At 35.9% G+C, this 72,089-nt stretch overlaps 3 protein-coding genes across 3 annotated transcripts; 1 reads left to right on the top strand and 2 right to left on the bottom strand.

Annotated features, from left to right (window-relative positions):
- Positions 1–41,546: 41,546 nt before the first annotated feature.
- LOC143618932 (uncharacterized) lies at positions 41,547–43,295 on the bottom strand. The gene has a single exon (XM_077090983.1). It carries the CDS (start codon positions 43,274–43,276, stop codon positions 41,702–41,704), a length of 1,575 nt encoding a protein of 524 aa, XP_076947098.1. The 5' UTR covers positions 43,277–43,295; the 3' UTR covers positions 41,547–41,701.
- A 1,345-nt stretch (positions 43,296–44,640) lies between these two features.
- On the bottom strand, positions 44,641–48,268 carry LOC143618857 (protein RETICULATA-RELATED 4, chloroplastic-like). The gene is made up of 8 exons (XM_077090930.1): positions 47,724–48,268; positions 46,878–46,946; positions 45,752–45,883; positions 45,600–45,653; positions 45,488–45,532; positions 45,227–45,366; positions 45,023–45,148; positions 44,641–44,937 (listed from the first exon to the last, which is right to left on the bottom strand). Exons 1-8 carry the CDS (start codon positions 48,249–48,251, stop codon positions 44,874–44,876), a joined length of 1,158 nt encoding a protein of 385 aa, XP_076947045.1. The 5' UTR covers positions 48,252–48,268; the 3' UTR covers positions 44,641–44,873.
- Positions 48,269–63,274: 15,006 nt separating this feature from the next.
- On the top strand, positions 63,275–71,967 carry LOC143618933 (AP-4 complex subunit mu-like). The gene is made up of 14 exons (XM_077090984.1): positions 63,275–63,306; positions 63,513–63,601; positions 65,426–65,520; positions 66,120–66,323; positions 66,420–66,536; positions 66,637–66,765; positions 66,869–66,995; positions 68,906–69,009; positions 69,105–69,209; positions 69,403–69,497; positions 71,090–71,177; positions 71,281–71,341; positions 71,435–71,508; positions 71,683–71,967. Exons 2-14 carry the CDS (start codon positions 63,544–63,546, stop codon positions 71,779–71,781), a joined length of 1,356 nt encoding a protein of 451 aa, XP_076947099.1. The 5' UTR covers positions 63,275–63,306; positions 63,513–63,543; the 3' UTR covers positions 71,782–71,967.
- Positions 71,968–72,089: the final 122 nt, after the last annotated feature.

A 72,089-nucleotide genomic window follows, 5' to 3' on the forward strand; every position in this document is an offset into this window, starting at 1 on the left:
GCGAAAGCATGATAAGAAAAATAAAATTATGCAAGGTAGGGCATAATTAATGGCACAAGAATGAGGAGATATATTCTCTAGTGGTGGATGCAACACAATTTAATCTGGTAATACAAGAGAGAAATGATATGCATCTGATAAATATTATGATAATGAAATTTATCCTTGAAGAATTTAAATTGCCAAAAAATCATATATAATAAGTTCTCGAGAACGATATGATTGTATTATATAAAGTTGGATCCGAGTACATATTATTCTTATATACATTGATGAATGGAATATATATGGAACTCCTGGTGAGTTACCTAACATGATTTATTGGTTAAAAGTAAGCATCTTAAGGATGTAATTCCTATGCATTAATAAACATATGGTGATATTGAATAAACTATGTACAAGAATGGTACAATATGAAATGAAATTAAAATAATTCTTGATGGCATCTTTAAATATGACATAGAAAAGAATGTGCTAACCAGATGAAGTTTATGTGCCAAACTCTTGAAGAATAAATTTGTATACATGATTGGTTAACATGGAAGGAAATCCATGATGAATTGCAAAAACTTTTGAGTCGTATATTGTATACATGATTGGTTAACATAGAAGGAAGTTCATGATATACATGCATGAAGAATTTAAGCTAAAAGCTCAAGAAATTTATTATATGAAATTAACAAGTTCTATACGTGAACTATAAAAGCCGAGTGAGAAATGATATAATCAATCGGTGATTATCTCTTGGAAAAGAGATATGAATATGATATATTTGATCCATGTATGGAATATTTTAATATTAAATCAATAGTATCATGTTGTATCTTATAAAGAGATGGTATGCATATAGAGCCTTTCTATAATGATATTTTTATCAATCAAACTTCATATATAAAATGTTGGAGCATGAATGAAGTTCATCTCATATAAAACAAATACACTAATTCTAAATCCAACCTCTTGGTCAAGAAGTACTATAATTTATTGCAACTGGTGCAATATTTCTTGCTAGTTATATACAACTAGATATATTATTTATTTATATTTATTAATAAGATATAACTTGTTTCAAGTAGAGAGGTTTCGAAATGAGCTAAACATAAATATTTTGATACATTCAAGGTATGAAAGATATGAGTTTTATTTACTAACCCGTAAAAAAAAGTTTGGTTAGTTATGTTGATGCAGGGAATGTAATATAGCAAAGTCATAGATGTTGTGGCACTTATTTACAAGATGAGGTACTACAAGTCACTTATTTACAAGATGAGCTACTACAAGTCACTTATTACAAGATGAGGTACTATTAGTCATACACGAAGATAGTACGTAATTCGTCCAAATAATGAAGTGTACGCTACAAGATCATGCGGCATACACGAAGATACTACGTAATTCCTCCAAATAATGAAGTTCCAAATAATGAAGTGTACGCTACAAGATCATGCGGCGGATTCTTAACTATAAAAGTCTCAAACAAACTTTCCGAAAAGATCGAAACCCATAACTTACGAATGTATAAATGAGGGGGAGTATTATACGCGCTGCACTCTTTTTCCCTTAGCTATGGTTTTGTCCCAATGGGTTTTCCTAACAAGGTTTTTAATGAGGCAACATAATCAAGTGTATTTCATCATCTGTATAGTCAAGGGGGAGTGTTATGAATACATTTTAATATGGTGACTCTTCACATGCATAACCTCCTTCCATTCATTTCCTTTGTATTAATGCAATATCCTTATAAATAGATGTATCTTGTATTTGGTTATGTACATCAATAAGAATTAATCTTCTTTCTCTTTATCATCTCTATATGTGTATAAACTTAGCTAATAGGTTGTTGTTTCACACCAGTATTTGCTTTATATAAAAATACCGTCAATTGACTCGATTAGATTACAGAATTCCTTGTTAAGAACGGACTAAGGATTAAAGTTTTTCGTCCTTGAGTGTCCGGCCATACATGTTGTATTGTTGTTCCCACTAGTGCTTTGCATAATATAAATGCAGTTCAGATAGCATGTCCAACTGAAAGATCATGAACGTTTACTGACTGAATGTAAGAAAGATCATCGCTATATACAGCGGGTTAGTGTGTAAGTATGTGTGTATTTGATATATAATTTGGGATATTTTATTTGTAGGCTAACCGTTCACAAAATAAAAGATAATAATTTGCAATCCACTAAATATCATATTACAATACAAGAAAATAAACGAAGGGAAATACAAAGCCCACTATTATATCCATAAAAGTAAAATACAATACAAAAGCAAAACACAACTAGAAATAGAAAGCAAAATGAAACGTGGGGTGGCTGAGGATTTATGTTAAACAGAGGTCCACTAAAACATATTTTAGGCCACCCAGGTGAACATGTATGTCTCCTAGGGTACAACCGCCATAGCAAGAAGTAATGCCGGAATTAGCCTAGCACCAGAGACTATACCTCGACTATACCTAAAACGAGAGTGTGAAGGCTCGAGAATGTCGGAAATTCGTTAAAGTTTGTGTGAGACTAATCCAACTCAAAGGTCTTATTTGAATGCAACACTTAATTGATGAATTAAGTTTGATATGAATGCAATCATTATGAGACTTAACTACGAACTAACTCTTTTGACGGATGGAATTCGGGTGGTCACACTTGAGCTAGACCTGAGACATGAGTTAAAAATAATAAAGGCGGCTTTCGGGTGGCTCGCACCTCGCCTGGTCCCGTCCTTGGCTTAAACACGGACGCATCACGTGCTCTGCACACTTGCCACTGCCACTAAATGTGTCCTGTCATACAAAAATGCATTCTTGTGAACTCTTCGACTTATAAAGCACTTGAAGTTGATCATTACACCGATATGAGACAAACCCATTTTTCATAGTTTCAAAGTCAAAACACACATCTTAATTCATTATGATCTTCTCACATATATGCACACGAACATATCAAAACATAATTATTATATGGAAAATTGGATTTTAATAATCCCAACTTAATGCAATTGACTGATAATAATCCCAACTTTGAAAGCAACTGTCACTGGTCCCAACTTTCACACTATTTATTTTCATTGGACCTCCGTTAAAAAAAACTTAACGACGTTATGTTTTTTTCCAAATTTCAAACTGATATTTTAGGGCTTTTGATCGGAATGAGAATACGAGTCGATTGATGTAAAACTTACTTCCAAACGGTGGTCCAAACGACTAAAGGAAGCTTCAATTTCGGTGTTTAAACTTTTAATTAACAAAAATCAAGCTGTTTGAAGCGTCGTTTCGAGTTAAGTTTTACATCAATCGACTCGTATTCTCATTCCGATCAAAAGCCCTAAAATATCAGTTTGAAATTTGGAAAAAAAAAACATAACGTCGTTAAGTTTTTTTTAACGGAGGTCCAATGAAAATAAATAGTGTGAAAGTTTGGACCAGTGACAGTTACTTTCAAAATATGGATTATTATCAGCCAACTGCATTAAGTTGAGATTATTAAAATCCAATTTTCCTTATTATATTAGTAACTAACGCAAACAATTATCTACGTCCAAAATAAGTGAAAACATATTTTCACTAAGTGGAGTGGACAACCCGTCATGTTTTGCCAAGTATAATGAAAACATACGGCTATGAATTGCCGCTATGAATTGCCACCAATCGTGATATGGTGTTTTGACAATTTGGTAAATTTGTACAACTACCCGCCCGATTCACCTTACGAAACAATTAGAAACGACGAACCCTCTTCTTTGTGAAGAGTTTCCATATGCTTGAATCATCGATAAAGTATCAATGATGAATGATCCATAATTACCTTTTTGACTGTAAGCCTATAAATAAGTTATGAAATTGGTTTGTAGACATGCCAAAACTTCTTGTATGTAATAAGATTATTAGTCATATACTTGTACATCATTTTGGAAACCTCGATTAATTTTTCAAGTTTGATTTGAATTCATCCAAAAAAGTTACATTTATATGATACATGGCGAAATTTTCAAGAAAATCGTATGATCCAACAAGAAGTAATTTTTGACATAAAGTGGAAAGGCACCACATTAGTCTCGTAACTCCTAGATAGAACGGTGATGTCTTTACAACATGGTTATAGGACTATATTACATCACAAAATAAGGCTAGTTACGTGATTATTAAATGCTTTTCTTTCCCTGTCGTCTTTTTATATCTATTTATATTTGTTTAATTAATAGCTAGGCAAGCCTCAAATTGCCCACTTGCACAAAAAGATTCGAGTCATAATAGGTATTCAACAGTAGTGTTTGGTAATGCGAAAATGACAGGGAAAATGGAATGTTCAAATTGCACCATTGTCACAGCCGTCATCTGACCACCATGCTACCATCGTTTGACGACTGCTACCATAACCACCGATCCCACCGCCTGACCACCGATCCCACCGCCACCATTGCTGTCACCAGAGCTACTAGCACTGTCGCCATTGCAATTTTTATATTTTAGTATAAAATAAGATTTTTTATTGAAACAGGAATATTTCTATTATTTCTATTTAATTCCTACATTTTTTTATATATCGAACAACATAAAGTAATAATTCATTTCACTCTCACTGGCTAACTAAATAAGATAAACGAATGGTAATAATCCATTTCATTACTTTGTCCATTCCATTTCTTCTCCAATTATATTCCCATTTTATTCCATTACATTCAACCAAACATGGCCTAGGGTAGTGTTTGGTATGCAGGAATATGAGGTGGAATGAATGGAATCACTCGGTACCTTGTTCATTTTATTCCCTCTAAAATACCCGAAATTCATTCCATCACACCTTGTTTTTTTCATTTTATCACTCTTTCATCCTACTCATCTCCACCGCCCTCCCACCATTACCACCGTCACCATCACCACCACCACTGACCACCACCACCACCCACCACCATCGACATGCACAACCACCACTGCTACCCACCATCACAGCAACCTACTGATGTGTGGTTGAAATCACGTGTTTTTAGTGTTTAATATCGTGTGTTTTACTTGTTTATATGTATCGAACATGATTATTTTGACTGGTTTTGTGTTTACAGGTGATCAGAGCTTAAAGGAGCTAATTTGGAGCATTTAGAATGGAGTGGAAATGAAAGTAATGATATATGATATGATAGAGAATTGAAATACGAAGACGTTGCCGCAAAAGAAGAGGAAACAGAGTTAGAATGAATATTTTATGAAGAAAACGGTGTTTTGGTACTATAGCCACCGTAAGGCAGAGAAGCCAGACCGTAGGCTACGGCCAGACTGTAGGCTACAGTAGCCAGGCCGTAGCTTACGGTCTGGCCTGATGGGAAAAAGCGAATTTTATTATTTTTCTTCCATATTTAAGCCCGGAAAACCCTAAAATTGATTGTCCTTCATACCTTAGCCACCAAGGATGATTTTGGGGCCATTCTCCACCATCATAACACCTTTCAATCATCACAAACATCCATGTTATCATCCTTGCAACAATCGACGAAGACAATCAAGATCAAGATGCAAGGCTAAACCGTTCGTGACCATCTCCGGGAGTAGGTTTGTGTTTGTAAGCAAGACTTTTTGGTATTTTGAATCTGTACATTGTAACTAGAGTTGATTACATTCGGTTAACTAATCTTTAGTGTTTGTTTATGCATTCAATAGTTTTTCGTAATTGAATGCTTTATGATTTTATCAGTTTATTATTTTGTGGTCATCAACTTTTAAGATTAAGTTCTTAGAGTCATTAACCCGTTTATCTTTAGCCATTAAATCACTTATATTTATCAAACCATAAAACTGGTAATCAATTAGGTTATTATTCATCCAAACCAATTATTCGGAAAGTTATGTCAATCAATAAGGTCAAATATCTAGTCCTTTACCCACCACTTCCCGCTACCACCACCGCTAACACCCACCACCGCCCCCGCCAGTAACGCCAACCACCGCCACTAACAACCATAGTCACTAATCACCTCCAACCACCATCACAGAACGCCTCGCACTCTTGCCACTACCGTCGTCCCCACCGCTCATCACTACTACCACCACCAACTACATTTACCACCGCTTACCGCCAAATTTATTTTATTCCTTCTTTTTTCTTTTTTTGCATTTCTAACATCATTAACTAATTATTCATTCCATCCCTAGTTTTCTACATGATAACCAAACAAGATAATGGAATGGTAATGATCCATTTCATTCTTTCTACCATTTGCCTTTGATACATTTGGTTTTCTGGCTCTAGAGGCTGTGAAACTTTTGAGTAGGGTTCAGCGCGTCATACACGGAACCTCTTCAGCTTCTAGGTCTCAAAGCTTCGTTTTTAGCAGGATTGGCTTTGCTGTTCAAAAGGGGGTTGCGGCGCAGCTTGTTGCCCGTTTGCCTGCCACTTTATTGTAATCGTTTTATAGTAAATTATATAAAACTTCGATTATATTAAAAAAAAACTAATCTTAAATCATACCAACGTATTCTGGCTATATGGGTTGTGAATAAGAGAACTCAACATCTAAGGTGCATATTGTTTTTAAACGGTAAAATGTCTGCAGTATACGGACAATAGATGTGGACCTTTGTAAAAGAAGAGGTGGAAAAAATGTTTACAGTATGTAATAAAAAGGTTGTTTGTTTTTTAACTTCTCAGACTGCTAAAATAAACTGAAATTTAAATAAATCGTTTTTTTTAAATAAAAAGAGTTTTTTAACATTGAAATTCAAATAATATTCATTAAACCACAATAACATTTTTTAAAATCATTCGTTCCATAATTTGCATTAACTGCTACGCAATTTCATCTCTTAACCGAGTTGGATATTATCGATCTGACGCAGTACCATGTGCTTCCACCTCGTCATTATCAGCATCAACATGCACATGACTATTACGTAACAACATATTGGGTTGATCTTATTGTGTAAAGAACTCATCGCTCAAACCCTCTTTCCTTACTAAATTGTGTAGTGCGAAACATGTTGTAAGTCCCTAAACTAGATCTTTACAGTATGATATCAACTCGAACACGATATTTGTGCGAAATCCAAATATCGCGGCGATTCAAGAACAATAAGACGAATAACAATAACGAGATTAGATGATACGGTTTCAATGCATATGATTATATTATAAATAAATCATCAGATACATAAAACTGTAACCTTCTAAGCACTTTGTAATTTGATGGTGGCCGTGTGTTCTTAAGTGCTTAACACCTGCTTACCCTAACTAATTACTAAATATTAACTATATATATGGTTACCATAAAAAGCCTAACAGCCAAGCCCAACTAAGCCTAAATTAGCCTAACCAAAATCCATAAGGATTTTGGTGTTACTAGACAAACCATCCATAGGGATTTCAGTATTACACCATCACAACCATAATGCAATTCTTCAACTCGTCTTCGCTTATTTCACTTAGTTTTGATCATTTCGTGGCCTTTTGATATGCGTCAGTCTAACCAATTTAAGACCCAACAATCTCCCCATTAGACTAATCCTTTCAAAACCTTTATAATCTTTACTTGAACATAATCAGCAACTTCAGCATCTGCATCCAATACTATACCATCTCCTGCTTATTAATAGCATTATCCAATTTGAATCTCAGATACTTCATATGCTTTCGTTGCAAAAAATCAGTCTTGAAAGAACAATCAACTTTGATAGAAAGATCAACCAAAATATTTTGAAAACAATTAAATAAAATATGACAACCATATTTGTGTAATTTTTTATTTTTCTGATTTTTATTATTTTCTTGAAAAGATTTGAAATGAGATCATACCAGCTAAACCAACTTTAACACACATAACCGATATCAGGTTTCTGAGAACAAAAACCAAAACAAAGTTTAAAACGATTTCTTAACGCATTAGTTTCAACAAGAGTAAACACGATGTAAAATTAAAACGAATATATAAAATATGATAAACATAAAAATAATAAAATAAAGACAAAAATAAATCAAAAACAAAATAATTTAACCACCCGTCCTTCTTGAAATTTTAACAAATTTTGGGATCAAATTTCAGTTTTGATAAGCGAGCAACCTTATATGAAAATATCCGAATATGGAATCATATTGATAAAGATGCTTTCACAATAATTCATTTTCAGCATTATTGTGACATAGAGAGACATGTTGATAGCAGGTACTACGATACTTAGCATGATTTTCATTGCAGCAGTGATACGAAAAGGTTCAATTAGGCATAAAGCTTAGATGGACATCACTTATGGACCAATGATGCCTCCTATCTCTTCTAAAAACATATTTGGCTTTCCCCAAATCAACAAAATTTGACTCCATCCCCCTAGTGCTTGATCAAAAGATTTTCTTTTATACAAACAAAAGTTTTAAGCTTTAAGGTTGAACGTTGGACTTACAAGCCATCCGGACTTACATGCCTTACCTTCAGAGTGTTTAGAACTTATTTTTCAAGTTCTTTCTTAAATGCATCTAGTTCAGCTGTTAATTCAGCAATACGCTTCTTAGCATCTAAAGTGGTGACAACATTTTACACTAAAATCTTCTTGAAGTTGACGTATGTCCTTATGTTGTGCATCTACTTTTTCTTTAAGTATTTTCTCATTTTTCTTCATAATATAGCTTTCATGTTTTATTCCCTCCATTTCTCTAATCAGATTACTATTGTGTGATTTATATAAATCTACCTTATTAACACAAGATTGAGAACATAATTCAGAACTTACCTCTAATGAGCTGGAGAACATAATTTACTTAACTGGTCCATTTTAAACAAAAGTCCAAGATAATGGTTGAAGTTATTAGTCCAAGAGTAAGTCCAAAGATCAGACCCAACAGAATAGGCCTAAATAATTTAATATGTGATCCCAAGTCACTAAGGCCCAAAACACTAGGCCCAAATCCACACAGTCACTAAAGCCAAAGTAGCCGACAACCCTTTGCTTTGACCGAGAACCCAGATTTAGAATCGAGAACCCAAGAACTTAACCGATATCCGGAAAACTTGACCGAGAACCAATGAAATCCACTGAGAACTCAAAATGTTGGCCGAAAACCCTTAAATGGTCCCGAGAACCCAAGTAACAGAGAACTAAAACCGAGAACCCAAGAAATTGGCCGAAATCCCTTAATCTGCACCCAAGAACAATCAATATAACCCGAAAACACCTTGTTGTGCCCGAGAATGACCAAAAATTTCCGAGAACACACAAAATTAGCCGAGAAAAGTTAGGAGATGCCGAGAACTCTTGATGAAAGCCCGAAAATGATGAAAACTTGTTCGAGAACACCCAAAAGTGGCCGAGAACACGCATATGATTGACTTGGTATACTTGGAAAGTAAATCAAATCCCTAGAATGAAGGGATTTGAATTTAAACCAACGATCTAGTCAAATGTATTCCAAAACAGTCTCAACCAACCCCGAAGAACAACTGTTATTCGATTTCCAGAAAACTTCAAGCAAATATCAACCAAAAATGCTCTTTGAATCGATGATATCACCTTAACCGAGCCTAGAATAGGTCTATAGGCTCTGATACCAATTGTAAGTCCCTAAACTGGATTTTTACAATATGATATCAACTCGAACACCATATTTGTGCGGAATTCAAATATCGTGGCGATTCAAGAACAATAATACGAATAACAATAACGAGATTAGATGATACGGTTTCAATGCAAACGATTAAATTATAAATAAATCATCAGATACATAAACCTCTAACCTTCTAAGCACTTTGTAATTTGATGTTCACTGTGTGTTCTTGAGTGCTCAACAACTGCTTACCCTAACTTATGACTAAACATTAACTATTTATAGGGTTACCATAAAAAGCCCAACTAAGCCTAAACTAGCCTAACCAAAATCCAAAAGAATTTTAGTGTTACTAGACAAACTGAAATCCATAGGGATTTTTGTATTACACCATCACAATCATAATGCAATTCTTCAACTCGTCTTCGCTTATTTCACTTTAGTCTTAATCATGTCGTGGCCTTTTGATATGCGTCAGTCTAACCAATTTATGACCCAACACATGCAATGGTAATGTTCCTTTTTGTAACCAACGGAAATGATGTCATCCTCTTCAATATAAAGAATTGTGCTTTCAAGACGCCAAAAGCACGCTCAATGACGTTCTAAAGTTTTGCATGTGCATGATTAAATTTTTCTTTGTTTTTCAATGCACGCCTCCGACTAAAAACTCCATGTAAATACCACACGTTACGATATGGAGCCATAAACCCTCGTATGTGTGCATACGCTGCATCTCAAAGATAATATTTATCTGTTAAGATATACAATTAATTAGAATATTAAACTAAGATAGACATATTTAAAAAAAACATAAGCATACTTGTTGGTGAAAATGGGAATGATGCATGTGTATATGATAATACCTCTGATAATATTCTAGAACCATGTTCTACCCTTCACAACCGACCACAATGAACGTAAAAAATCATGTTGAAGTCACAAATTGCTATTACATTTTGATAGCAATCCTATTTTTCCCTTACTCTATATAAATCTTATTTCCCAGTAGGGATAACAGCATATATCAAAGCTCCATCTAGTGCACTAACCGCTCATTTAAAAACTCGTTGTAGCCTCTTGTTGTGTCCTGAAGTGTGTGGATTTGAATTAAAAGAAGTTGGTGCTATCATATTGTTGGCTCAACACAAGCAAAATTAATAAAGTAATTAGCAAGTGGTAAACGCCTTAAAGGTCTTCCAAGAAAATACTATTATATTAGGATGAGTAATCTATTAGTAGCTAGGCGTAAATTTTAGTCGGTATCATCGAAACAACAAAACAACTGGCAGTTATATTTATTTATAGTGTATAACCATAAACTAATATATAGATAAATATTGGATTTTAGGGACGCCAAGCACCTAATTGAATGGGTGGGGCGTCTCAAGGGTTAACGTTGGGCCCCTGACCCTTCGATTTGTGTTTTACTCAATAATGTAAATTTACTTATTTTTTACTGAAAACTTTTATACGTAGTGTAATTTTACCCGCTTCCGCCCGAAAACTTGAGCCATACCTCCTCAGTTTATGAAAGTTTTTATACGTATTCTCACCCGGCCTCCTCGGCATTTTTGTCCAAGCTCCGCCACTTCCCAATTGGTCCTTTGTTTATAATATTTTATTTATCCAAGACATTTTGTGTTTGACGATTTAGTGTTGACATTATCCATACCGGCCCAATTTTGGCTTGATCTTGCGCTTTTATTTTCTTTTTATTGTCTTTGGTTTTGTTTTTTTGTTCCGTCATGATTTTTATTTTTTTATAATATGTTAATTTGTTGTATTGTGGCTCGAATTCGCGTCGGTTTATGACTGCAACGAATGGTGTTTTGTTTAACGCTATAAGTCTCGGTATCGGTAGAATTCACGTTAGTGTGCGGCCGCAACGCACGAGTTTTGTTTATTAATATGTTAATAATCTGTTGTATTTGAACGTTGGCGATGTTAGTTTTTTGCTAACTACACCATTAGCCTGTCGCAACACGTCTTGTGTCTTACCTAGTTTTTTTTTATTAAATAGCTCTACAATTTATTTGACTACTATCAAATTATATATTAAATAAAAAAAATAAAACTTGTTATTTGAATAAAACCTGGTATACGGGATGGTTCACTATTAATTACAAAAAAAATCATTTATTTCTTTTACTTTTTTAAACATTCTTTGTTTGGTTGAAAATAAATACGTTTCTTAAGAGACCATTTATGTTTGGATGACAATCTTCACGTAATAATGAGTAATAAATATACGTCATCCTCCGGTTATAAAAACCTCTGATGGAATTGATTTTATCTATAGAAGTTCATCAAATGACAAGGGACACATATCATTTCCCGATTAGTAATAACCACCTCTTCATTAATTGCCCATTTTATTTTACTTGTAGCTCATAAAATCCTTCGTAAAAATTCCCCCGATCAGAAACACCCAAGCCAAAACGGAGCTCACTCCGGCCGAAAGCGATCAGCTTCACTGCTTCACCCTCGGGTAACACAATAGCTTTTATTTGAAATTCTATATCTGTTAAATTAAGGAATTTTCATGTTCATGCTGAAGTGGAATCAATTGAATATGTGGCAGAGTCGCGTATCAAGAAGTAAAGAAGAGAAAAGCTGTGGAAAAAAAACTTACACGATCCATAGAATTGTGCAAGCACTGCGATTACCAAGTGTCTGAGTTGGGGGCGATAAAGAAAGGAATCTCTAAAAAAGAAGTTGAATTGACTTCCAGTCCCTCTTGCTGCTTACAACTTAATGGGATGTGTCGTCACTGCAAAAATCAGATGGCAAAGGTAGTGTTGCTACCGTGCGATATTTAATTCTGCTTAGACTGTGATAATGGAAGTGATGCTTGCCTGATTTTCCGCACCTATAGAACCATTAGAATCAAGGTCATTAAGATCCCAGAAGAATTTGTTAATTTTTTTTAACAAAATCAAAGTTTCAAGATATGCAATTGAATGCCCGAGATGTAATCTTGATTTTAATGAAGTTACTTTTGTATTATAATTTTCAAAATTGTTTAGAATTTCAATTTCACATCCCGATTTACGGCCTAAAAGTATGGCACCCAGTTGGTACATGTTTTGTATCTATATCAAAATTTTGGGTTTATTTTGGTGGAAGATTTGGTTATGATAAAATATTAATTTAAACTGAAATGTCTTGATATTTAATACCCGAGTATTGTTTATAAAGTATTCATCTAATACGTTTACATGAATTTAATTATCAAACTCGAGCCATCTTTAAGTTGCTAGCATTTGTCTCTATTAGTGGCTCATATTCCTTGTGTAAGCTGCCTAAACTTAGTTGCATGAAATGTTTAGAAAATACGTCAAAAATGTGCCTGTGAAACATTGACAGACTATAAAAATATTTAGTAAAAACCTTGCATTAAATACAATATAGTTTTTTGTGTGACTCAATAGGGGTATATTTCCACCCCGGGATTTGTACCACTGTCATACACACACAATTTAAAGGTTCCCTGGGAGCTATGCCCATTGAAGAACTCGTTATAATTGACAGTAGCATACCTGCTAGGGTCAGTTATGTATGGATCCAAATACATATGCAATCAATCTGAACTTCTTTTATTTTCTACTTTGTATTGTAACACTTTTAGAGATCACGTAATCTCAAACGTTTTACTAACTCTTTAAGACGAACTACTTGTTCTATTATTGGGTATAAATATTTTTGACTGTTTGTAAAGGTTTGGTGTATTCACCTGGATTGTATATTCGGTGATTTGCTTGAAAACCTTCATGATTGTCTAATGCTTAACCTATAATTAAAATATGTTTACATAAATACCTGGATTGTGTTTCTAGATCCAACTGCGGACCACACTAGCCTGCTTTTATCGTTTCAAACCTCGTTTATAAAGACTAGTTATTATATACAATAAAGAAATTTGGTGTCGCAAAGCCCCCATTGGGCCAATTTGCGGCACCCTGTTTGTCAAGGCATTTTGTTTTCTTCTTTTTTTTCTTTTCTTAGTTTCGGTCCATAACGAACGAACCGAAAACCGACCAAATGTCAAACTAATTATTGTTGATTACGAAGAAAAGGCCAGATATATTAGAACGTTATGTTTGACTATTATAGCTGTTGTGTCTATTTTTCAAGCCTGATTATAAAGAAATAAGTGTTTACAATGATACGTGCATTTCACACCCCATCTTAAGGCCTATGAGTGTGACCAATAGTTGGGGTACCTGTTTTGTAAATTAATCAGAGTCTAAGGTTCTAAAGCGAAAGTCTTTGATTAAAATATTAATATATTCTAAAAGTCGGAAATTAAATACCCGTTAGTTGTTACAAAACATGTTTAACTTATAAAGCCATTATTTTATTATTTAATAATAAAAACTTCATCTGAGCCATCAAATCGCCTAATGGCTAATCAACATCTCCTTCATCTATTCATGATTACATGTAAAACAGTTTATAAAATATGTTAGCAACACATGCGGGAGAACACGTTGACACTAAAATATTTTATGTACTTAAGTATTCCATACGGATATCTTATGACTCGGCCCGTCATGGCAAAGGAAATAAATAAGTTCAGAAATTTTGGATAGCTATTATAAAGTCAAGTTCAACTCGGAACCGTTCAGCAAACCCCGCAGCGTTCGAGTACTTATAAACTACTAATATACACTAGACCATTCCCCACTCGAATATTACTTAGATCCAGCCTGACGTGGCGGAGTAATGACCAAGCATGGTGCGGTGTGCCCACCAACTGATCACATATGTAAGGATCCTGACAAACATATACAATAGCCTGAGAACCAATAATTACATTTGTTTATAAAGTTATAGGGATATATAATCTCATGTAAACATTTAATGACTCAATTTATAAAGTTGTAAAATTGTGAGTGTATTCACCTTGGTTTTGATCAGCTCTTTCACTGATTTATTTTATGGAGTTATCTAGGAACTATAGTACGAGAATAACTTTGTATAAATATTTAGATAAAAAGATCTAGCTTCAGACCTTTAGTCTATTTTGCATAACATTTACCTTGATAATCAATTTTTATATAAAATCGGTGGGCCTTTAGTCCCTTTTTGTTTACCATTTATGTGATATGTTTCTTCTTTATGAAGAAACGTATATGTTAGGTTTCTTCTTTAAGAAGAAACATTAATTTGACTATAATTCCTGCATATAAAACTTTTATGTTTATAAAAAATTATAAATATACCTTTGACTTGTGAAAAACTATATTTAACTTTTATGTTTGTTTAAGGTATGGGTTATAACCCCAACTAGTGTCTAAGCCAATATAATAAAATAACTAGGCCTAACCCCTACCTTAATGTAGGTACTTTGGATGAAATGTCAAGGATTAGAGCTGGTAGCACTTTTACTTATCGTTGGGTATTGAGAGAGAACAACGCCAAAAACTTGCACGTACTTCGAGAAACTAGGCTTGTCGGATCGCCGGAACCATGGCACGTACTTCTAGGTTATGTGTGTATTAAGTGAGGTGTGTTGGGATGTCTGGATACAGAGCCCGGCCTCCTTATTTAAAGGAGAAATTTTGGGTTAGGACGCGTATCCCAATGGGGTTTAAAAAGCCCTGTCGTGTATCGCTAGGGATGCTAGGAATGGCCATCGCGTAACGCGACACTATTCACTAGGCTTGATTCATCGACATGTAGACATGCCACATGTCACCATGTGTTGACATGTGGCATGTCCTGTGATGCCACGTGTGGACACGTGTTACGATTACTTAGCCTAGGTTTGTCGCGTGGAGCGACACCACCCTTTCTGCGATTTTGACAGATTCAGAGAAAAAATCAAAATTGAACGGTGAATGAAATCACAAAAATGAAACAAAAGCTCCGGGATGGTGGTGTATTGCTAGAAAACTTGAAGGTGGAAATCGGGATCCTGTGGTTAGAACAAAGAGTGAAAGGACGCTCGCTGGAAAACTTGAAGGTGACTGAAGCCTGTGTCGGAAAAACGTGGTGTTAGAGGTGGAGCGACTTAAACTAAATACATCATAAGCCACAAGAACTCAAACAAATATTATTTAAAGTTAGTGGTTAAAGGACAATATTGACCTTGACGTGGATGGAAAATCTATCGTCAACACAACTTACGAAGCGTGCACTTTTGCACGTCCAAGAAGATCGGGGGTACAATACGCGTAGTTTGAGCATTAGACCTACAAAGTGTGCACGACCGTAAAGCACAGGGGTGCAATTCATAATTTTCTCTTTTTTTTAAGTTTTTTTTTAATTAATAACTAGCCTTCAAACATAATGCGGTAATTCGTGTCCTGACCTTTAGGAAATTATTAAGCTTGTTTAATAAAAGTATGCCATATAATTTTATTTTTTCTTTTAAATAATTACAATTAATAGTCTAGGCTCTATCATTTATTCTTCTTGATACATGAAACATACAGCATAGTCATGGGCAGTTCTAAGGGTGGGCGATGTGGGCGTCTGGCCGGGTTTTTTCGGGGGCACAAAATATTTTAAAAATTTTAGATGTTATATATATAAAATACCTAAACGCTTATAATTCCACTATTTTTATAACATCCAAATACTTTTTAGACCCACTTTTTTAAATTACCCAAACTTATAGACCTATTAAAATTGAAAAATGGTCCATTACTTTAAATTAATCAATAGAGCTTAAATAAATAAAAAAATGAAACAAATAGGCGGGATAACAACGTCGACTTCAAACACCCGCGGTCACTTGGATTGAATGTCTCTCGTTGTGGTTTTGATTTTAAGCTAGTACAATCAATTATTCTGGTATGAATTTGGTAGTCATCTTGATCTCTTCTCTCTTTATTTTGATTTTGATCTCATTGACCTTCATTAACCTAGGAATACCTATTGGTTTGGTGATGTACATAAAAATATACATCTTTTCGGCATCAAATAATCTCTAAAAACTGCAATTTCTATCAAATAACATAGCATAAAAGGCTACTTATCATAATAAAATGTAATTTCAGGTGAAACCAAGCCCCAAACGAAGAAACAAGCGAAAAGACGAAGAAAAATAGAAGAAAACACAAGAAAAAGAAAGAAACACGCCCCCATGCCTAAAGAAACACGCCCCCATGCTTCTGAACACCAGAAAAGACAAAAATCTACAAGAAAAGACAAAATCTGGAAACAAAAGCACGGGGTCGTGCCTCTCAACCACGGGGCCGTGGATATCTGCCAGAAAAGACAAAATGAATTTGGCACATGTCACTATAAAACACGGGGGCGTGCCCAAGTAAGCACGGGGTCGTGCTTCTCGCTCCAGATTGCCTATAAATAGTGGTTCATGTTGCACTCATTTGGTGTGCCTTGAAAAGAATTCTATCTGTTTTCTATTATAAAAACACACACTAACACTCACATAGAAGATTTAGTAAAGAGTTTGAAGGCTTGGAGGTCATCACCATCAACCATCATCATCAACCATCATCACCATCATTAAGAAGGAAGATTCATCTACATTTGGTTAGATTGTTCCAAGTTTAATCATGTATTTGTTATCATCATTCATCTTAATGTTTATCATCATGCTCATTATGAGATAAACTCCTTTTACCATCTAAAATCTATGAAGAAGCTTTTTTTTACTTGATAATTATATAAAACATGTGGTGTAGTCTAGTAAAGTACATGGTTATATTACAATTATCTTTTGATGAGAAATGTTTCACCATCTTAAATCACTAATTCAAAGTTGGTGGTTGTCAATTCTATTGGCAATTGTTCATGATCGATTCATGTTCTTGAAAGATAGAAATACTTTGATACATTATCGAAACACGGATCCTTATATTGTACTTAGAAATGATGAGATATAAGTTATGATGTATTTCTCTAACTCTTGGTAATCCTAAAATGGCTTTGCTTAGGATATCATGCTAGTTAAAGAAATCATATGTTAATTGAATGTGTAATTATAACCTACATAAATCAACCAAGGGGAGGTTGTGTGACTAAACTACAACCACCCGAAGTTGTTAGAATTGGTATTTGAGAAATCGAAGTCAATCCTAATCTTTCTACTTTATAAAACTACTTACCAACTTAAATTGACATCATTGAGGTGGCGTGACATTAGGAAAGGGTGGACTTTAAAATGCGCACGTTACCTCCTTAGTGCCAAAGATGTTCACTTAAGGTTTAAGGAGCTATCTATCATATATTCCTACGGCAACTTTACCACATGTTTAAATATTAATTATCAATGCTAAAATGGAGTGGATTCTTGATCTTAGATGGTAACCTTCGCATAATTGAACAACTCGTTTAGAATCTCTTGTCTTGGTCACCTATATATTATATATAAGTATTTATATATTATAAAAAGTTCAAAAATTAACCCCAAAATGATTAAAACCTCTGATTAAAGTAAAACAACGATTTATCATTAGAAACATTTGTGTCCACGGATCGATACTTGGTTCTTACCAATACTATTCTACATATACGATAGGTACACTTGCCTATTTTGTGTGTGTTTAGTCTTTGTAGAAATCACTTTTATAAATTTAAAACACGATCTTGTGCAAAAGCATCCCGTCTATCATTTTATACAAGCCACTCGCACATCCTATCAAGTTTTGGTGTCGTTGCCGGGGACACAGTACGTTTCTAAGAACGATCCAAGTTTTAATTTAATCATTGTTTATAATTGTACAAATTTTTAACTTCTATTTTATTTTATCTTTATTTACGAATATATATATATATATATATATATATAATTTTACGGCAAGCCTACATTTTACCTTTATTTACCTTACTTTACTCTAGCTTAATTAACTTAGACCTTAGTTTAGTTTAGTTTAGAATAGCTTAACTCATAGTTTAACTTAGACTAACGTTAACTAACTTTTACTTTAGTGTTTAATTTTGATTTAGTCGCATGTATATCCTCTACTTTTGAGCCTGAGCTTGTTTCTCCAATTTCTGAACCGGAACGACTCTTTCAATGACGAGCACGTAAACGGACTGCAGAAAACGCCGAAGCAATCAAAGACGAATCAGTAGACGCAACCACATCAGGAGAAAATCAAACCAAAGAAATGATGGCGGCCCAGAACAATGAGCCGAACATGAGACAGTATGCCAAGCCAACTCTCGAAGGCTATGGAAATGGAGTGGCTCCACCCGAAATCACCGAAAATTTCGAAATCAAATCAAGCACCATTCATATGGTGGAAAATTCAGTTCAATTTCATGGTCTCCTCGACGAAGACCCTCTCTCTCACATATCTCGATTCTTACGATCTGCGGAACCTTTAAATTTCAGAACTGTTCAGAAGATCAAATCAAACTCAAACTCTTTCCTTTCTCTCTAAGGGGCCAAGCCCTATAATGGATAGAATCTATTTCCTTTGGCTCCATCACCACTTGGGACCATATGGTTGAACAGTTTCTCTTCAAATACTTTACGCCCGATAAAGCTGCCAAATACCGAGCCAGCATTACCGGATTCCGGATCGATGATGATGAGTCGTTACACGCAGAATGGGAGAGATACAAAAGTATTCTGAGAAGATGCCACATCATGGGCTGAGTGTATGGTTACAAGTACAAACTTTCTTTGACGCACAATCCAGTCAAAACAAACAGGCCATCAACAAAATCGCCGGTGGAGACCTGGGATCCAAATCACCTAACGAAGCATTTGAAGTCCTGGAGAAGGCCGCAAAGAAGAGTTTCGCTTACAACCCACCAAGATCTACACCTACCCATAAATGAATACACCACGTTGATTCTAACACTCTTGTCACAGCACAGCTTGAAGCTCTTTCTAAAAAATTCGAACAACTTCAAGCCGAGCAATCAAAAACCAGACTCACACGTGACACTTGTGGAGGAAATTATAAGACAAGTAACTGTAAACAAGTCATTATGGCCATGGAAGAAGTCGATTTCATCGCTCGACAAAACAACGCTTTCAGCAACAACTACAATCCAGGATGGAGAAACCACCCGAATTTCAGCTGGAAAGACGGAGGTAACACTCAACCCTTACCCGGATTCGAAAAAAGACCGATAAATCAACCCTTCCAACCTAAACCTCAATTCCAAGATCAAAGTTCCAGTAGCCATCAAAACCCAAGCTACTCGAAGATCGAAGAAATGTTAATCCAACTCATGACTAAAACAAATAAAGCATAAAAGAAGGCCGACTCAAGAGCTGTTGATATCAGCGGAGTATTATTAAAACATGAAGCCGACCTCAAAAGTCAACAAGCATCACTACAGAATCTAAAAACTCAAATCGGACAAATTACCCGACAATTATCCGAAAGACCACCTGGCACTCTTCCAAGCAACACAATCACCAACCCGAATGCGACAGCTAACGCTGTTACACTCAGGAGCGGTACGACCACTGTTGTCTCACCAACTTCAGAACCAGTTATGGAGAAGAAGTCTCCTGATGAAACACATGAAAGACTGGCCCCAACAAGCACCGTACAGCCCAAGGAGCCGGTCCGAACTTATGTTCCACCTATTCCAGACCCTGGAAGACTGAAGCAGGAACGATTGGAAGCTCAATACGGGAAGTTTTTAGAACTCTTCAAACAACTCCATATCAACATACCTTTTGTCGAAGCCATCGCTCAGATGCCAAAATATGCCAAGTTTCTCAAAGAAGTGCTGACAAACAAAAGGAAGCTGGAGGAGCTCTCGCATGTCACCCTAAGTGAAGAATGTTCAGCAGTCCTCCAAAGCAAGCTGCCAACAAAAATAACCGATCCAGGGAGCTTTACTATCCCTTGTCTTATAGGAAATTTGTATGTTAGCAATGCCCTGGCTGACCTAGGAGCTAGTATTAATTTAATGCCTTATGCGGTTTTTGCAAAACTAGGGATAGGAGAACCAAAGCCCACCCGCATGAGCATTCAATTAGCTGACCGATCTGTTAAATATCATCGGGGCATTGTTAAAAACATGCTTGTCAAGATTGACAAGTTTGTTTTCCCAGCAGATTTTGTAATTCTAGACATGGATGAAGACAAAAGTGTACCTCTGATTTTAGGAAGACCCTTTTTAGCCACCTCAAAGGCTATAATTGTTGTTTTCACTGGCAAGCTCACTCTCAAGGTCAATGACGAGGAAATCACTTTTGACATTGGTCGATTACATTACAGCTGAATACAAGGCCGAAATTCGATTACAATGACTCTAAGTCGATCACAATGTTATCATCGATTACAATATAGGTAGCATAATTTGCCCAAATCGCTTGCATGCTCCATTCGATTACATTGGTGGATCGATTAAATGATGAGTCGATTACAATCATGCTTGATCACATGGACAGCTCGATTACATTGAGACAAATCGATCACTTTAGCTCGATTACATCTATACTCGCATAAAAGTCACATACTCGCTTACAATACCCCATTTCGCATACATATCTATATTCGGTTACACTATAGGAATCGAATACAATATGAAACTCGCTTGCACTATGAAATTCGCTTACAAATGAACTCGCTTACAAGCTTGGGAGTCGCTTACAATAAGCTAATTTCAATGGTGAACTCGCTTACATGGGACTTGATTGTTTTGATGTATTCGCTTACAATGGATCAGTCAAATACATGTTCATGACTCGCTTAGAACACTAAATTGATCAATGATTGGTTCGAACACATGTATTAATCCGATTTACAAGGTCCTTAGTCAAATACACTAAGACCATTCGCTTACTTATAAAGGACTCGGATAAAAGTATTCACATACACTATACTTAATCAATTACATGATTAACTCGATTACAATGACACCCGATTACAATCTTTAAGCTCGATTGCTTGAGTATGTGGATACAACATAAATGCCCAAACACATGTATGGATCCAAATATAAATATATATATATATATATATATATAAACACTCGAATACACTCATGTACTCGAGTGTAGGGCATGTTGGGTGCGTATGGACGGGATACGAACTGGATTCTTAGTAGAATGTAATCTAATGCAAGAAAACCATGGAGCATATACAAGGATTAAGAAAGAAAGAGAAAGAAATATAAAGGTGAATGAAAACCCTAAAATTAAAATATACTAGGGAATAAAGTAAGTATAAAGTAATCTAAAACAATATCATTAGATCACACTAGACCTAGCCATTATTGGCTGAAATACAAATAGGACAAGTATTGATACGTGTAACTTATATACAGTTAGCAAAGCTCAATTAAAGAAGGGGATAACGATCAACGGAGAAAGAAACAGGATCCAGGTGAGTTCTAGCCCCATTACTTGTTATGTTTTCGGGGTTGTGTGCATACTCGATGTGATTTGTTAATACACTTATCCTAAGTGATAAGTGTATGCCATATGTGTTATATGTGAAAGGTATGAATGATTGTTTGTCGGTACGTGAATGATCTTCAGATATTGCATGTATTGTCAAGTTATAATTATGGATATGAATGTTGTGTATAATGTATGAATGACATGTATGTATGTTATGAATGAATATAAGAGATGGCTAGGTTCAGAAGAAAGGGACTGAGCCCTAATAATACTCAAGGTAAAAAGGGACCGGGCCCTAATAATATTCGAGGCATAAAAGGGACCGAGCCCTAATAACACTCGAGGCAGAAAGGGACTGAGCCCTAATAATACTCAAGGTAGAAAGGGAGCGGTCCATAATAATATCTGAGGCAGAAAAGGGACCGGACCCTAATAATATCCAAGGCAGAATAGAATAATGTAAAGTAAAGTTTAAAATAAAGTATGAAGGTAAGCATGTTTGTTATGAACGAAGTATGAAAGTATGAAGTATGTATGAAAGTATGTAGTTATGAATGTATTGTATGTTGTATGATTAACTAGAACTCACTCAGCATAGCTGATTTTTAGTGTGCACGCATGTGAGTAGAATTAGGTAGCTGGCTTGAGCGGGGACACGTGGCAGAAGAATAAGAGGCTGGAATCTGAAGACTCAAAATGTTTTATAACTTATGTTTTTTTATTTGAAAGACAATATGTTTGATAAGACAAAGTTATGGATTAATGTGTAATGTTTTATGAATGTTTTAATATTCCATGAATGTTTTTATTAACTCTGATATTTAGAACTATGTTAATGAGTAAATCCAACATCCAATGTATGGCACCGGTAACGGGGTCTTACAAGTATGGTATCAGAGACAGGGCCGGACCATTGGTGTCGGGTCCCGCGAGGATGCTGGACCCCTAAGAGGGGTGGATTGTGACATCCCACATCGGTTGGAGGGAGAACTAAGCCTTCTTTATAAGAAGATGGATACATTCCCCATCATAACGCACTTTGGGCGCTTAATGGTAGTGGATGAGAGGAAAATTCCACAGTTAAGTGTGCTCAGGTGGGAGTAGTATGAGGATGGATAACCACCTGGTCAACCAAAAGCAAAATCCGTGAGGCGATGGTGGTACGTCCCGGCCAAAGCGGACAATATTATGGTGCGGTGGTAGCTGGGCTGTTACATATGGTATCAAAGCAAAGTTCGAGAGATTTAAGCATCCTACATGCCTAGACTTGAACAAAGAATGAGATTTAAGTAAGAAAAGGAAGAAGATGCCAGTTCAAGAATGCCATGTGTCACTCAAGCAAGCTGAGTAAAGGTAAACTGTATGGTTAATTAATGAATGTAATGTTAGCTTAATTGCTAAAGAAAGGATAAGTAAATGTTAGGGATAGGATTAAGTGATTGCTTGATTTGATTGACTGTTTGAAAGTAGAACCAGCACAAATAGACTCATAAAGGGAAGTGTATAGGACACAGAAAGTAACGTGATCAGCTAATCAATTGAGCAAATGAAGAGTCAAGATAGATCAAGGCAATGAAGTGGGAGGATCTAAAAGAGCTGGTGATGAAGAGGTTATGTGTTGACGCAGAAGTTGAGAGGGCGGAGATGAAGTTCCTGAACTTGAAAGCTGGAACGATGACACATCGTGAGTATACCACAGAGTTCAACCAAATGTCTAGGTTGGTACCCGTTATGGTCAACACTGAGGCTAAAAGAATCAAGTGCTATGTGAGGGGATTGCCACAGAAAGTCTGCATGCTAGTTAGGGCAAATAAACCTGCTACTTTTGACTCTGATGTCGAACTCGCAGAGATGGTTTATGAGGACCTGGCTGTGGATGATGTTGTGGTGGGAGAAGAAAAGAAAGATAAGAATTGAGTCGCCCCTGTTAAACAGCCCGGTACTCAGTTGTGGAACCCTAGAGACAAGAAGCAGAGGGTATGGGAGAAGAAGTCATGCAAGACTTGTGGCAAGGCACACGGTGGTGAGTGCGGATGGAGTAAGGGTTTAGACGTTTGCTATAAGTGTGGGAAGAGTCACTCCGGTGAGTGCAAGTTCGGTACGAATGCTTGTTACAAGTGCGGGAAGGTGGGGCATTACGCTCCAGATTGTACTACAAAGTCCGCATGTTATAAATGCGGTAAGACGGGTCAGTTTGCTAGGGAATGCACTGAGGGTGAAGCTGGAGGCAGCGGAAAGAAGGATGCTGAACCATCATGGCCAAAGACCAGAGCTTACATGCTGACTCAAGAATAAGCCAAGCAGATCCCGGATGTCGTCACAGATACATTTCTAGTAAACGGTGTTTCCACTTCAGTATTATTTGATTCAGGTGCGAACAAAAGTTTCGTAGCCACGCCATTTAGTAGATTAGCTAAAACGAAATGTTGCTGAGCGTAACTTTTATAGTACAAACCGCTAGTGACACTTCGGTTAAAGTTATGAAAATGGTCAAAGACTGTAAGATAGAGTTAGAGGGACATGAGTTCCCTGTTACTTTGTATGTTATGACCTTACGAGGGTTTGATATGGTCTTGGGAATGGATTGGTTGTTTGAGTATGAAGCTCAGATTGTGTGTAAGAGTAGGGTAATAAGGTTAAAGTCCTTGGATGGTAGTGTGGTGACGGTTTATGGTGATAAGGAAAGTTCCGGGCTTAATGTCATTTCGATGATAAAAGCTGAGGGATTGTTAAGGCGAGGGTGCGGTGCCTACCTGGCGTATGTTGTTAACGCTACGGCCGAGACGAAAGAAATGAAAGATGTTCCTATCGTGAACGACTACCCAGAAGTATTCCCTGAGGACCTTCCGGGGTTGCCACCGGAGCTAGAGATAGAATTCCATATATATTTAGTACCAGGAGCCCAACCCGTCGCGAAAGCGCCTTAGCGTCTAGCACCGTCCGAGATGAAGGAATTGATGTCTCAGCTGCAAGAACTCCTCGACAAAGGTTTTATTAGACCAAGTGTTTCCCCGTGGGGCGCAAGAAGAAGAAGGATGGAAGCATGAGAATGTGCATAGACTGTCGCGAGTTGAATAAGCTTACGATAAAGAATAGGTATCCTTTGCCAAGGATTGATGATCTGTTTGACCAACTGCAAGGTTCAAGTTGGTTCTCACGAATAGATCTCAGATCAGGCTATCATCAGCTGAAAGTGAAAGAGGCAGACATCCCTAAAACAGCGTTTCGGACGCGGTATGGACACTACGAGTTCCTCATGATGTCATTCGGTCTAACGAATTCTCCCTCGGCATTTATGGACATGATGAATAGGGTGTGACGGCCGATGTTGGATAAATCGGTAGTCTTCTTTATTGATGATATATTGATTTATTCAAAGAACGAGTCTGATCATGCTGAGCACCTGAGAGAGGTATTGGAGACTCTGAAGAAAGAGAAATTGTATGCTAAGTTTTCGAAATGTGTGTTCTGGTTACAAGAAGTGCAATTCTTAGGTCACGTGATAAATCCTGAAGGGATTACCGTGGACCCAGATAAGATTGAGGCGATAACGAATTGGAAGACTCCACAGAATCCGACTGATATACGAAGCTTCTTAGGGTTAGCTGGCTACAATAGGAGATTCATCGAAGGTTTCTCCAAGATAGCCGCGCCATTGACCGGTATGACCCGAAATTCGGTAGTATTTAGGTGGGGAAAGTTTCAATAAGAAGCTTTTGAGGAATTAAAGAAAAGACTCACGTAAGCTCCAATCCTTGCTCTACCCGATGGTGACGAGGATCGGGTTGTTTGTACTGGTGCTTCGCATCATGGGTTAGGTTGAGTGTTGATGCAACGAGGAAAAGTGATAGCTTACGTGTCTAGACAGTTTAAAGTCCATGAGAGTACTTAACCGATGCATGATTTAGAGCTAGCAGCAGTAATGCATGCTCTCAATATATGGAGGCATTATCTATATGGTACTAAGTGTACCATTTACACAGATCATAAGAGTTTAAAGTACTTCTTCAAGCAGAAGGAATTGAACATGAGACAGAGGAGATTGTTGGAGTTGATTAAGGATTACGACTGCGACATTAAATACTATACTGGTAAAGCTAATGTGGTCGCCGACGCGCTGAGTGGTAAGAACGAGGAAGTCATTGCAACAGTGAAGTCATATCAGTTGATTATGAACTCAAGCATATTTGAAGAAATCATCAAGGTGCAGTCAGCAGTGTTGGTAAATGAAGGGCTAATAAAGAAAGAAAGGATTTTCGGTCAGCAAGACGAGTTGATAGAAAACACGCATGGTGTGAAGACTAGGTTTGGTCGTATGTGGATCCCACGCCACAGAGATCTTAGAGGTCGGATCTTAGATGAAGCTCATAAGTCAAGATACTCATTTCATCCAGGAACTACAAAGATGTACCAAGATTTGAAGAGAGACTACTGGTGGCCTGGAATGAAAAATGATGTAGTAGATTATGTTAGTAAGTGCTTAACTTGTTTACAAGTCAAAACCGAACATCGATAGCCTTATGGGAAAATGCAACCGCTTGAGATACCTGAATGGAAATGGGAACACATCACCATGAATTTCATAACTAAGCTACCTCGTACAACTAAGCATCATGATACCATCTGGGTGATTGTGGACCGTTTGACCAAGAGTGCTCACTTTCTGCCTATACGAGAGGCTATCTCGTCAGATGCATTAGCAAGCTTGTTCATAAAAGAGGTTGTGACTAAGCATGGCGTACCGTTATCGATCGTGTCTGATAGAGATACTCGGTTTACTTTGAGGTTTTGGAAGAAGTTCCACGAAGCTATGGGAACGAGATTGAACATCAGTACAGCGTATCATCCTCAAACAGATGGATAGTCTGAAAGGACGATCCAAACCCTTGAGGATATGATACGTGCTTGTGTTTTAGATTTTGGTGGAACTTGGGATAATCATCTGCATCTGGCAGAGTTCTCCTATAACAACAATTACCATTCAAGTATTGGTATGCCACAGTTTGAAATGCTTTATGGTAGACGATGTAGAACCCCGGTTTGTTGGGTAGAGATCGGTCAGAAAGAGATGGGAAGCTTAGAAGTTGTTCAAGAAACATCTTCAAGGTTCGATCAGATTAAGGCTAGAATGAAAGCTGCTCAGGACAGACAGAAGTCGTATGCTGATAAGTGGCGACGACCGATTGAGTTTTACGTTGGTGACAATGTGATGCTCAATGTCTCGCCTTGGAAAGGAATCATTCGTTTCATGAACAAGGGAAAGTTGAGTCCGAGGCAATGTTGTAAAAGTTGGTTTCCAAGGCCGAGTACTCCCCGAGTACTCACTACAAGGTAAGTTTCCGATGCGAGTTTTTTTAATTCCGCCTAATTACTAAAAATTGACTAAAGGTGTTCAACCTTAGTCAGAATCGCAACTAGTCGGTGAATTGGGCCGATTTTGGCTTAATAAAAATAAAATATAACTCGTATTTCTTTAATATTAAAGAATAAATATCATTTTTTACTTAATAACTAACAAGTTTTAGAATAATTTATTATTTAAAAGTGTATTTCTCTTATTTATATTGATCTTTACCTATTTTGATATAAATATTAGTAAATTTATGATATTCGGCATATATATAATATCCAAAAACTAATTTTCTTTATATTTACCATGTCCGAGTACTCTCTGAGTACTTCCCGAGTACTCCGAGTACACCCAACTCCCCAGTTGACTGCCTAGGGTCCGCATAGCGACTTTTGCAACCTTGGTCCGAGGTACATTGGACCGTTTAAGATTGTGACAATCGTCAATTTCAGGTTAACCCCGTTAACTCAACTCCGTCAATTCAAACTTTAAGATCGTTGAATCTATAACGCACACTTCATTACATTTAAACTAGGGTTTAAATGACGCTTAACACTTACTACATGTGTAGTCTTTCGGGATTTGCACCGAAACGCAAACGAGTTGACGCGAACGATTGATAAATAAACGACAAACGTCAAAACACTAATTATGTGAGTATTATGTGTTAGATATATGTGTGTTACTTGATTGTTATGTGGAATGTTAAACAAGAAACAAGAACCAACTAGTTTAGGCTAGAGATGTAACACTTGAAAGATTAGGGACTAGAGTGTAACTTGTATTATTATAAATATATCCTTAACTAAACCCTAACCTATTATTATTCTTTCTTCAAAAACCCGATCGGAACAAGCTCCCACCCCACCCTTGGCTGCCGTCACTTCCATACACACATTCAAGCCTTAATCAAGTGTTTAATCCAAGAACTAGGTGCTAGGAAGGTATAATTGATCATCCTTTATCTTCTTGTTGTTTGATTTTGATGTTTAATGGGTTAATCAAAAACCCTAGGCAGCCGATTTTCTTATGTATGTATGAGTTAACATGGTGGTTGTTGAATTCATGATAATTGATAACTAGTATTGATGTTGTTGCTTGATTGATTGTTGTCTTTGATTTGAGTTAAAACACAAACCCTAATCTTGTATGTATGGTGTAATTGAGTTGCATGGATAGTAGTATTAGTGTCTAGCATGTTATATGATTTATTTGTGATCCATGGCTAGTGAAATTGTTGAGTTTTGATGTGAACAGAATCTGGACAGAATGTATGTACGATGTTCAAGTGACTGTAACGAAGTGTAAACGTGAAAATTGGTTGAGATTGTGGGTACTGCAGTAAACTAGGTTGAGTCTAGTTTTCATAAAGTATAAATTCGTAATTTTTGGATAAGTGGAAGTATACTTTTATGATTTTACAAAAACGTGATGCAAAGCTGAGCTGTTAGACCTGCTGTTAGGTTATGTTGTAAATGTTATATCTCATGAACTACGAGACCAATTGGGTTGGTTCCACTTCTGGAAGTTGACTCATTGAGTTAGGAACCAAACCCAAGTGGTCTTGCATTTATTGGATTTTTCGTTTAATGGGAATTGCAAATAACATTCTGTTGCACATGAATCTGACTGATATGAGTTTGCTGTAATGTTTTGGTCATTATAAGAAAAATATGTGGAATAAAAATAAGATAAAATATGTTCTGGAAACCTAAGATATGTATGCTTCTGTGGTAATTTTTGGTGAATTAATTGAGACGTTATGATCGGTGAACTAGTGCAATCTTTCAAGTAGAAATTCTGTCATAACGAAACTAGCTGCTGAGTTGTGTAGGAATGCATGAAATATGATAGTTTTTGTATAATTGTTGTATTTTGACCAAAATACCCTTGCGGGGAATAGTTGTTAGTTGATTGCCATGAATTGACCAAATTGCCCTTATGGGGAATAATGGTTAGTTAATCTTTGTTTGTTGCCAAAATGCCCTTACGGGAATAATTGCTAGTAAAGTATGTTATCAGTACGTGACACGAAAGTAATTGCTCACTCATGTATCGTATCACAATTGTACTTGCTTAAGTCACACACAATTCACAAACGAAACACGAAATCTGTTACGTGCATAGGTATTATGTGCCGAGTCTAGAGACTCGTTAAACGTACCGATACTTAGAAAATCTCTTTGTTATTTAGAACGCTAGAGAGTTTCTACGACGCACATCACTTGGTGATCTAGATCGGGATATTTTTCGCAAACAGTGAGTTTCACTTACCCCGCTCTTTGAACTGTTTTCAAACGTTTTTCACTTGGGGGAGATAACATACTCCGATAAACATATTTTCTGAGATAAACGCATATTTAAGATTTTGTTATAAATTATATATCACTTGTAAAGGCTAAGCGGCAAACGTAACATTTGAAGTCCCACACATCGGACCGGTTAATATTTGGAATAGCGAGTCACTGTTGAGTAGTACTACTGGGTTTGACAAACCCCACCCGACGTTAAGCTCAACTGGAGGTTGAGTGGGTGTAATTTTGGCTAACACTTACCATGGTCTGGATTGACCTGGTGACGGGCACTTGATAAACAGTCAGCTTCGGTCGCGAACCACTTAGCGATACTTGTTGTATAGATTAGCTACCTATCGATATATAATTTGACATAACACTATCTGGTAATGCAAAACACTTAAACGTTGTAACGTGGTTACACAACACTTAAACGTCGTAACGGGGTTACGCAACACTTAAACGTCGTAACGTGGTTACGCAAAACACTGAATCGTCGTAACGAGGTTACGCAAAACGCTAAACGATTTATCTTATTTAACTTGTGAACTCACCAACCTTGTGTTGACACTTTTAGTATGTTATTCTCAGGTAGCCGAGGCGGGCGCGCGGTTTAGGAGCATGCATTAATTGAAAACATCTTTATTCTGCAAACTTAATTTTAACGGTTACATTTGGTTTTAAGTCGTCCTGCGTGACGCAACTTTTGAATTAAGGTTTTACGCTTCCGCACTTACTTTCATTTAAACGTTTTTCTTTGGTTTGATTATAACTAATGATTCCGATACTGTCAGTTCACACCCTCTGACGGTAAAACTCCGTTAGTGGATTTTGAGGGTGTGACAAAGATTATGGATCGTGTGGGTGAAATAGCTTATAAGCTGGGTTTACCCGATGAGTTAGAAGTAATTCATTCAACCTTCCATGTTTCTCATCTAAGAAAATGTCTAGCTGATTACACGTCTCACGTGCCATTGATGGACATTGAGGTTGATGAACAGCTGAACTACATTGAACAACCGATAGAGATTGTTGATCGCAAGGAGAAGCAGCTTCGTCATAAGGTTATACCTTTAGTGAAAGTGATATGGAAACACCGCAAGGGATCAGATGCTACTTGGGAAGCTGAGGATGAGATGCGGAAGTTTTACCCTAATCTGTTTAAGTAATAGTTAGGTTTCGGGGACGAAACCTCTTGGAGGGAAGATTTGTAACATCCTAGATTTCATAATAATAAATAAATAAAGTTTATGATTTAAAGCGTGTGTCATTTTTTAATTAAGATTAAATAAAAGAAAAGTGTATGGACTTGGATAGTTAAAAATGAAATAAAGGATGATGGGTTTTAGGTCCATGGGCTTATGAGAGTATAAATACTCCCTTAAACCTCCCTAAAACCTTAGATCCTCATTTACATCTTCCATAATCTCTACACACTCAAAACACACACACCTACCGTCACACCCCGAAAATCTTAACTTAACACAGCGGAAGACTTAACTAAAGTCTCTCGGGTTATGACAGATGCCGATAGCCAATAACAATAAACAATTAATAATAAAAGCATCATCTTTTATTGAAGAAAATATTTTACATTATCAAAGTTTCTTACGCGTGCTATTGCACGGTGTACATTATTTCAACTTCATTCAAACACCACATGCCCTCCTTTCCATGCCACCTCGATCAACACGATGTGTTGGTGAGTTTCCCTTTATAACAAAAATAGTCCTTGTATATATATATATATATATATATATGAATCGAAAACATCATCCATATAATGATTAAATCCGATATCAATTCGTGTGTAATCGTCACTACACCCTGAATTATATCCAAAATATCCGCGTATAATGGCTTACTACGATTATAACACCAACCGTGTGTAATGATCTACCGTCATTACATCACCAAAACAATAGGCATTACATTTCTTAAACAAATTATGTTGTTGTAGACTAGCTAAGAATACAACATTACGTATGACTATCATAGTTGATAACTCGAAACATACCATACTCAAAATATACCCACTTTTAACCCAACGCGATTGGAAGCGGGGGGCGTCACCCTGATATATCTACCCATATTTCTGTGCCCTTACTAATTCGGTTAACAATTATTTAGCCAACTAGACTCATCCCGCATTAGACACAGTTTGTAAAATAAAATGCCTTTAAATATCAACGAAAACCATATGTAATAAAGAATATGCTTTTCCCCAAAACACAATTAAATATCGATTTGAAAACAATTCCAGTTAAAAATCGAGTGGGTTCGATAGAGAAACTCACGGTTTTGTAGCTTTTTGTTCCAAAAATCCCGTGTCCTATATTAGAACATGTTTTGTTAATAAAAACTTGATTTTAGTTTTTATACATAACTCTTTTTAGTTTATTAGTCCTATTCTAGTATACACATAAGCACATAAACAAATAAACGAGTACACATAGTTCAGTTTTCCGTTAACTATTATTTAATTAATTAAATTAATTAATAAACAATTAAAATATAATAAAATATTTTAAGTTTCAGTTGCTGGAGATTTTTAAGAAAATATTAATCTTCTATTTTTCACAAAACTTGTCGGTTTTATGCTTGAAATGCATTGTTTCGGTTTTTCGTTTAAAATGTAACTTATATTTTATGTAAAACACTTGTTACATATATATTAATCAAATTTTATAAGTTAACTTGTGAAAATATATTATTTTCATTTTTGTTAATATTTTCTTAAAATAACAACTTTTTAACGTTTTTGTGTCGGTTTTCGCGACACGAACCGTTTAGGACTAAATTTTATTATCTTGTCCTTTTCTCATGTATTAACTTATGTTATACATGAGTATTTTACCACTTTAGGGGTTTTTCTAAAACAGTCCCTAATAGTTGTGTCGGTTTCGTTCGAAAAGCCGATTTTTCGACCGTAAACGTTACCAACAAGTCAAATAAATTGCACAAGTCTATATTATTTATCCTATGAACTAAACACACATATAATAACACATAATTTACCATAAATTGAATTTTTGACCATATAAGGTCATAAGACACGTTTAATCGAATTTAGGTTCCTAGTTCGTATTTTAGGTTTCCTTAACAATGTCACTAGTTAAGCTTGTTATTTATATATATGTAATTATTATTAAATATTTTTAAAAATTCAGATTTTTAACCTATTTTATAAGTTCCTAATAATCCAAAATTTCACTTTTAATTGAAGGTTCTTATTCTCTTTTTAAAAGAATTTAATTTTCATGATTTTGAACATTGTCTTTTTCAACAAAGTCAAGTGTGATTCTTTTAGATGATTCCATTCTTTCAATCTATCATTTTTACATCATTCCTACCTTTACCAATCTTTAATCAATCACTTAATTCACAAGATTATGGATTTTCATAAATTTTCTAAGTATTTTTCTAACAAAGTTTCCTAATTTAGTAACTTTTAATATTTGGTAATTCTAATTAATATTATTCTTCCACTTTAATTAATTGCAATTCTAGGTTTGGTTCATTCAATTAATTTTATGTAGTTTCATGCATCCTAGTAGTCTATTCCCATTTTATTCTTTCAATCCAGCATTTAATAAAGTTTCTGTATTTAGAAAGTTGTTTATTTTAACAATGTTTTGACTAATCCAAGTTTCTAATCATCCACGCTATCTTGGTTTAAGTTTTTTTTAATTACCTATCGATTATATTCATTACAAGTATTCACATCAAAACCCAATTTTTATCTTTTCTTAAATTAAAGTTTCTTTATTTAGTAATTCTAACAAATCTTCAAGTTTCAATTATTAAATCTAACATGCAACCTATCTTGCTTACATTTAAGTTGTTCCACAACACCTTTTGATCCAAAAATTCATTCAAAACCTCTTAATTAACTCAATACCAAAAATCCCCAATTTCATCATTATGAACATGTTCTTATTTTATCCATTTCTAGCAACAATCTTTATCAATCTAGGTTCATACTAACAAGTTTATGAATAATAATTAATCCAAACTTTATTCTAATAACAAACCCTAACATTATGTTTATCCAAGTTTACTTCAAGTAATCAAAATATTATCAATACCTAAAATCAAACTTTATCAATCAATGTGGGATCTTAAGGATGAATGTGTGCATGTGTAATGAGTTTGATTCTCCCATTTACACACACACACACCCATGGCACATACATACACACACACTTATTCACTTATTCAAACTTTCAATCATTCAAACAACTCAAGAACATCAAACCTTGTATTTCCATAATCAATACTTAATTAATCTTAACATAATACTTACTTGATTCTTGAGATTTTGAAAGATGAAAATGTTGTTTATGTGTGAGTGGTGTATTGTGCTTCCTTCCTAATAGCCTCTTAATAGCTTAATCCCTTCTTGATCTTGATTAAATCTCCATGTTCTTGATTATGTGTATGTATGTGTTTATTGTTAATTTGAATTTGAGTGTGGGTGATTAGGGGGTGTTTGGGCCGTGGCTTTTGAGAGGGAGAGGAAGGGGTTAGGGTGTTGAGTTGGATAATATAGTTAGGAGGTGGAGTGTTAGGAATTAAACAAAGTTTCTAGAAGGTAATTAATGATTAAGGGTTTAGTTGGGAGATTAGGATTGGTACATGTGTAGAGATGGGGTGTGAGTTGTCCAAGGGGAGGGGTGTGGGACCCGGCCTAGGGGTGGGGGGTATATGAGGGGTTTTTGGTTAATAACTAGGTATTTTCGGTTAATCGTTTAACGTATTGTGTGATTTAAATATCCAAACGGATACCGTTTTCAATAATTTTTGTCAGACTTTGAACGAAATAAAATTCCTTACAGTATGGACCATGAAAACCAAATTCTCGAAAATAGTTTATGTGAGGTCCTTTCCGGGTCCTGTACTTGCTCGTTTTTGCTTATTTTCCAATTTTAGTGATTTGAGCCTTCCTAAATTATATTTTTATGTTGTCTCACATGTTTTCATATATATTTTGAATTTTTGAGATTGTTTAATCAATCTAATTATTTATTTACTTTATGGCTCGTTGCCCGAGGTTTTTGCACGTTTTTTCTCATTTTGTGCCGAAATTTGGACTTTTTGTTGACTTTACAAGATAATGAACCTTAAAAAAGAGAGATTTTATTAATAAAACAATATTAGAATGGATAAACATGATTACATTAGTGAAAAGTTTTGCCAGATGTTACACCTACACCATCTTACGGCCGAGAGAGAGAGAGAGAGAGAAAGAGGGAAAAACGAGATCAAACGAACGTTGGTTTTTGATAGATCGTTATTATACAATCTATATACAAGATTTAAGGTCCATAACCAAGCTAACCAAGACCAAAAGAACACGTAAAGGTATGTTCTTGATCTTAAAGTTATGTTTTAATGAGCGGTTGGCCTTGAAACTTAAACCTAGAGTAGATCAGCTATAAACGAAACATAAAGTAGCAAACTTGATGTTAAAATGAACTTAACAAACCTACGGTTATGAACGACTCGTCTAGAGAAAACCCTAAATCTAACCTTAAGCGTTTTTAGTCCTAAAGGTTTAAACTTTATGGTTGCCAGAGTTACGTTTTGGACGGGAACGGTTAGAGAATGGGTTATGGGTTAAACACCGACCCATACTAAGATGTTAAAGTTGTAAAACGGGTCGGGTATAGTGGTAAACGGACCCACGGCTTGGTTGATTACATTACAGTTGAATACAAGGCCGAAATTCGATTACAATGACTCTAAGTCGATCAAAATGTTATCATCGATTACAATATAGGTCGCATACTTTGCCCAAATCGCTTGCATGCTCCATTCGATTACATTGGTGGATCGATTAAATGATGAGTCGATTACAATCATGCTCGATCACATGGACAGCTCGATTACATTGATACAGATCGATCACTTTAGCTCGATTACATCTATACTCGCATAAAAGTCACATACTCGCTTACAATACCCCATTTCGCATACATATCTATATTCGGTTACACTATAGGAATCGAATACAATATGAAACTCGCTTGCACTATGAAATTCGCTTACAAATGAACTCGCTTACAAGCTTGGGAGTCGCTTACAATAAGCTAATTTCAATGGTGAACTCGCTTACATGGGACTTGATTGTTTTGATGTATTCGCTTACAATGGATCAGTCAAATACATGTTCATGACTCGCTTACAACACTAAATTGATCAAAGGATTGGTTCGAACACATGTATTAATCCGATTTACACGGTCCTTAGTCACATACACTAAGACCATTCGCTTACTTATAAAGGACTCGAATAAAAGTATTCACGTACACTATACTTAACCAATTACATGATTAACTCGATTACAATGACACCCGATTACAATCCTTAAGCTCGATTGCTTGAGTATGTGGATACAGCATAAATGCCCGAACACATGTATGGATCCAAATATATATATATATATATATAAACACTCGAATACACTCATGTACGCGAGTGTAGGGCATGTTGGGTGCGCATGGACGGGATACGAACTGGATTCTAAGTAGAATGTAATCCAATGCAAGAAAACCATGGAGCATATACAAGGATTAAGAAAGAAAGAGAAAGAAATATAAAGGTGAACGAAAACCCTAAAATTTAAATATACTAGGGAATAAACTAAGTATAAAGTAATCTAAAACAATATCATTAGATCAGACCAGACCTAGCCATTATTGGCTGAAATACAAATAGGACAAGTATTGATACGTGTAACTTATACAGTTAGCAGAGCTCAATTAAAGAAGGGGATAACGATTAACGGAGAAAGAAACAGATCCAGATGAGTTTCTAGCCCCATTACTTGTTATGTTTTCGGGGCTGTATGCATACTCGATGTGATTTGTTAATACACTTATCCTAAGTGATAAGTGTATGCCATATGTGTTATATGTGAAAGGTATGAATTATTGCTTGTCGGTACGTGAATGATCTTCGGATATTGCATGTGCTGTCAAGTTATAATTATGGATTTGAATGCTGTGTATAATGTATGAATGATATGTATGTATGTTACGAATGAATGTAAGAGATGGCTATGTACAGAAGAAAGGGACTGAGCCTTAATAATACTCAAGGTAGAAAGGGACCGGACCTTAATAATATTCGAGGCAGAAAAGGGACCGTGCCCTAATAATACTCGAGGCAGAAAGGGACTGAGCCCTAATAATACTTAAGGTAGAAAGGGACCGAACCCTAATAATATCCGAGGCAGAATAGAATAATGTAAAGTAGAGTTTAAAATAAAGTATGAAGGTAAGTATGTATATTATGAACGAAGTATGAAAGTATGACGTATGTATGAAAGTACGTAGTTATGAATGTATTGTATGTTGTATGATTAACTAGAACTCACTCAGCGTAGCTGACTTTTAGTATGCACGCAGGTGAGTAGAATGAGGCAGCTGGCTTGAGAGGGGACACGTGGCAGAAGAATAAGAGGCTGGCATCTGAAGACTCAAAACGTTTTATAACTTATGTTTTTGATTTGAAAGACAATATGTTTGATAAGACAAAGTTATGGATTAATGTGTAATGTTTTATGAATGTTTTAATATTTCACGAATGTTTTTATTAACTCTGATATTTAGAACTATGTTAATGAGTAAATCCAACGTCCAATGTAAGGCACCGGTAACGGGGTCTGACATTGGGTCCATATGGCTGGTAGGGGTAGCATTGACTTTTGGAATGAGCCAATCCTTTCTTTGGTTCTTTATAGCAGATAATAAGTATAAACTCAGGGGGGCATGAGTGCATGATTCTTTCACCCACAAGCTTAGAGAAAGAGACCGAAGGAGGATATGAAAAATCCGTTGGTTCCCTAAAGCTAGAGCTGCTACTTCCTTTGAACTACTCCGAGATGGTCTCAAAGAAAAGCTCACTAGCAGAAAAAGGGTTTTGAAGAAGCCGACATTGAATTGACTACCTAAATTGCCAGCCTCTCTTTCAAGATCAAAACAAACAGTACTACTACTACTATGATTTCATTACTTGGAAAGGAAGTTAAACTCTCAAACTTATAAAAGAAAATGATGTAAAGAACAGGCCTGACTGAGGCCGTTGCATTACCTAAAGCCTCCTAGCGAGGTAAGCTAAATATGTTCCTGAGATACCATGGTAGTAAGGCCATGAAGGTCTTCACTTGGTCACCACCTCCTTTGCTGCAGGTGAGAAAGGGCTTTGCTTTCCGCAATAAAAGGGTTTTTTTTATTGTAGTTATTAAAATCATATCCATAATGCCCCAAGAAAAACTTAGTGGGTTGGCGATCAATCGATCATGGCTATCGAGAACGAGATATTAGAAAGCATAAACTACGAAGAGTTGATTCACCTATTTGCTATCAAAATTGTTATGAGAGCTTCACAAATCATTGGTTAGCTATTAGCATATTTATTATGTCATATACTCATTCGAATATCATCATTTTGTTAATTGTTATGTCATAACTTCAATCGTCGTCCAAAAAGAAATTGTTTACATTATTTAAACGTTAATAATGCTTAAGGGGCATATTTTTTCCTGCTCAGTCAGGGCATGTGAATTCTTAGGGTCGGCCCAGAACATGGTTATTTAACAATGAGATATAAAATACTTAAATGAGTTGTATTCATGTTTAATTATTTGTGTTAATCGCATCGTCACTAACCTTAACCTTAATACAACATGTTTTGTCAACCCTATCTCCAGATAAAAATAAAGAACTATGATTACTTAATGTTGAAGAAAAGCATGTGATATCCACTCAAATGAAAACAAGTATCATATATGTGAATGTATAGATCTAATCCCACCCTTCGATATTCGATAACTTTAGCCTTTAGTTATGAAAATTTTGTTAATCTTAACTTTACAACCCAAATTGTTTACCTCCAACTTGTCACAGTGTCACTTGTATCTAGACAAATATATCATGAGATATTGTTTTTGAGTGAGCCGAATTAAAATGTCAAAATTGGCATGTTTAGAATTCTATGTATACATATGAAGTTGTCTAAACCGCTTGATGCTCTACGATCACTTGGAAAATGATAGATCGATTTTGACACGGGTTTGTAAACGAGCCTACCGGGTCGTTTCGGATTAGGGGTGTGCGTGATGCGGTTCGTTGCGGTTTTTGACTAAAATCGAACCAAAAACCAAACTTTCGGTTTTATGATTTTTAAAACCGTTCGGTTTCGATTTTTGGTTTTTGGGTTTGGTTCGGTTTTGGATGTGATTTTTCGGTTTTGCTAATCGAGCCAAAACATTATGGGCCAAAAAAAAAAAACTTGACCTGAGATATGAAATTGGACATGATATTATTTTTCTTTAAACTAATGATTAATAGAATATTGAATATTTGGGCTTCAAATATTAAAAACTAATAAAAGATACATTTAAAATCAAAAATTAAAATCAAAACTAAAAGTACTAGTATTATTACTTATTAACCATATGTAGCAACAAATATATTTTTTATTAACCATATGTTAAAACTAAACAAATGGTTTTTTTAATGGTTATGAATAAGATATTATGGCTATTTCAACTTTTTTGGTTATTTCGGTTCGGTTCAGTTTTCGGTTATTAACAAAATACAAAACCGAACCAAAAACCAATATTTCTGTTTTTGCTAAAGTTCAAAACCGAACCTGGTTTCTAATTCGGTTTGGTTTTTTTGGTTCGTTTTTTTTTTTTTTGTTTTATCGGTTTCATATCGGTTTTTCCAGTTTTCCCATTTATAATTTTTACATATTCAAATTTTCAGGCTATTAGAACTTTGTTTTCTTGTACATTGTATCAAACTTCAAGCTTGTTTCTTATAAAATTTGCAACCTAGTATATATATATAACAAAATCAGCCAAGTTGATGGATTACCAACTCATTTCACAATATCACAACCAAAACACAACTCAATATATCATTATATGAATGCAAAGCGGATTTGGTGTAGTGTACATACATGGGTGAAACTTTTCCCATTACAACCAATTTTGAGTCGGTAAAAGCAATTCTTGAATATCCTAACAAGCATAAGAAGAATAAAGAGGAGTGTATAACAATTCAAGCAATCTCGACAGTCACATGTTGGATGATATGAAAATCAAAAAATAAGATCTTCAACAATAAACATTTGCCGGTGGATAAGTTGGTTAACAACATAAAAGCAAACTCATTTTTATGGTTCAAGTATAGGAACAAGAGATCAGACTTGAATGGAATAAGTGGTGTAATTTTAACTTTGAAAACTTTCCGTTATAGTTATATTTTTTATTATTATTGTGATGTAACTGGTTTGTTATTTGTACTCTTGTGAGTTGCCCGGTCGCTTTTCATTTATAATATTGGCCTTTCAAAAAACACAAAGTTAAACCCGCCAACTTGTTTTAAGACGCAAAATATCATGTATTATATATCATGAAAATTGACACATAAGTCAACAATGCAGAACTAAAAATCATATAACAAATCAGAAATACTAAGATTTGGAAGAAACTAAAAGAAGATAGTACTTGATACCACATAAAATTAATAAGTACAACACTTGGTCTTAGAACCTGATCTAAGATGCATCAGTCACGCCTTTATTTTATGGTATTAACCAAGTAGCTAGCTACTTTTTTCCGCCACTACAGCCGTTGGCTATATCTTTTACAATCTGTTGTATGACACCGCCTCGCGGTGGAAGCTTAACCTGACCCTGACCTTTCGCTTTGTTTGCTAGAATCTCACCGGAAACCCTCATTGTTTAAACCAACAAGCTTGTTTATGAAAAAAGTCAAAAACATACTTGGACTTACTTGGAGTCAAATGGCATGTTCAAAAACGCCACCAAAGGAACCTACGTGAGAATCCATGGCCACGAATGGAGTTGAAATATCGGTCTTGGATATCCAAATTCTGAAGAAAAAAATCAATTATAACAAAAACTTTTAAACTTTAATTTTAAAAATATTTCGGATATCTAAAAATATGAAATACTCGAAAAAATTAACCAAAATATCCAAAAACTATTCGAAATTTATAAGCAATATTTATTATTTAATAATTCAAAAAATATATTTCGGCTAATTCGGATATCCACATAACTACAAATTTTCAAAATCACTATTCAAGTTCGAATACAAAAATTCAGATCTCCAAGATTCAGATATTTCAGATTCAGAGTTTTTTAACAACTAGTGGTAGAGGTACATAAATTATGTAAATTTTAGGAACTGGAACCGAGTAGGATCCACCAATCCGGTTCCGGGTATGGTCAACAAAAGTCAAAACCAAGTCAGGTAGGAACCGGTTCCGGGTATAATCGAGTATATGACCGGGTTTTGACCAGGTTTTTTTCGGGTTTCGGGTAGGATAGGGTCAGGTTTTGACCAGGTAAAGATGGAACCAGTACCGGCGGGTCCAACTCGGGTATGGAGAGAAACCCAATACCATGTCATGCCCATGGGTCGGATACAGATAGGAACTAGTTCCGAAATTGGGTTTTGTGCACCTTTGTCTCGTGGGATTGAAGTTATACAAAACTCCTACTAATGGAAGTGTAAAAAAAAGCCCCCAGAGTGAAGAATTGGGTTTCAATGACTTAGCGCAGCCACATTTGACGAAGAAATAGATGTCAAGTGTCAACCACTACATCAAAAGTCAAAAGTTCATGTCATGTCTATATATTGGTCCCTCTCGTTTTAGATATATTTTAAAGTGCTTGTTTTGCCCACGTTCGTGACTGTTCTCTATGTTATCCAAAGACATAGCACGTGCCAATCGTGACAAAGATTTTGTCAAAAGTTGACTCTTTGACCAATCTTTGGGCTTGTCGGCCCAAAGTTCAATAAGCAACTGTAAAATCTAAATCCTCAAGGTTTTCCTCACTTTTCTTTAGAGCCTTAGAGGTGCATAAATCAAGTATTTCTAGAAACCAGAACAAATTCCTACCCGGGTTTTTTCAAATCAGGTATTTGCCAGATATATTATAAATGGTTTACATAATGCATATTCATCAGCCTCAATTACACTCAAAACTCATAATCATGTCAAGACTCATCAATCCTAACACATAAAGTTCTCATATCCTTCAGTTTCAAATTCACTCGCAGTAACAACTAAACGACTACAAAGTATATAAGATACCGTCCAAATTTAAAAGACAAGCACCAGAAACATAAAACAAACAGTTTATAAAAAATTGAATAAAAAACAATCATTAAAGATCAAACCTTTATCATGAGTCAAGAAAGCGTCTGCAGCTTCCTCAATCGTTTAATTGCAGGCGAGGTCGTCTTCATCACCTTCCTAACCTTCATCTTCTTCTTCTTCGCCTTCTTAACAACAGCCGGCATCTCCCTAACCGGTCCAGGTGGCACGCCTTTCTTTAACGCACTTCCTCTAGGCGTAACCGACGGCGGGATTCTAAGACTTTGAGGCGGCAACGGACTTTGCGGCTTCCACACCAAGTTGTTTTTAGAAAACCTAACTTTTTTCGCACTCTTTTCACCGCTTTTCAAGGGCGGTCCTCTTTGTTCGATAACGTCAGCGTTGTTTGCCTCGCGACGTTCAACGCTCTTTGCTCGTTTTCTCTTTTTCGTAGGTTTGTTACTCGAAATGGTGATTGTCGATAAGTCTTCATGTAAAGTTGACTCGCTGTCTTTATCCATACCTTCTTCTTCCGCTACCTTCTCGAACTCCTTCTGATTCGAACTGAAAATCTCGGTAAATGTAATATCATTAGTCTCGTTCGTAATAATCATGTTACCGTTACCATTATCTGCATTCTCCTTAACCTCCGTCTTCTTCTTCTTCTTCTTTGAAGACTTCTTAGAACCACTTTTCGGACCCTCCACAATCGGGACCAAATCTGGAACCTCCTCATCGACATTATCAACGTCAACCGTCGGAAACTGAACATCGACACCCGAAGCTTCCAACTCCTTCTCCAACTTCACAAACTCCTTATTCAACCCAAACAAAACCTTCCGGTTCCCTTGAAAACACTCGCTCGACGACCCGAGCTCATAAAACCGACCCGCAAGCCCCAACTTCAATCCCATCATCCCCAAATTCACAACCTTACTCGCCACATCACCATCACCAACCCCATTCCGCTTACCCTCGAGCAAATTCCTTCCATGTTTCAACAACTTATCGAAAACCCGACTCTTAATTTTCCCAACCAACACCTTATCTTGACACACACTCATCGTTTTAAGCAACGGACTCAATAACACGTCACACACATCCCGCTTAACGGGCAAGTACCCTCTAAGCTCCTTAACAAACACCGAGGCGATATGATAATTAACTCCATTCCCTAAAAACTTCCTATCGTTCGCTAACAACGACTTGTTTTCATAAATCTCCATAACCCGTTTACACAATTCGATATCCCACGCGTTCCTTTTAAGCAAATTAAAACTCGAGTTAACGAAAAACCGAATAAGTAACAAAAACTTATCTAACCTAAGGACATCGATACCGGACCACTCACGGCGTAAAGTGGTTAAAAAGCCTGATAAATAATTAAGTGCTAATGGGACGTCTAGGGTTAATAACATGTTTGAGAGTTTGGTATTGAGATTGGTTTGTACGGGAAGCTTATCGGCGTGCCAGATGCAGTAGAACAAGCCTTTCCAGAGCTTGTTCATGTCTTCATCGGAGATATTGGGTTGTGATGGGAGCCAAGTGGTGAGGTGTTTGAGGGCTTTGGACCTTGTGGCAGTGTTGCAGGAGGCGAGGTTACGGATTGGGAGGTGTGACGGTGGTTGTGCGATGGCGGAATCGGTGGTGGTGGTGGTGGTGATCTCCATTTGGGACTTGGGGATTGAAACCCTAGATTGTGAATGTTGAATGCGTAGTGTGGTGTGGTGGGCTTATATTTGAATGGGTTGTTGTGTGTGACTTACATGAATGGTCCCTTGAGTTTGTTGAAAATGTGGAGCAAGCGAGAGCCCGAGCTTGATTAGGCTCGAGTTTGGCTTGTTTAACTTTTACATAGCTCGAGCACGGCTTGTTTCGAGCCTTAAAAATAAGCTCGAGCTCGGCTTGTTTAACTTTCACTGAGCTCGAGCTCGGATTGTTTCGAGTCTTAGAAATAAAGCTCGAGCTCGGATTGTTTCGAGTCTTAGAAATAAAGCTCGAGGTCGGCTCGTTTACTCTTTATTAATTAATTTTGTATACATTTATACTTTATCCGTCCCATTAAAATAGTCTATAATTCTTTTTTTATTTATCGAATTACAAATGTCCACTTTCAAAATTTATTAGTCAATTTTCAATTTTACCCTTATACACACACAACTAGCATTAATAAACAATATTGATGGACCCAATTTCCAAGGTTATTACTGTTATTTACTAATAAACAAAAAAATAATCATTTAATTTACCTTAAACTTTGTGTTTTTCAAACCATGACACCTAAAGAGGGACGAATGGAGTAATTATTTTTATATTTTTTTAATTATAAATTTAATATAATAATATATATTGTTGAATTACTTTTTTGTACATTATATATATTAATTGATGACTATTGTATACATATACACACACGTATATATTATAAAATGTATAAACACGATAGGCTCATTTAGCCTCTCAAGCCGGCCCGAGCTCAACAAGTGAAAATCAGGCTCGGACTCGTTTATTAAACGAGCTTACTTTTAAGCTTGAGCTCGGGCTCAACCTAGTTTAGGCTCAGCTAGTTGGCTCGATCAAGCCTTTTTACAAACCGATCTCGAGTAGTTCACGAGTAGCTCGGGTCGTTTGTATCCTAGTGGAAAGTAGTAAAGATATTATCTTACTAATTTCTTTGTAAAGTATTGCTAAAATGTTGTGATAACTGAAAATAAAAGTGTTTTATAATCGGAAGAAAAATAATAAACATATAAAGCATGAGTATCGAGGGTTTATAGTGATTTTGATGGATTTTAAGTAGCTCATCTTCAAGAGCTTATGCTTACTATTTTTCAGTAAATTATCATATCGCCGCGGTGTTTATAATCTGCAAATTCTATTTTACAGTCTCAAAAAATCATGTTCGCGTTTTTTCGGTTATCTTCCGTTGATCATGTCCGTTTCGTTACGATTGATAACCGGTTTTTATACTCACCCTACCTATTGTGTGTTACTAGAATCCACACTTTCAAATCATACACAGAGAGAACTATACTGTCACAATAATAGTTTATTTTATATTCAAACATTTTAATTTAAAAATTCAAAACAAAATCTATCCAAAGCTATGAAATCAACTAGAAACTCGAAAGAAACATTAAACCGTCTTAAAACCAAACCAAGTCAAATTTAACAAATCGTGAAAATTCTGAGGGATCAGCCACCCCTTGAGACTAACCACAAAGAAGTCGAATCATGTCGGCTAATCTGCATCTCTGTTGTCACGAACTAAACTTCTTCGACGACATCATGAGCCTTCTGAAGCCCGACCAAACGTGCATAATCCACCCACCTGTTTCAAACATTTGAAAAACTCCTATTAATTAAAAAAAAACAGATAACAAAATTATACGACGAAATATTTTAACGAAACTTACAATAATGAACCCAAATATGTGTTTCCTGTCCTGACAATAAAGCAGGCTGCACTCAACATTAACTTGTGTTGGTGTAACAAAGGCTCTAGAAGCCGTTGTTCGATTACACCTGCCAGAAGTTGATACCTGTCCCCAAAACATTTTTTGTAAGATTATTAATTTTCCATCTTCAAATTATCAAATAATGCTAATAAGTTAAATTACCGGAGATTGCTAGAAACCGCCATATAAACACCGTATCCCACACTGGTGGCTAAAACTGGAATATTCTCGAGCTCATCATCAGTCGATTTCTGAACTGCCTTTTTAGCATTTATCAGTGTATTTGTCATAACCGTGCCAACCTGTACACCATTTTCAAACCGATCAGAAACTGATGTGAAACGAGTCAACCCGGCCAGTTACCCAACCCGCCACATTTTGTCGGTTCAAGATAATATGAAGTGTATATGGATAGCAAAATACCAGTGAGGATGCAGTGCCCACAGCAAAAAGCTTTGACCCGTTACGCTGAAAAATAAAAATTAAAACTTTAAATATATGAATGATTATTTAATATTAAAAAAAAGAATCATACGGCTATAGCGCCCAGTCTCTGAAGTAATGTATATGATGTTCCACCCAAAGCAATCTGAAAATGATCAAAATAATATTATGTAACAAATATTCAAGATAGTTAAAAGAATTAGCATATATATTAAAAAAAGAAGAAGAAGAAGAAGAAATAACCTGGAATGCGTTATCGGGACAGTTGTAAAAGAACTTGGCAATACGCCCTGCATTTACAGATATGGCAGGTCGAAGAGAGACCGTAGGGGCAGGAAGGTAAACAAGCATGAAATCTGCGATTACAGCCATCACCTGGGCAAAATACAAAGTGGGTAGGTCAGACGGGTCGGGTCAAAATGGATTCGGGTTGAAACATGTCAGGATAAAATCTTTTAAACGAAGTGAATTTTTATTTGACCCGTTTTTTTAACCTGTTTGACATGTTACCGTTTTAGCTAAACTTTTTATTTGGCCCGTTTGAGGTAGAAGTCATAGAACACAACACAACCCGGCCCGATCCATTTATTAAGTAAGTTTGTCAAAAGTTATCAATGTCAAAGAAAGCAACGCAACTTGACTCTACAACTAATGTTTGATTGTCTAATACTCTGATGGGGTCATTTTGGATTTTTGGTTAAGTATTGTCTTTTTAACTTTACAATTTTGTTCTATAAACAACAATTTTTCATATGTTCCTAAATTATAAGAATTACTAGAGTAACAACCAATAATTTTAAAGCCTACATTTAATATTTAATGAATTAGGAAAGAAGGTAAAAAAAAGTGTATGTATTCAAGAAAATTCGGTATTTTACTTTTTTTTTATATGCCAAGAACGGATTATTTTATCAATTTTCTCTAAATTCTACAAATAACAAGAACGAGTTATTTTATCAATTTTCTCTAAATCCTACAAATAAAACAAGCACACAATGATAGAATATATAAAGTCTCTATTTATGAAAGTGACCTGTTTTGGCACATTCCCAACCCGCCCCTCCCGTTTAACTACCAAGTAACAATTTTTAAAATCTGCATTTAATAAATTCAAAAGAACTTGAGAATTTGTGTATGAAAATGTAATCAAGAAACTTTATAATTTTATTTTTATAATAAATGCAAAGACCAAAACGACAACTTTTATAAAGATTCATTTCTTAGAAAACTAGCAAAGCGACCCGACCCAACCTGCTCGATCCATTTATGAAAGTGACATGCCGCCAACCCGCCTTCCCATTTTATTACCTTAACTTGCCATCCATTGAATTAAAGCTGTGAACTTGTCAAAATGTAACGATTAACATACCACATCAGCAAAAACAATTTCCAGCTCCTTGGAGAAATTTTCTTTGCGTTTTTCATATTCTGCAAGAGTCTGTATACATACATCAAATAAGAAACTATAATAAATTGTTGTCTAATTAAATATATTATAATGAAAAGAGACATATTGAAATATACGGCAATTTAAAGAATAAAGCACATTTGTGTTTAGAAAGACAATAAAAACAAGATGAACCGAGTCTAAAACAAAGAAAATCAGTCGGTAATTATAAAGTTACAGTCACTTCAATATTATTTTTAGCCTTGGCATAACCTTAGTCATTTAACTATGCCAGAACAATTTGAGAACTCTAATCCATCTTTATATCTAGGAGAAAGTATAACACTATGCATACGAGAGTACAAATACAAATCGTTTGCAAGACTTATCGAAATGTATATATTATGGCACTTCCTCTGTCCTATGAAATTTACATATGCTCTGACTTTGATCAAACTTACGAATTTTTTTGCTTTTTATTTATCTTACAAACCTTTCAATCCAAGAACCTTCAAAATTAACTAGCAAATATCCATATATGTTTTGACTTTTGAGTCAAAAGAGTCCATGTTTGCCTGCTGAGTAACACATTAGACACCACCATATACAAATCTTTGTAACTAGAAAACGCCTAAAGACGCATTGAACCAAGGCCAAACGGTTTGGATTTAAAGAGCGAGGCGCAAAGAGAGCTGCATCCTGGACGAGGGTATTTTAAATTCACGTACACAAGACGCAAGATATTTATATAAATTTATTTATGTTTCTCATAGAATAATAATAATAATACTAACAATAACAATAATAATAATAATAATAATACAGTACCTTAGTAAACATCCCAACGCCGCATTCCATGCCAACTTTGGCCAAGAACAAATCATCCGCCAGCAGCCGCTCTTTAAACCCACCAAACTGCATCAACCACTTCAAAAACGGCGACGTTTCCATCTCCAAATACCTCTTCACCACAGATCCCGGTATCCTCCCCGCCTTCACCCCCGCCGCCAAGTCCGCCGGAATATTCTCCAACGTCCGACCCACCTCCGCCAACACCATCATCACCTCCGCCTCATTCCCACCACCACTGTTTCCTTTTCCATCACCACCACCACCACCGTTATTATTATTATTATTATTGTTATTATTGTTTCCGGTACCATCACTGCCGGAAAATGCTAATAGTGGAAAGTGGTTGAGACGGTGGGTATTATTATTGGTGGGTTTGGATATTGATTTGAAGGAGAGAGAGGATGATGGGTTGAATCGGAATGATATTATTGGGATGTGGGGTTTGAATTTGGAGTAGTCTTTTGAGGAGGTGTAGCCCATGGATGACATCGCCGCCGCCGACATGGTGGGGGTCGTGGTGGTGGTGGCGGTTGGGTTAACTGTTAGTTTCTGAGTGTTGTGTGTGTCCACTTGGGTTGGTGGAAGGTGGCTGGCAGAGTATAGGTGGGTTTATTATTAAGACATATATATATATATATATATATATATTTTTTAAATGAAACAAATTTGCTAGGTTATACGAGGTGATTTAAAAGATCGCTATCATTCGGTTCAATCTAGTCGTACGAAACTCTTAAGGTTGTTTTCTATGGTAGGGCATCGAAGCTCCTCCAAAATGTCACGTCATTATCAAGTAGAAAACGGGGCTTCAAAGCCTTTCTCCCTAACGCCTTGTTGTGGTTTAAAGCCCCTCGAACGCCCCAATATATATATATATAAATATATATGTGTGTGTGAGTGAGAGAGAGGGAGAGAAAGAGAGAAACATGAGGAGGGCCCACAAATTTTTACAAATGCGACGGGCGTTGTGAAGCCGACACCCCCTTGAAAGCCCCCTGGATCACGGGCCTCGACAGTGTTCCATGCCATCCGCGCCCCTTTCACGCCCATATCAAAGGGTCTAAGCGTCTTCAAGTTATCTCCAGTTCTGAGGAAAGCCTACTCGCTTGAAGGCAACTGGTGGTAAAATCTGAACATATTCAGGATCGAACTAGAGATTATAAAGATTTTAGTATATCTTTATTGAGTCACACATACCCTATCCAAAATGTTGTTTATGGGATTGAACATGAGTCTATATTATAAAAACCCAGACTTCCTACCGATATAGCACATTAAAAAAGATATTATAATAATATAAATATAAATAAATATATATTTTATAAATATAATATAAATAAATAAATGGAGAGGAAAAGGTTAAAAAAGACCACGTGCGGAGATTTCGGAACGTGGCAGCTAGCCACTTGCAGTTGATACTGACGGTGTTTCGGTCGAACCAACAACCTGGTCTTTTGACAAGTCTTAAATTGGAAATTTAATGAATCAAAAATTAGTTGTATGGCATTGGTTTCATCGTAATGGTTTGGGTTTATACCCTAGTTATTATAGTATCAATAAATGAGTGTTATGGTTACTCAAGGATTGGAATCAAAGGAAAAGAAATGGAGTTTGAATTAAAATATGTTGGAGAATTGTAATTTTGTTTTTTAACATATAATCATGTTTTAAGAAAAACAAAAGGAACTCTTACAAGATTAATCAAAAGAAGTTGCAAGATGGTGATGGCTTGGCGTCTATAAACACTTATGTTTATCAAGACTATAGTAATCTTATCTTAAATATATATAAATGAAACACTTAAAAGCTCTTTGGTTGTTCTTTATATTCTCTCAAGCCATTAGATTGTTTTATTTGTAGGTTGCTCTTCATATTTTCTCAAGCCACCAGATTGTTTTATTTGTAAATTGAGACTTTTCATGCATCTGACTCATTCACGGGTATGAGTCTCGCCAAACTCAGATAGCCCTTAAAGGGGTTATAACATCTCATTAAACTAAAAATTAATCTTCTTAAATACTCCCTCCGTCCCATTATAAGTGTCCTAGTTTGACTTTTCAAGTTTTTCTTTTGAAACCTTGACTGTAAATATTTTTTTTCGTGTCATATAATACTTGATGAAAATTATATCAATGTAAAATACATTTAAAACTCAATCCATTCATATATTTTACATCAAGTATTCTATAACACAAACATAAAATATTGTCGGTCAAAGTTAAACAAAAAAGACTTGAAAAATCAAACTAGGACACTTATAATGGGACGGATGGAGTATTTGATATGAAATTCTATAAATAGAGATATACTAAAAGTTAATATCCATTTTTTTTAAAAGATATCATTTATAATTAAGAAACAATATTATAGTAAAAAAAATAATAAGCGAGTCATAGGTCTCCCAAACCCTGATAGCTTTTAAACCAGTTTATAATATTTCATCAATTTGTTAAACCCTTTGACCATCATAACCTATTAACCTAAGTAGTTTATTAATTACTTTACAATATAATAAATAAAATTAAAATTCAAAAATATATAAATATTAGAAACGAATAATGTAAAGCAACTCTCATAATACGGGGGATAAAAACTAGTTATGCATGTATATAAAAGGAATTTCACAATCATGCTATTTTAACGTAAACATTTTTCATGGATACATAGATCATTGCTCTCTGACAAATTATCCATGTTCAAACAATCATTTGAGAGTCAACTTCAATACAAGTATACAACCCTCCTACAAATTCCCCAAAGTATATTAACCTACATAGGCCTCGTTTTACATGTAACGTGGATGAAATCACTAAGAGATATCAAGTATTCATCTACATTTAACTTGTTAGCAAATATCCTTTGAGATTTTGGAAACATGTAAAACATTTTCAACATTAGAGCATACCGTGTAGATAACCTTAGTTGTATTGTTTCAATCCCAATCTTTGTTCTCTAACCGTCTTCATTATATGTCACACTTCTCAAACCTAACATGATAGTTCATTATATAAAGTCTAGACTACCAAGAGAATAAATATATAAGATAACTTTAATCGTTATATACCATTCAGAGCAATAGTTGTTTTTTGCGATGCCTCGCACCACTAATAATGTTTTCATTACTCCTTATGCTTCATGCTTAGATTCTTTGTAGAACTCCTGACACTCATGATATCATATCCGGTGTCATCTAAATTTGAAATTTCATACTAGAAAAGTTAACATTATGTTAGAACATAAAAAGTTGTTTTATTGTGTCAACTTGTTGCATTCTGCATTTTTTTTTGTTTATGCAAAAAGCATGTATGGTATTAGATACCCTTGTGCCTGTTCTCTGCTTTCTTGCCACACAAAAGAAGGTAAACACCCTTCAAAAACTTAATTGTCAATCCTCTCTTTATCCTTTGACAAAAAAGACGAACCCATTTTGATCATTTGATTCTTTCTTTTAAATATGTCATTTTAATCATAACCCATTTTGATCACAATGAGTTTTAACTAGAGTGATACTTTTTTGTACAACCTGTATCAAGAACCCGCTACATGATCCGGCCCGTCCGTTTTTATTAGCATTACATATTAGGTACTCAAAAATCATGTAAAGACAAATTGTTTTCTTGATATCAAAATTTATTTTAATGAATATATTCAAGTTTAGATGACACTTGCTATAAAATCATCTAGTTTTGTTTGACAACTTATCTCTAAGATTATAAAAAAATGTATTATAAAATGTCACACCCCACTTTAGGGCCTAGCCGTGTGACCAATAATTGGTACCTGTTTTGTAAATAATCAGAGTTGCGGGTTTTAATTTAGCGGAAGTCTTTAATAAATTACTTTGAAAACTTAGTAAAATCTCGGGTTTAAATACCCATTTTGATATTTCAAATATGTTTCTTTATAAAACATAACTTATAATATTTTCAAATAAAATATCCTAGCCATCAGATAGCATCTAATGACTATACTCCAATCTTCTATTCCTTCTTGCTTGTCTAACCTTTCTTGTTTCCCTGTAACATGGGGGGAAAATACGTCAGCACAAAGCTGGTGAATAACGCTGACTCTAAAATCTCTTTTCAATACCTTTGTGAAATCAACAATAATACCTTTGTGACTACTCATTAGGCACCCAACTAAATTGGGATCAAATTACCCTAAGTACCATGTACAAATAATTATATACACAATATCATTTCTCTGAATAGTCCCGTAGACCTTCGGAGGCATGTTGATGATATGCATGGCCTCGGGGAAATGCCGAGTCACCATGAATGTTTGGATCCAGACACATGTATACTCTTAATCAGAGTGTCTATTTCTTATTATTGTACACAAAGTTTTTAAGGATTCGTAAATCCTATGCAAACATTCTGACTCAGTATAAAAGGTTAGGGGCGTATTCACCTGTTCTGTTTATAATCAGTTTCTTTTACTGATTCCTGTTTTCTGATTCTTCTTCTTGCTTTGTTATTTCGGACCTATGGTACGAGAATAACCTTTGTATAAATAACTAGATCAACGATCTAGCTTTAGACCTTTAGTCTATTTTGTATAGCTTTAACCTTGATAAAAACATTTGTTTATTCAAAACATTTGGACCTTTAGTCCCTTTGTTTGTTCACCAATCATATGATACGTTTCTTCTTCGAGAAGAAACGTATATACTGAGTTCCTTCTTCAAGAAGAAACATAATTTCTTTAACTATATTCTTTTGAATATTATATTTCTTAGTCATAAAGAAATACTATTTAGACTATAACCTTCACTTAAGAAAAGTTATATAATACTTAATCATAATCAAGGTTTGGTTATACATCCGACTATGGTCTAAGCCATTTATAATAATAAAATAATAACTTAGGCAGAACCCCTTACCTCGCACGGGCATTCGGAGTTATATATTCCTAAGCTTATACGAGCAACACTTCTACTCTATGCACGTCTATCGAGGCGTTCTTGATGAACTCCTCTTGGCACACATATCGATATTCGGCACACAAACCGAGGTAGAGAGAGTTGTTTTAGAGAGAGAGTGGTTGTGGTGTATGGGAATGAGCCCGTAGCCCCTCCTATTTATAGCCATTTTTGATTCCCATTGCGGTACGCGATGGGCTCCTTCCTGACTTCATCGCGTATCGCGATGCCTAGCTTTCTGTGGTCATGCCACGTGTCGCCACGCGGCCTGACACGTCTGCCACGTGTCGCCACGTGGTCTGACACGTCTGCCACGTGGTCTGACACATTTGCCACGTGTCCCGTCGTGCTGCCACGTGTCACCAGAGAGTGACACGTGTTGATGTGTCATCACGGTCCATCGCGGTACGCGATGGCCGTCTTCTTGGACTCATCGCGTAGCGCGATGGGTCCTTGGATAATATTTTTCAGTTTTAGTCCCTCGTCTTTTGGTAGCTCGTCATATCGGGGTCTAACTCTCGTTGTCCAAAAATACTAAGGCGGCTCGCGGCGATGCGAGCGTGCGAAGTGCAAAGTGTGCCATCAAAGCGCCACATTGCGCCCAACGCCCTTCGCCGTCGCCGTCGTCCTCGTCCTCGCCCGAGCCCGAGCACGTGAGCGTGCTCGTCGGGTGCTACGCACCCTCTGCTAGGACTACTTGATGCATGATATTCATAAAAGAATATTACTATGGAAAATCTCTTCTTTATAAAGAGCTTCCATTTCTTTACCACTTTCCATGTGGGATGGAGTTTTCTTTATGTAAGAAGATTTAACTTAGGAAATATTTTTAATTCCTTATTTTTCTCATATTTCCTTATTTAATATTTTCTCATTACTTATCTTGAGATTATTTTTGATCCCTCAAACTTTCCTAAGTTGTCAAATTTGGATCAAAATTTTGGGGATGTTACATAAAATGCATGCAATTTGTAATACTAGTATAAAATAAACATTAACTTTATGCATGTTAGGATAAATGCACCCCCAATCGTGTTTGAGACACGTTGAGTCCAATCTTTCAAAGATATAGCAACGTATAGCTCTTAAACCACAACCCGCGTTTATCAAGGTAGTCCACATGTACCTTCACTATACTCTATCGTGTAAATTATGACTGTAACACCCCAACCCGACAACGGTTGACTTGCCCACTTATATGGTAATTAGAATCAAGCATCTTTCCATTAAGGATTTGAAAATTACATTAATGGAATGATGTTCGATTTTGATTACCGTATAAATGACATGTCAACCGTCTGGGTGGAGTGTTACAGTGATGCTATCAGATCCACTCTTGTGTTATTTGAGATGGTGGGGCCAACATCATTGAGAACGATGAGTCAATAAAGAATGGGGGGGGGGTTGTAATCATGTAAGGAAGATTAACATAGCCTATTTTAACAACCTAGCCCAATCCCATTTTGGTCGTGGCCACGAGAGATTCTTATTTCATAAGACACTCCCCGCCTCAAATATCGTTAACGTGTATTGGGTGCTTAATGATGGTGGAGTAGATGAAAACTCCACAGTTAGAGTGCTTAAGTGGAAGTAGTACGATAATGGGTGACCTTCTAAGAAATCTCTATCAGGGCAACAAAAAACAAATATGTGAGTTCCCTAATAGGTAAAACAGACAATATTAGAGGTACGAGAAATATGATGTTACAATAATACACATAATTAAAAGAGAATTATATAGGATAACTTTGTTGTGTTTCTATAGTATATATTGGATAGTATGTTTATTAGGGCTTATCACGGTTCGGTTCGGTTCGGCTATTAGGCGAAACCTGAACCGAAGTAATCAGTTTCTTGAATATACAAATCGTTCGGTTTTTGGTTTTCTGGTTATTTTCGGTTTCGGTTCAGTTATTTTTGTTTTTTTTTTCAATTATGTGTAGACATTGCAAAAAGAAAATGAAAATGCATATTTTAAGCTTGTATAAGAACGTATTAGAGCATCACATATGTATTGAATTAAAAAACAACAAATAGTCATGTGTTACGTCATACGTGAAATTATACGAATACAAAGTTGTTAAATAGAGTTTAAAATTCAACAAAGTTCTCAATTAAAAACATTATAAATTTAGCCTCAATCTTCATTCATCATCTTATTTATCTTTAAATTTTAGTCAATTCCTCATCATCTTGATAAATCACCATCAATCGGTTCGGTTTGGTTCGGTTTTTTTAAAATGGATAACTGAATCAAAACCGAAAATTCGTTTTTTCATAAAAACAAAATTTAATTGTCGGTTATGCTTCGGTTCGGTTATTTTTGGTTAACACGGTTATGGTTCGGTTAATTCGGTTTTCTGCTCACATCTAATGTTTATTATATATGTGTGTTGTGCAAGGTAGACGATAACCATAACCCTAAGACTCTAATACAATGTAAGATAGTAAAGCATCGTATTGATTAGTACTTTGTAATGCTTTACAAATTACATAGAGAACATAATACATTCCCTAAAATCTAAATACATAATGGCCAACAAGCTCATAATAATAACCCTAGTATATATATGAGAGATGAGCTTAGTATTCTAACACAGTATTTTGTACACATTATATAGTTCCTTTACATGCATTCATCTTCAAGTCTCAACATAGTGATAATCATCACCAAGTGGGATCAAAGTTTATTTTTCTAAATGGTTAAAAAAAATCTTTTGTTCATATATCTATCGTGATAGATTTTTAATTGGGTCGGATCAACCTTGTTACACATTGAAAAGAACATATACCCCGAGTCGGGCCCATCAAGAAAACTCTAATTAGAATTGAATAGAAAACGTATAATTATATATAAAAACGAGTACACTATTGTTATATAGTTAAGACTTAACGATAATAGCTTAAATATATATATATATATGCCAAGAAATTTAATCATTCATACTTTGTTGGATAATTTTAGCTAACATCATTTTCATCTAAATATGCGTTATATAATTAGATATTTTTGAATTTGTGTTCAACTTTGCGATAATTTCACAACGATTCAAATCAGTCTATTATGTTTATATAAGATGAATGGAATATTAATGCTCAACGTTGTGTCCTTGAAGCAACCAAAGCTGCGGATATTTAGAAGAAAAATGAATCAAAGTATGTCAATTTGTTCCACATAGGTGGAAAACTTAAAATGATTTATAAGAAAGCGCGTTCCTTAGATAGAGACACAAGTATGGTTCCTGTTTCTTAAAGAATTGCACCTTAACTCGCACGTGTGCACATGACGTTTTGATGGCGCATTTTACATTGTCGTGACTTGCTTGAAAGCCACCTTTGTAGAAACTAGTGGTGGACAGTTACACTTCTTTCATTAATAACATTGATTTCTTTTGTGAGAGAAAAAAGTGAACCTTTTGGTTTATTTTGAGATAATTGATCATAGAAACATACTCACTAAGAAATCAAGAAAAGCGTGAGCATTGACTAACTAGAATATTAATTAAAAATAGTTTGCAATTCAAAACGCTATCTTGGAAGAATCCTAATACGTTGAGTAAATCTTCCATGTGATCCTTTATTGAAGATTGCACAAAAATGAATTGAGTCGTAACAAAAAGGATATACATAGTAATTAATTTTGTTATTACAAAATAAAGTAATTAATTTAACTTTCATGTTAACTCTCTTATGAAGTGACCGGGTCAAACGGCAATTGATCTAACTTGTGAAGATAATGAAACTCCATAATCTAAGAAAAGTAAGAAAAAAGACTTGTCCTAACATTCAAAATACAGAGAAAAAAAAGATACTGACCGGGCGTCCATGGCCGCTTGGACCAGTTGTGGAAACGACTGTTGAGCCATCAATCTCCCACCCTTGTTACTTGTATTTTGGCCTACAAAACAAGCCTTGTACATCAAGAATGATAAACGATAATTAACGCACAACTTATAAATAACCGACTTATATTATAACCAGAAAATATAACTCAAAAATCTGATTATAATAACTTTGGTAGTGATGGTAGTGATTGTTGTGTTTGTTGTTGTTGTGTTGTATCTAACACTAACTTTGTACATCTATTTATACTAGTAACCCAACTTGGCCACCAAGCATAATATGTGGTCACCACTCAACTTGGCCACCAAGGTGAACTTGGGCAACAAGGTTAACTTGGCCAACAAGGTGAACTTGGCCACCAAGCATATGAAATGTTTCATAATACCCCTTAGACTTTAACCGACTTGTTAAAACCTCTTAGGCCCGGTTCACCGACTTGTGACCCGGAATAGAAATTAATCCAACAATCACCCCCCTAATTTCTGATTCGGATTAGTAAGGTCTTCAACTCCAAGTAACTCGCGCATCTCCGTGAACTTGATTCTTGCGAGTGCTTTAGTGAGGATATCGGCTCGTTGCTCTTTCCCGCTAATGTGCTCAACATCGACCTCGCCGTCGTTGTAGCAATCTCGGATAAAATGAAAGCGAGACTTTATATGCTTTGTTCGGTTGTGAAAAAACGGATTTTTCACAAGGGCTACTGCAGACGTGTTATCAACTTTCAACATAACTTTCTGTAATGCTTCTCCAGTCAACTCGCTCAACAACTCTCGGAGCCATACAGCTTGACATGCAGCTGCTGAAGCCGCCATGTACTCGGCTTCACACGATGAGAGTGCAACTGTCGCTTGCTTTTGTGAGCACCATGTAATTGGAGATTGCCCGTAATAAAACACGTGGCCAGTGGTACTTCTACCATCATCCCCATCTATATTGTGACTACTATCACTATAACCTACAAGTCTTTTAGACCCGTTCTTCCCGTACTTGATCCCGTAACTCGTCGTTTTTTTCAAATATCTCATTAGGTGTCGTATTGCCATACCATGAGATTCTCGTGGGCTTTGCATATATCGACTAACAATACCCACAGAGTATGCCATATCCGGACGAGTGTGTAATAAATACCGTAAGCAACCCACTACCTTTTGATACTCGGTTGCATCGAGTTCGACTTAATTCTCGGCTTTTGAGTATTTCACACCGTGATCCATTGGGACTTGAGACGGATTACAGTTTTGCATACCGGTCTCCTTCAGAATTCTTTTGGTGTATCCTTCTTGTGTAATTATTATCCCGTCCTCTCGTTGGAATACTTCGATTCCGAGATAGTAGATTAACTTCCCGAGATCCGACATCTCAAACTTGGTCGCCATACCCTTTTTGAAATCGGAAATTATACTCGAGCTTGTACCTGTCACAAATAAATCATCCACATACACGGCTACAATCAAAAAATGTTTCCCATCCGTCTTTCGGTAAACCGATTGTTCCTTGGAACATTTTTTGAAAATTCATGTCTCGTAGGATGTTATCGAGCTTTGTGTTCCAAGCTCGGGGAGCTTGCCTTAACCCGTACAAGGCCTTTGACAACTTGTAAACTTTTGCCTCCTCGCCTTTTTTCTCGTATCCTTCGGGTTGAGAAACGAACACAACTTCTTTCAATTCACCATGTAGAAATGCCGTCTTTACATCAAGATGGTGGATTTCCCACCCGTTAGATGCAGCCAATGCGATTAGTAGCCGAACGGTCTCGATTCGGCTACCGGAGCGAAAACATCATCAAAGTCAATCCCGGGTTGTTGCACGTAACCCCTTTGCAACCAACCGAGCTTTGTACTTATTTATCGTTCCTTCCGCATTTCGTTTGATTTTGAACACCCACTTCAACCCGATACATTTTGCACCCTTTGGAAGTTCGACTAACTTCCATGTTTCATTCTTGTTTATCGAATCGATCTCGGTATTCATAGCACGAACCCATTCTTGGTTAGAACTTAGCCTCAAAATAGCTACTCGGTTCACCACTTGCTGTAAGAAGCAATTGTTCATAGTCAAAGTCAATATGTAACACATAATCTTCTTGTAATCTTCTTGGTAAAACCGAGACTCGGGTTGAACGTCTTAGACCCGTTTGGGCCTCATTTTCATCCGAATGGACCTGTGACCCATTACTCGTCGACTGAACTTGAGAGCGGGTTGAGGAATTAGGCCCGATATGACTTGGTTCGGCTGAGTCGTTGGACTCGGGTTGAACCGATGATGTAGGTTCAGAGCTTGGGCTACCCGGGTTGCTTCTAGACGTTTCTTCAATAGTGGGTTCGATTTGACCAGATCCATTGTCAACCGCACCCCCCCAAACAATAGAAAACATACCCGGCTCATAGTCATTCTTCTCGACTTTCTTTTCCCAATTCCACCATTTGTTTTCGTCAAAAGCAACGTCCCGACTAACAACAATTTTCCGGGTGTTTGGATCGAAGAGACGGTATGCTTTTGAACCCGTCTCCGACCCGAGATAAACGAGCTGTCTTGACCTATCATCAAGTTTCTTTAGATGTACACTATCAACTTTAGCATACGCCATGCACCCAAATACTCGAACGTGTTCAATAATCGGTTTCTTTTTCTTGAACCGTTCATATGGAGTTTGATCAACCAAGGCCCGGGTTGGGACCCGATTGATTAAAAAGGTTGAATGTCGGACAGCTTCTCCCCATATATAATTCGGTACATGCATCGCCTTTAGAATGCTCCGCACCATCCCCATTAAAGTCCGGTTTCGCCTTTCTACCACGCCATTTTGTTGTGGCGTGTACGGGGCGGTTAAATTCCGAATAATTCCACTTTCATCGCAGAACCTATTGAAATCACGTGAAGTGAATTCTCCTCCCCTATCGGTTCGGAGAGTTTTCATTGGTAAACCCGCCTCCGTCTCGATCAGGGCTTTAAACCTCTTAAAACTTTCAAACGCTTCACCTTTTTCTTTCAATATAAACGTCCACATGTATCGTGAGTAATCGTCTATAATAACAAAGACATACCTATTACCCGAGATAGTGGATGGGATTATTGGACCGCACAAGTCACCATGAACTAACTCCAAAGGTTGGGATGCTCTAAACGAGGATGTAGCCGGAAACGAACGCCTCGTTTGTTTACCCACCAAGCACGATTCACACAACTGATTTTCGTGTTCAACATGTGGTAAACCTCGTACAAGATCCTTCTTAGCCATCGATTTCATTAACTCGAAATTGATGTGCCCAAGTCTTGCGTGCCAACGCCATGCATCATCTTCAATCTTTGATTGCAAACACACGGGAGCTCCAATTTTCATTCGTATTTTATAGAGTCGGTTTTCGGATCTCTTGACCTTCATGAGTAACCTCCCGTTCTCATCGTACATGGTCAGAAAATCGTGTTTCATCCGAATGTCACATCCGGACTCCGTTGCTTGACCGAGACTTATTATATTATTTTTTAACTCCGGAATATAATAAATCTCGGTTAGCAAGTCTTGGTCACCCGATTTTCCATGGAAAAGAATTGAGCCTTTTCCCTTGATTTGAACAAATGATCCATCTCCAAACTTAACCCTCTCGGTTATGTTCTCGTTTAACTCTAAAAAATATGACCGGTTTCCCGTCATATGATTACTTGCCCCATTATCCAAATACCATACATCATATTCGACCCGCTCGGTCTAGTATTTCTTTGGTATTAGGTTTTGTTCATTTAAGAACACAACTTGATGCATATACGCCGCATCATCAAAATTTTCACGGACTTCGGTTTTGTTTGCTTCTTGTCCCTTTTGAACTCGGTCCGGGCAACCGGATGCAAAGTGACCAAACTGGTCACATCGGTAACATAAAATCTTTGACCGATCTTTCTTCACCCTTACTTTTCCCCGACTTGATGACCCTTGTTCGGTACTAGGGGTTCGGCATTGGCCATTGAAACGGCCTCGACCGCGACCTCGACCTCCTCGTCCTCGCCCCCCATTAGATTCAAAACTTCTATAACTTGATGAATCATATTTACCGAATAAAAGTTTACCTTGGTCACCTCCTTGAATTTCTTCTTCTCGGATTCGCTCCTCATAGGCTCGGAGTCGGCCTACAACATCTTCAAATCCCGTTTTATTGAGATCCAACATTTGCTTAAGGGAAGCAACCATTTGAATATACTTCGATCTTGGGAGACTTTTGAGAAACTTCTTTACCAACCTTGCTTCATCTATAACTTCGCCGAGAGCCGCTGATTTCGAGGCAATGCTCGATAACTTGCCCGCAAAGTTATCTATGGAATCTGATTCGTTCATCTTCATATTGTCAAATTCCATTGACAAGGTTTGGAGACGTGCTTCTCTAACCCATTCGGCACCTAAGTGTCGGGTTTTAATCGAATCCCACATGGCTTTAGCAGTTTCTTGATCTCCAATTTGCATTATCAAGGTTTTGGGTATGGATTGAAACAACAAGGCCATAGCCATGTTATTTTTGTCTTCATCGGGGACACCCGAGTTGATGGTGTCCCAAACTTTGTGAACTCTTAGGACTACTTTCATCCTCATAGCCCACACGGTATAGTTCGTTGTAGTTAACATTGGACATTGAACGGAAGATGGCCCGTTCTCTTTCCCCTTTGGCGGCGGCGGTAGAGTCGTGTCACCCATGGCTACTAAAACCCAACTTGTTTGAATAAAGTAACAACTGAACGAACTATGCTATCGACAATGACAACAACTTCTTTAGGAGATCAAACCAACTTGTTCGATCAACCACGATAACAACTTCTTCAGGAAATCAAACCAACTTGTTCGATCGAGACACCTTCTTTGCTGGCCGTTAATTATCGCGTTCTTGAACCGAGCTCTGATACCAATTCAAGAATGATAAACGATAATTAACGCACAACTTATAAATAACCGACTTATATTATAACCAGAAAATATAACTCAAAAAACTGATTACAATAAATTTGGTAGTGATTGTGGTGATTGTTGTGTTTGTTGTTGTTGTTGTTGTGTTGTATCTAACACTAACTTTGTACATCTGTTTATACTAGTAACCCAACTTGGTCACCAAGCATAATATGTGGTCACCACTCAACTTGGCCACCAAGGTGAACTTGGGCAACAAGGTCAACTTGGCCAACAAGGTGAACTTGGCCACCAAGCATATGAAATGTTTCATAATACCCCTTAGACTTTAACCGACTTGTTAAAATCTCTTAGGCCCGGTTCACCGACTTGTGACCCGGAATAAAAATTAATCCAACAGTACATCATTTATCTTCACCCTTTTGCTCTAACTAATAGAAATACACATCTAAAGCATCTCTCTTGGTTTCATCATTTTCTACAACATTACTTATTCATTATCGTATAACTGTGAGGACATCACTAGTGTTATTCTAGTGATTTGTTTGTGAGTTATTCATCATTTGTTGATGCTTTGTAAAGACAACACTATCCTGACATAGTGAATGGTTAAAGAGTTGTAAATGTATATAATCTTGACATAACATGTTAAGAAGATGATCACTACCTTTACCTGGTGAAACGTTGTATTGTTGATCTCTATTATTTAAGGAAACGTTTAGTGACACAATTCTCGATTGGAGAATTTGGGAGACAACATAGAGTAGTTTAGTTAACATCCAATTAATCCTCTATAAATCGTTTTGGTCATCTCTAACCCTCAAACTCTTTATTTATTGAATATCATATCTTGGGTTGTAAAAGGAGTTTAACAAACAAGATTAACATTTTCATTAAGCTAAAATCTTATTCACCCTTAGGCTATGTGTAGTTGAGGGGCTACAAATTGGGGCGTTTTGCGCCGTGTGGCGCCCAATCAGCAAAGGGTGAGAATTTGTTTTTGGGGTGTAATGGTGTAGGAACTACAAATATAATATATATATATATATGTATATATATGTACCCCCCTCTCTCAATCACAATATAATAATAAAAAACACATTTCGCCCCCCACAAACAACACAAGCTGGCGATAAAAGCTTGCCCCCCCCACAATTCGCCCCACCTTTTGCCCAAGGGGGCGGTGTTGTAGCCCCTTTTAGCCCAAATTTGCCCAAACTTCTCGCCCACTACACATAGTCTTACTAGTTTTCTACAATAAAATACAATCATCCGTAAGTTAAGGTTGATTAGCGAGGGAGCCGAGATGAATTAGTTTCATCTTGACCTCGAGCTTGAAGTTAAATGACTCAGTTTGACTCGAGTTGTTTATTTGCAACAAGGTGAGATTCGAAGTTGAGATTGGCTGGTAAATAAATAGATAATTATTTTATATTTTTACATGGTTGTTTTTTTTTCACGGAAAACTCGGTGGGAAAATGCTCAGTTCGCCCCCGATCAACATTTGACACTTTGTATTGATATAAACACAAACCGAGCTACATCTGGATTATGGGTACGCGAGCAACAAGTTGCGCTGCTATCCCCTTTTGAATCGCAAAGCCTATTATACTAAATATCAATCATTGGGTCCTCGGGTTCTGCGAGTCACTGTGGACCGCATTCTACACCCGCTCCAAAAAGCGAACCGCCTCGGGAGCTAGGGAGCCAAATGTTTCGAAGGCGAATAAAATGAACATTTGCTAATTCTCCGGACACCCTCCCTCTGGCTTAGCCACCTTCCTAAATTCCGCCCGACTGCCCAATGTGTATTATTGTAGCAAGTGTAAAAGAGAGATGTATACACTGGTCGGCACGATACAATCGTCGATGTGAAAGTCTCTGTAGAAACCTTGCGACTTGTTACGGTATGTTCACCAGATCTCATCATTTTCCGTTACGAATTCACCTCTAATTCACATAAAATCAAATCCTATTTTACAAATCACATTGGTATTATCATCTGTTAAACTTAATCGATAATTGTAGCACCTGATATTCGTTCAAATCACACCTTATTTAATAATAATAATAATAATAATAATAATCGAAGCTTATATTCAATTTGTTCCAGAAATAGTTGAATCGGAAGGAGATTGGTAGCTATGATCTCGCAGTTCTTCGTTTTGTCGCAGAGAGGCGATAACATCGTGTTTCGTGATTGTGAGTTCTCTTGTGTTTGATTTGAGATTGAATTAGGGCTTAACTGTTCGTATTTACTCGTAATTGCTTTCGGTTTGAATGTTAGAAGTTTCTAGGTTATGTGATGATGCTTTTCAAGGCATTTAATTAATTGTCATTAGCACATTTAGTAACAGAATAGGCAAACAAAAGAAAATACAGTACAATGATTTAAGAGTTGATAGTTGATAACTTGATACTATCTGTTTATGAAATCTGGACATGGTGGCGGGATCCAGGATTATTCGTCAGCGGGGGAAAAAACGAGTCACGCCTAAACGGGACAGATAAAAAAGAATTACGTTAAATCCATAGTTATCAAAAAACGAGTCACGCCTAAACGGGACAGATAAAAAAGAATTACGTTAAATCCATAGTTATCAAATGCGTCAGGCACACTCAAGGCGCATAGGCCTCGCCTGGGGCCTAGGCGCCAAACGCAAAAAAAGCGAGGGTATGAGGAAAAATAAGCGCACTTAAATAAAAATAAAATATATATTATCTATATGAAAAATAATACCATTTTTCAAAAAATCAAACAAAAGCTATTATATAACATTTAATATCATCTAATTAGTAACAAAAGTTCTAAAATAGTCAATATTCAAATGTAATTCCAAAACTTGAATAACAAAATCTATCAGTATAATGCCTCTGACTTATCCAAGATCTAAGCTTCAATAGCACCCCTTGCGTGTCTTTTGCTAGGCTTTTATGTTCTCATGTTCTTGGCATAAACAATGCCGAGGCGCTCGCCTAGGAACTGGAAGCGCATTTATTGAGCCTCATATGAGAAATGGGCCTAGGCGCAAGAAGCGGGGGTTTTTAATAACTATGGTTAAATCATAGCAAAAGTTTTCGAACTTTAGGCATACATATTACTATATTAGAATGAAAGTTAGAACGCTTAGATTTAGGTTTTTAATTGTGAACCTTTATAATATTTTTATGACGCATGTAGGAAGGGATGGATAGTTTTTGCCATGCTGGTCGATAGTCAAATAAGTAAAAAAAAGATGTAGTTTGGATATTGGTCCTAAGCAGTTAATGCGGAAGAATATCAAACATCGGTCAAGTACCGATATCTGAGATATTGGTTATTGCAGTGAGATATCAGTTGGATATCAGTAATTTTAATATCATGTAAAATTCATGTATATAGCAATTTAACACTAATAATCCAGTATACTCTCCTACCATTAACAAATTAGCCTTTTGCAACTTGCAAAACACTAGCAATCGTAGCAAGTTGGAACTGATTAAGACTTAAAAACTAACATTAAACACTGAAAATGATAATTAAGACTTCAAACACTGATACCTGGAATATCGGTGATATATCCGTCAAATATCAGTCAATATCGCCGATATTATCGGTACTAATATTCTGACCGATATTTTACCAAGGGATTGATGACCGATGACCATTGGCAATATCGACTGCATAGTATTGGTCAATAGGAAAAATGCATCAATTACAAATATGAATTGTAGCTCCAGTTTGGTCAATATGAATTAGTTTTAAACATTTATGGACTTCATTTTACACTACTGGGATTAATCTCAACCCTCACTTAGCAGTGTATTTGCTTCTTGACTGGACATGTGAATTTGACGGAACATCTTGATTGGGCATATTCATACATTATACACACAAATTCATTTTTTTCATTTATTGTAGCTTACATATATGGGATTTTCAATCCAGAGATGATAGTTTGAGTAGCTATTTGGCTAATGATCATTTATGCGTATTTACCTGTTTCTAAATATAATCTTTTCTATGGTTATTTTTCACATATGCAGACCGTGGTGATGTTCAAAAAGGAAGTGCAGAGATATTTTTTCGTAAAGTAAAGTTCTGGAAAGAGGACGAGGAAACCGAGGCTCCACCTGTCTTTGTAGGTACCTTTTGACATGTTATCTGATTATATGTTTGTGTTAAACACTTTATCATGTCATATTAGATAGTTAAGCTAGCTGTATTATATCAAATCGTCTTTAAGAAGCTATTTATTGTTGAAAGTTAATCTTGAAACGAGTTGAAAGAGAAAGTTGTAGGGGCCATGTGAAAGAGTTAAATTAATTAGTATTTAATTAATAGTTTGAATGTTTAAGTTATCGTTTAGTAATTTTGTGTATTTGCGTTTTTACCTTATTAGTCTGAAAGTCTAGAATGTAGGAGTCTGTGCCATGATATGTTTAGGAAGTTAATTAGCATAAATAGATGGTTGGGGGTATGTAATTAGTGTGTCAAGAAATATAGTAAGCGAAAAGAGTCAATCTGATTGAGATCAAAACTCGTGTTCTTGTGTCTGATATCCAACATTTAAGGATTATCTGTATCTCTTACTGATTTACTTATCATGAAAGCGTCTCCATTTGTTTATTGCTTTCACCTTTTTTAACTTGATTCGAAGCTTGAAATTAGATTTAATAGGACTGTTTATGTTAATGTGATGATTTTATTTGATGCGATGTACTTGTTTTGTTATTATAGAATGTGGATGGTGTCAACTACTTTCATGTAAAGGTGGTTGGATTACTATTTGTTGCAACCACTAGAGCAAATATATCACCTTCTCTTGTATTGGAGCTTCTACAAAGAATAGCACGTGTTACCAAAGATTACCTTGGCATCCTCAATGAAGATTCCATAAGAAAAAACTTTGTGCTCGTGTATGAATTACTTGATGAAGTTATTGTAAGTCTTTTCATTCACTTGACATTGTTAGTTGTATAAAATCTGATTGGAATGTTTGATTGTCAAAAGTTTTAACTTCATAACTTTTGAACACAGGATTTTGGTTATGTGCAAACAACATCGACTGAAGTTCTAAAGTCATGTGTATTTAATGAGCCAATCATGATTGATGCAGCACATATGCCACCTCTTGGTCCAGGTGCCCTATTTATGGTATAATCAATCAAATAATTTATCATTGGTTGAATTTTTTTTTTATCTAAGTTACTTGAATGTGGATTATCTTATAACTTGCAACCTTTTGTGAATGCAGCAAGGGAACAAAAGAATGCCAGGGACAGCTGTCACAAAATCAGTTGTAGCTAATGAGCCTGGTGGTAGGAGGAGGGAGGAAATTTTTGTGGATATAATTGAAAAAATAAGTCTCACATTCAGCTCTAGTGTGAGTAATTTTTGTTTTGTTCTAGTTATTATTACAGATTATGCTGTTTTATGAAACAAGAATATATTATATCATATATATAACTTCTTTGTGATCTCAACAGGGATATATACTAACTTCTGAGATAGATGGCACCATTCAAATGAAGAGTTATCTTACTGGGAATCCAGAAATCCGATTAGCTCTAAACGATGACCTGAATATAGGAAGAGGTGGCAGATCAGTATATGGTATGCTATACTATCAAATCAGTTTATTCATTTATCCAGTTATTGAGTATATCTTTTTAGTCGCCCTAGTTTACTTGATATACTAGTTATCATACTGCATTTGTGGTATAGGTGGCAGTTTCAACCCATTTATATAGAAAATGCTGTTTTGTGTTGTATTTTGTTGGCAATGGGGCAAAACTGTTGGTATGACAAAAAAAATTAGTTAAACTGAAACGTGTCTCAAATGGGTTGAGTAGGTGAAATGAGTCGTAAGTCACCTTAGGTGTCTACAAATGCATACAGTTTCCTAAGCTGTTTTCGCCGAACACAGTAAGTAATTTTAGTAGAATAGTTTTTTATGCTCAATCGGGTCAAAGCAAGAACACAAAGATGTGGTGAACTGCAACGACTCTTTTCTTGTTTATTGATATGAAAAAAGGTCTGCAAGATTACACAGACCTAACAACTATATGTAATGGAAAAACTTGGAGGCTAAGCTATCTGACCAAAATAAAGCTTCTAGCAATAAAGACTCAATGTTCTGACCTAAAATAAGATAAACTAAAATAGAGCTTCAGAAATAAACCAACATTCTTCCCCTTAATTCTGACATTGGAACTGTCTTGACATCAAAGCAATGTCGGATCATCCTCTTGAGCCATTTTTGGTTCGTAATTCATGCATTCATACACAAAGTGACCATAGTCTCCACATTGATAACATTTTATACATGAGTTGTCTCGTCTTTTCATTGGTTCTTGTTGGTTAGTGTTTGAACGAGGTCGACCCTCACGGCCTCTTCCCATTTCACCCACTCGATCTCTACTGCCCCAGTTAATCCATCCACGACCTTCATGGCCTTGGTGGCGATAATCATCATTATTTCTTGGTTTACATTGTTCACCGTCACATGTAAACGTTAACTTACCTTGTGTATCTTCGTTTGTGTCTCTGGGTTTTATCCGCTCCTCATAAGCCTTTAACTGGACAATGGCCTCTTCAAGTAGCATGTTTTCATTCTCTGAATACTGCTTCATTAAAGCCACAATTGATGGATATTTTTCCAGCATTGAATATATAAGAGCTTTCTTACTAGCACCTCATCATCAAGTATTGATGGTTTCTGACTCCATCTTTATCAGCTCAAACATGTTTCTAAGTGTTTGCACACGAGCCTTTTGAATGCTCTATGAACCCGGAGTGCATCTCACACGTCATTTGGGTCTGTACAATTTGCAACTTGAAGAACATCTTCGGGTATTAACTGATAGATCTAGCCTATGCCATGAACTTCTTTCTTTCTTCTATCGTTTCTCATGTCTCTTGTCACGTGGTCTATGGCCTCTCGCAGACCATGAACGGCCAGGATGGTCTCCATCTTGATCAACTGAACATTATAGTTGGTCGATGTTAGCTTCGGGCATTGCAACGTCACAGGTGTCGGTCTCTCACCAATCTTAGATCGTTTCACACGATTCTTTTTTCTTTTCACCAGTTCTTGATCACTTCACACGATCAGTTTTCACAGCTTCTTCCGCAACTTTTGAACCAATCAAAGCATGAACACAAAGATTTTGTGGTGAACTGCCACAACTCATTTCTTGTTTATTTACATGAAAATTAACTCTGCAGAATTACTATTTCTTATGGAAAAACTTGGAAGCTAATCTATCTAACCAGAATTAATTTCTAGCAATAAGGAAACGATATAAAGACTCAGTATCCTAACCTAAAATAAGATAAACTAAAGTAGAGCCCCAAAAATGAAAATCCAAAATAAACCAACAAATTTCTGTTTTCACTCATTACCAATCTGCCCATCCACCCATTTAGCCACTTTTAGTAGCTAGTAATACTGAAATATGAAATTAAGAATTTGTCAACGAGTATCTGCTTTCAGAAGATCATTAATATACTTTGTTCAACAGACTATGGAGGTTCTAGTGGATCAGGAGCTGTTATACTAGATGATTGCAATTTTCATGAATCGGTGCATCTTGATAGTTTTGATGTGGATAGAACTTTGGCACTTGTAAGTAACGTAATTAGGTTTTATCTTTTATATACGACACATACCCTGTGTTTTTTGATCGAATATAATGCAAATATTTTGCTCGTGTTTTCCAGGTTCCCCCTGATGGTGAATTCCCTGTTATGAATTATCGCATGACCCAGGAATTTAAGCCACCTTTTCGTATTAACACCCTGATTGAAGAAGCAGGATCCCTTAAGGTAGATCTCTCTTCATTCAAATTGGCTTCGGGTCAAAACAGGTCTACTGGTCCATACTGGGTTGGTAGTTTTATGGACGGCATCTTTTAGTGGTGTTTATTCATGTTGTAGTTATATATGTTATTAGCATATTAGTGTCTACCAAGTATAGTACACTAATGAATTATATCATATGTGCATTTTTCTTTCGAAGGCTGAGGTGATTCTGAAAGTACGTGCTGAATTCCCTCAAAATATAACTGCAAATACAGTTATAGTTCAGATGCCAGTGCCAAAATATACATCCAGGTACTTGTCATTTAGCTTCAGAAGTCCTTTTATCATCTTACTTAAAAATATGTTTCCAAAGATAGTGGATAGGCTTGCATTGGTTCGTTTAACTTTAACCGAACAAACGATCAAACATAAACAGGGCTTTATTGTTCATGTTCGTTTATTAAGAAATGAGTTTGTCCGTGTTCATGTTCGTTTGGGTTCATTTGTTAATAGCATAAACGAAAGGTTCACGAACGTAAAAGAACAAGCATAATTGAACACAGAGAACAAACATATCCAAGTGAACACTAGTTAAAAGTAAACGTGAATTTTTTAAACTTTGAGTTGTTTAGTTATTTTGAATAGTATTTTAAATTTTTAGGCATCTATTTGAAATTTAATTATCGTCACAATTATCTAAACAAAAATTTAGCTGAAAATATCTATTATATGACTTTTTTATTTTTTCTCAATCGCACGGCTGAAATATCTTAATGTAAATCAGACACTAAAATTTCATATAATATATCCGATATACACAGTTTAAATTTTGTATTAATAATCCATACAACATCGCACCAAACAGTTTGGTCAAATGTTCTATTTATTTTTCTTTCTTTTCCTTTTACCAATTTTAGGTTATTCCAGTAATGCACAACGAACTTAATTTAGCCACAAATATTTAACAACCATCATTATTATATTAAACATATTCTTTTCTGTTGAAGTAGTAACCTCACTCCCTAACGAGTCAATTCATTCATATGATAATCATATTGTTTTCTCTGTATTTCTTGTTTTGTTCTGCTAATAGGCTAGTTTTCACATTTTGATAAATATATAACTAAACTAGACTAAATTGTAAGAGGCGATGTATTAATGTAGTATAACTATACCAAATTGTAATTAGTTATTAGCCTAAATATTTTTAATAATTATAATAACGAACAAACTTAAACAAACATAAATGAACGTAAACGGACGAACATAAACGAGCATATATGAATGAACTTTCACGAACATAAATGAAGGAACAAGGCATGTGTTCATGTTGGTTTGTTTAACTAAATGAGCAAAACAATTTTTCATGCCCATTCGTTTATTAAGGAAACGAACGGTTAACTGAACGCTCGTTTTGTTTACAAGCCTAATAATGGATAGTTGTGTTACACACACCGGCAATTACATCATCTGTCTGTAAATTTGTTCTCTCACATTAGTTTAATGAAAAAGAAAACAAAATCATTTGTACACCTTTCATTGTAAAAAAACTCTCGTATTTTCATTTATTCGCTAAAGTCAATGGGTCCAGCTTAAATTTTCTCATTTGATATCATTTAAGATAAATAAAATATTTTCACATGCAATTTATTAAGTATCTATTGACAATTGAGTTTGACATATTTTTCTAGGGAATACATAATATGGTTTTAAATTTTAAGCTAAAGCACAAATTTATAACTTGTTCCAGGGTTTTGTAGTTTGTGGTGCAAGAAACACATATTTTTGGCTATGATCATTTTGTAGTTCTTGATGTTTGTAAAGGATTGTTTATGATAAATATATATTTTGATTCTGATATATATGTTATATTTTCCTAATGCAATTTTGTTGGAGTTTTATAGGCTTAGTTTTGAGTTGGAATCCGGAGCAGTTGGGCAAGTGACTGATTTCAAGGAACCGAATAAGAAAATCGAGTGGACGTTAAAAAAGGTTATTATTGTCCCCAAGTTCTAAACTTCCATATTAACCTACAATTTCACCATTTAATTATTACATAATTTCATATAGTTTTTAATATCACCATTCTTTCCAGATTGTTGGTGGATCTGAACATACACTGCGTGCCAAATTAACATTTGCACATGAATCACATGGTATGCTTTCTAGGATTAACATAAAAAGCTCTTAAATAATAACTAGTTGTTAATATTTGATGTGTCGACTGTTCTAACTTTATGACATCATAGGCAATATAACAAAAGAAGCTGGACCTGTCAGCATGACTTTCACTATACCGATGTACAATTGCTCAAGACTCCAGGTAAGAATAACTGTTTTTGAGAGAACGTTAAAAACACTCATTGCACAAATCCTGATACATCAGTTACTTAATGGGCCATATCATGATCCATTAGTTAGTTAATGTGCCATATCACGATCCACTTAGTTGTATCAACGGTCAAATACTGATTCTTCTGACATGATTTTCTTGTAGGTGAAATACCTGCAGATTGCTAAGAAGTCCAAAACTTATAATCCATACCGTTGGGTTAGATACGTCACCCAAGCAAATTCATATGTTGCGCGCATATGAGGTTTGAATTTTGGTTGTAATATCTTGTTTCTCTTCATGGCTATGTACTTATGTGTTTCATTTGTAAGACATGCATAACTTCATCATGTTTTGTGTGACGGTAGATCTTTTCAATGTTGTCGAACCATGGATTTTGTGACGGAAGTTGCCCATAACCCATGAGACTGGTGTTATATTATGAACGTTCAGTTTATACATAATCATTATCTTAAGTACCGTGTGGTATTAATTAAAAATTGAAATCGGACCATTCATTTAACCTGGCATAGCCGGTTTTAAAACCTGGACCGATTACTTCAAGTCCGAGG

Source organism: Bidens hawaiensis, unplaced genomic scaffold, assembly GCF_021521415.1.
Source record: "Bidens hawaiensis isolate Kalapana, Puna unplaced genomic scaffold, B.hawaiensis_p1.1 tig00002343_1, whole genome shotgun sequence".
NCBI classification, from domain to species: domain Eukaryota; kingdom Viridiplantae; phylum Streptophyta; class Magnoliopsida; order Asterales; family Asteraceae; genus Bidens; species Bidens hawaiensis.

Bases quoted from the DNA above. Each gene is read 5' to 3' on its own strand.
- LOC143618932 (XM_077090983.1), bottom strand. From the start codon at position 43,276: ATGGAGATCACCACCACCACCACCACCGATTCCGCCATCGCACAACCA.
- LOC143618857 (XM_077090930.1), bottom strand. From the start codon at position 48,251: ATGTCGGCGGCGGCGATGTCATCCATGGGCTACACCTCCTCAAAAGAC. The intron at 45,533-45,599 runs GTATGATTCTTT...TTTATTTTTCAG, and splicing joins AGAGACTGGGCGCTATAGCC to CGTAACGGGTCAAAGCTTTT. The intron at 45,367-45,487 runs GTATTTTGCTAT...AATGGTGTACAG, and splicing joins TGGGCACTGCATCCTCACTG to GTTGGCACGGTTATGACAAA.
- LOC143618933 (XM_077090984.1), top strand. From the start codon at position 63,544: ATGATCTCGCAGTTCTTCGTTTTGTCGCAGAGAGGCGATAACATCGTG. The intron at 69,210-69,402 runs GTAGATCTCTCT...TTTCTTTCGAAG, and splicing joins AAGAAGCAGGATCCCTTAAG to GCTGAGGTGATTCTGAAAGT. The intron at 71,342-71,434 runs GTATGCTTTCTA...ATGACATCATAG, and splicing joins ATTTGCACATGAATCACATG to GCAATATAACAAAAGAAGCT.